Here is a 71,417-nt window from a genome sequence, read left to right as displayed (position 1 = left end):
ACACAGGAGACATGGAAGACAGGATGGACGCGACGAAGATGTCGCGGAAGAAGCAGTCGCACAGCGACAGGATTGACGACCTGGGAGACACGGAACGGACCAATGAACCGCGGAGTCAACTTACGAGAAGCTGTCGTAAGAGGAAGGTTGCGAGTGGAAAGCCACACTCTCTGGCCGCAACAATACCTAGGACTCTTAATCCTGCGTTTATTGGCGGCTCTCACAGTCTGTGCCCTGTAACGGCAAAGTGCAGACCTCACCCTCCTCCAGGTGCGCTCACAACATTGGACAAACGCTTGAGCGGAGGGAACGCTGGACTCGGCAAGCTGGGAAGAGAACAGAGGAGGCTGGTAACCCAGACTACTCTGAAACGGAGATAACCCGGTAGCAGACGAAGGAAGCGAGTTGTGAGCGTATTCTGCCCAGGGGAGCTGTTCTGCCCAAGACGCAGGGTTTCTGAAAGAAAGGCTGCGTAGTATGCGACCAATCGTCTGATTGGCCCCTCTGCTTGACCGTTAGACTGGGGATGAAACCCGGAAGAGAGACTGACGGACGCACCAATCAAACGACAGAACTCCCTCCAAAACTGTGACGTGAATTGCGGGCCTCTGTCTGAAACGGCGTCTAACGGGAGGCCATGAATTCTGAACACATTCTCGATGATGATTTGTGCCGTCTCCTTAGCGGAAGGAAGTTTAGCGAGGGGAATGAAATGTGCCGCCTTAGAGAACCTATCGACAACCGTAAGAATCACAGTCTTCCCCGCAGACAAAGGCAGACCGGTAATGAAGTCTAGGGCGATGTGAGACCATGGTCGAGAAGGAATGGGGAGCGGTCTGAGACGACCGGCAGGAGGAGAGTTACCCGACTTAGTCTGCGCGCAGTCCGAACAAGCAGCCACGAAACGGCGCGTGTCACGCTCCTGAGTCGGCCACCAAAAGCGCTGGCGAATAGACGCAAGAGTGCCTCGAACACCGGGATGACCAGCTAACTTGGCAGAGTGAGCCCACTGAAGAACAGCCAGACGAGTGGAAACAGGAACGAAAAGGAGGTTACTAGGACAAGCGCGCGGCGACGCAGTGTGCGTGAGTGCTTGCTTAACCTGTCTTTCAATTCCCCAGACTGTCAACCCGACAACACGCCCATAAGGAAGAATCCCCTCGGGATCAGTAGAAGCCACAGAAGAACTAAACAGACGGGATAAGGCATCAGGCTTGGTGTTTTTGCTACCCGGACGGTAAGAAATCACAAACTCGAAACGAGCTAAAAACAACGCCCAACGAGCTTGACGGGCATTAAGTCGTTTGGCAGAACGGATGTACTCAAGGTTCTTATGGTCTGTCCAAACGACAAAGGAACGGTCGCCCCCTCCAACCACTGTCGCCATTCGCCTAGGGCTAAGCGGATGGCGAGCAGTTCGCGGTTACCCACATCATAGTTGCGTTCAGATGGCGACAGGCAATGAGAAAAATAAGCGCAAGGATGAACCTTATCGTCAGACTGGAAGCGCTGGGATAGAATGGCTCCCACGCCTACCTCTGAAGCGTCAACCTCGACAATGAATTGTCTAGTGACGTCAGGAGTAACGAGGATAGGAGCGGACGTAAAACGTTCTTTTAGAAGATCAAAAGCTCCCTGGGCGGAACCGGACCACTTAAAACACGTCTTGATAGAAGTAAGAGCTGTGAGAGGGGCAGCAACTTGACCGAAATTACGAATGAAACGCCGATAGAAATTAGCGAAACCTAAAAAGCGCTGCAACTCGACACGTGACCTTGGAACGGGCCAATCACTGACAGCTTGGACCTTAGCGGAATCCATCTGAATGCCTTCAGCGGAAATAACGGAACCGAGAAAAGTAACGGAGGAGACATGAAAAGAGCACTTCTCAGCCTTCACGTAGAGACAATTCTCTAAAAGGCGCTGTAGAACACGTCGAACGTGCTGAACATGACTCTCGAGTGACGGTGAAAAAAATCAGGATATCGTCAAGATAGACAAAAACAAAGACGTTCAGCATGTCTCTCAGAACATCATTAACTAATGCCTGAAAAACAGCTGGCGCATTGGCGAGACCAAACAGCAGAACCCGGTACTCAAAATGCCCTAACGGAGTGTTAAACGCCGTTTTCCACTCGTCCCCCTCTCTGATGCGCACGAGATGGTAAGCGTTACGAAGGTCCAACTTAGTAAAGCACCTGGCTCCCTGCAGAATCTCGAAGGCTGATGACATAAGGGGAAGCGGATAACGATTCTTAACCGTTATGTCATTCAGCCCTCGATAATCCACGCAGGGCGCAGAGTACCGTCCTTTTCTTAACAAAAAGAACCCCGCCCCGGCCGGAGAGGAAGAAGGCACTATGGTACCGGCGTCAAGAGACACAGATAAATAATCCTCGAGAGCCTTGCGTTCGGGAGCCGACAGAGAGTATAGTCTACCCCGAGGAGGAGTGGTCCCCGGAAGGAGATCAATACTACAATCATACGACCGGTGAGGAGGAAGGGAGTTGGCTCGGGACCGACTGAAGACCGTGCGCAGATCATGATATTCCTCCGGCACTCCTGTCAAATCGCCAGGTTCCTCCTGAGAAGTGGGGACAGAAGAAATGGGAGGGATGGCAGACATTAAACATTTCACATGACAAGAAACGTTCCAGGATAGGATAGAATTACTAGACCAATTAATAGAAGGATTATGACATACTAGCCAGGGATGACCCAAAACAACAGGTGTAAAAGGTGAACGAAAAATCAAAAAAGAAATAGTCTCACTGTGGTTACCAGATACTGTTAGAGTTAAAGGTAGTGTCTCAAATCTGATACTGGGAAGATGACTACCATCTAAGGCAAACATGGGCGTAGGCTTGTCTAACTGTCTGAAAGGAATGTCATGTTTCCGAGCCCATGCTTCGTCCATGAAACAACCCTCAGCCCCTGAGTCAATCAAGGCACTGCATGTAGCACCCGAACCGGTCCAGCGTAGATGGACCGACATAGTAGTACAGGATCTAGATGAAGAGACCTGAGTAGTAGCGCTCACCAGTAGCCCTCCGCTTACTGATGAGCTCTGGCCTTTACTGGACATGAATTGACAAAATGTCCATCAAATCCATAATAGAGGCACAGGCGGTTGGTGATCCTCCGTTCCCTCTCCTTAGTCGAGATGCGAATACCTCCCAGCTGCATGGGCTCAGTCTCTGAGCCAGAGGAGGAGATGGTTGCGATGCGGAGCAGGGAAACACCGTTGACACGAGCTCTCTTCCACGAGCTTGGTGACGAAGATCTACCCGTCGTTCTATGCGGATGGCGAGAGCAATCAAAGAGTCCACACTGGAAGGAACCTCCCGAGAGAGAATCTCATCTTTGACCACTGCGTGGAGTCCCTCCAGAAAACGAGCGAGCAGCGCCGGCTCGTTCCAGTCACTAGAGGCAGCAAGAGTGCGAAACTCTATAGAGTAATCCGTTATGGATCGATCACCTTGGCATAGGGAAGCCAGGGCCCTAGAAGCCTCCCTACCAAAAACTGAACGGTCAAAAACCCGAATCATCTCCTCTTTAAAGTTCTGGTAATTGTTTGAACAATCAGCCCTTGCCTCCCAGATAGCTGTGCCCCACTCTCGAGCCCGGCCAGTAAGGAGTGAAATGACGTAAGCAACCCGAGCTCTCTCGCTAGAGTATGTGTTGGGTTGGAGAGAGAACACAATATCACACTGGGTGAGAAAGGAGCGGCACTCCGTGGGCTGCCCGGAGTAGCAAGGTGGGTTATTAACCCTAGGTTCCGGAGGCTCGGCAGGCCAGGAAGTAACAGGTGGCACGAGACGAAGACTCTGGAACTGTCCAGAGAGGTCGGAAACCTGAGCGGACAGGTTCTCCACGGCATGGCGAGCAGCAGACAATTCCTGCTCGTGTCTGCCGAGCATGGCTCCTTGGATCTCGACGGCAGTGTTACGAACGTCTGTAGTCGCTGGGTCCATTCTTTGGTCGGATCCTTCTGTCAAGCAGTTGAATGAGGACCCAAAAGCGACTTGGCGAAAACAGAGTCTTTAATCCAGTAAAATAATTCTACAAACATAAGACATAATTCCACTCGTAATGACGAGAACAGACTGGAGACTCGATCAAGAACTGCAGGTTGCCTCGGGAAGGCACTTGAACCTAGCAGACTCAGACACCTGCTCTCCACGCAGCATCTGAGGGAAACACGACACGACAGGGCGATACACAGACACAGCACGGTGAACAATAGACAAGGATCCGACAGGACAGGAACGGAAAACAAGGGAAGAAATAGGGACTCTAATCAGGGAAAAGATAAGGAACAGGTGTGGGAAGACTAAATGATTGATTAGGGGAATAGGAACAGCTGGGAGCAGGAACGGAACGATAGAGAGAAGAGAGAGAGGAAGGGAGAGAGAAAAAGGGGAACGAACCTAAAAAGACCAGCAGGGGGAAAATGAACAGAGGGAAACGCAAAATGACAAGACAATCTAAGACAAAACATGACACTAGACACCTGCTGTTTCTCCCACCTAACCTCACCTCGTCCCAATCACTCCTCTAGACACATGCTGTTTCTCCCACCTAACCTCACCTAGTCCCAATCACTCCTCTAGACACCTGCTGTTTCTCCCACCTAACCTCACCTAGTCCCAATCACTCCTCTAGACACCTGCTGTTTCTCCCACCTAACCTCACCTAGTCCCAATCACTCCTCTAGACACCTGCTGTTTCTCCCACCTAACCTCACCTAGTCCTAATCACTCCTCCAGACACATGCCTGAAAACAACGGTCAGTTTGAGCAGCTAACTTTTGATAATCATCTGTCAGAACTATGTACAGTTGTAAGTTTACATACAATTAGGTTGGCATCATTAAAACTCGTTTTTCAACCACTCCACAAATGTATTTTTAAAAACTATAGTTTTGGCAAATTGGTTAGGACATCTACTTTGTGCATGAAACAAGTAATTTTTCCAACAATTGTTTACAGACAGATTATTTCACTTATAATTCACAGTATCAAAAGTCAGAAGTTTACACACTCTAAGTTGACTATGCTTTTAAACAGCTTGGAAAATTCCAGAAAATGATGTCATGGCTTTAGAAGCTTCTGACAGACGAATTGTCCTAATTTGAGTCAATTGGAGGTGTACCTGTGGATGTATTTCAAGGCCTACCTTCAAACTCAGTGCCTCTTTGCTTGACATTATGGGAAAATCAAAAGAAATCAGCCAAGACCTCAGAAAAAAAGTTGTCGACCTCCAAAAGTCTGGTTCATCCTTGGGAGCAATTTTCAAACGCCTGAAGGTAACATGTTCATCTGTACAAACAATAGTATGCATGTATAAACACCATGGGACCACGCAGCCATCATACCACTCAGGAAGGAGATGCGTTCTGTCTCCTAGAGATGAGCGTACTTTGGTGCGAAAAGTGCAAATCAATCACAGAACAACAGTAAAGGACCTTGTGAAGATGCTGGAGGAAACAGGTACAAACGTGTTTATATCCACAGTAAAACGAGTCCTATATCTACATAACCTGAAAGGCCGCTCAGCAAGGAAGAAGCCAAAACCGGCAAAAAAAGCCAGACTACAGTTTGCAACTGCACATGGGGACAAAGATCGTACTTTTTGGAGAAATGTCCTCTGGTCTGATGAAACGAAAATAGAACTGTTTGGCCATAATGACCATCGTTATGTTTGGAGGGAAAAGGGGGACGCTTGTAAGCCGAAGAACACCATCCCAACCATGAAGCACGGGGTGGCAGTATCATGTTGTGTGGTGCTTTGCTGTAGGAGGAACTGGTGCACTTCACAAAATAGATGGCATCATGAGGTAGGAAAATAATGTAGATATATTGAAGCAACATCTCAAGACATCAGTCAGGAAGTTAAAGCTTGGTTGCAAATTGGTCTTCCAAATGGACAATGACCCCAAGCATGCTTCCAAAGTTGTGGCAAAATGGATTAAGGACAGCAGAGTCAAGGTGTTGGAGTGGCTATCACAAAGCCCTGACCTCAATCCTATATAAAAGTTGAGGGCAGAACTGAATAAGCGTGTGAGAGCAAGGAGGCCTACAAACCTGACTCAGTTACACCAGCCCTGTCAGGAGGAATGGGCCAAAATTGCCCCAACTTATTGTAGGAAGCTTGTGGAAGGCTACCCAAAACATTTGATCCAAGTTAAACAATTTAACTGCGATGCTACCAAATACGAATTGATGGTATGTAAACTTCTGACCCACTGGGAATGTGATGAAAGAAATTAAATCTGAAATAAATCATTCTCTCTACTATTATTCTGACATTTCACATTCTTAAAATAATCTGGTGGTCCTACCTGACCCAAGACAGGGAATTTTACTAGGATTAAATGTCAGGAATTGTGAAATACACCCTACTTCTACTGTAAATACCGCAGCAAACTCAATTCCACACAGATTCCATACTGGGTCAGACAGTTACCGTAGCACCGTCATAGGTCATAGCCTAGACCGTGTCAATGAAAGTTAAGGGATATTTCTTATAAATAACACACACATGGTGTGGGTGGCAATAAGAAGGTCTCCTCACGGAGAAACCTTCATACATGTTCTCCCTGGAGCACAGGAGACCTGAACCCTCACACCATAGCACTCCACTATACACAATGAGTGGACAAAACATTAGTAACTTTTTCCATGACATAGACTGACCAGGTGAATCCAGGATGAAAGCTATGATCCCTTATTGATGTTACTTGTTAAATCCAATTCAAATCAAATCAAATCAAATGTATTTATATAGCCCTTCGTACATCAGCTGATATCTCAAAGTGCTGTACAGAAACCCAGCCTAAAACCCCAAACAGCAAGCAATGCAGGTGTAGAAGCACGGTGGCTAGGAAAAACTCCCTAGAAAGGCCAAAACCTAGGAAGAAACCTAGAGAGGAACCAGGCTATGTGGGGTGGCCAGTCCTCTTCTGGCTGTGCCGGGTGGAGAGTATAACAGAAAATGGCCAAGATGTTCAAATGTTCATAAATGACCAGCATGGTCGAATAATAATAAGGCAGAACAGTTGAAACTGGAGCAGCAGCACAGTCAGGTGGACTGGGGACAGCAAGGAGTCATCATGTCAGGTCGTCCTGGGGCACGGTCCTTGGGCTCAGGTCCTCAGAGAGAGAGAAAGAAAGAGAGAATTAGAGAGAGCATATGTGGGGTGGCTAGTCCTCTTCTGGCTGTGCCGGGTGGAGATTATAACAGAACATGGCCAAGATGTTCAAATGTTCATAAATGACCAGCATGGTCAAATAATAGTAAGGCAGAACAGTTGAAACTGGAGCAGCAGCATGGCCAGGTGGACTGGGGACAGCAAGGAGTCATCATGTCAGGTAGTCCTGGGGCATGGTCCTAGGGCTCAGGTCAGATGAAACTGGAGCAGCAGCATGGCCAGGTGGACTGGGGACAGCAAGGAGTCATCATGTCGGGTAGTCCTGGGGCATGGTCCTAGGGCTCAGGTCCTCCGAGAAAGAGAAAGAAAGAAGGAGAGAATTAGAGAACGCACCCTTAGATTCACACAGGACACCGAATAGGACAGGAGAAGTACTCCAGATATAACAAACTGACCCTAGCCCCCCGACACAAACTACTGCAGCATAAATACTTGAGGCTGAGACAGGAGGGGTCAGGAGACACTGTGGCCCCATCCGAGGACACCCCCGGACAGGACCAAACAATCAGTGTAGATGAAGGGAAGGAGACAGGCTAAATATGTTTTTTTAAGCCTTCAGACAATTGAGAAATTAATTGTATGTGAGCCATTCAGAGGGCGAATGGGCAAGACAAAAGATTTAAGTGCCTTTGAACGGGGTATGGTAGTAGGTGCCAGGCACAACGGTTTAAGTATGTCAAGAACTGCACCGCTGCTGGGTTTTTCACTCTCAACAGTTTTTTCCGTGTCTCAAGAATGGTCCAACACCCAATGGACATCCAGAGAGGTAGGAGACAGAGCGAAGAGAGAGGGATGAGAGAGAGGGAGGAGAGAGGGAGGAGACAGAGGGAGGATAAAGAGAGGAGATATAGAAAGGAGAGAAAGGGAAGAGATAGAGGAAGGAGAGAGAGGGAGGAGAGAGGAGACAGAGGGAAGAGAGAGAGGGAGGAGAGAGAGGGAGGAGAGAGGGAGGAGAGAGAGAGAGGATAGAGAGAGGAGATATAGAAAGGAGAGAAAGGGAAGAGATAGAGGAAGGAGAGAGAGGGAGGAGAGAGGAGACAGAGGGAAGAGAGAGAGGGAGGAGAGAGAGGGAGGAGAGAGGGAGGAGAGAGAGAGAGGATAGAGAGAGGGGATATAGAAAGGAGAGAAAGGTAGGAGATAGAGGAAGGAGAGAGAGGGAGGAGATAGAGAGAGGGAACAAAGAGGGAACTAAATAATAACACAAAATAATGACATCACCTAACTCTCATTCATTCAACTACTTTTTATTTTGTATTTATTTAACCCTTATTTGACCAGGTAAGTTGACTGATTACACATTTTCATTTACAGCAGCGACGTGGTGAATAGTTACAGGGGAGAGGAGGAGGGGTTTTTAAGAAATATGAAATATGGATTATGATACTGATCAGTAGAATAAAGGATAAACAATCATAAATCCACTCTCTCACTCAGCCCCCCATTCTAGATAGAGATGGCAGGCACCCCATGAAAGCCTCCCTTCACAAGCACTGCAAGGACTTTATGATGATGTTACAAGGTTGTTGTAGCACTGAGATGATGTCACAATGTTTTCACTGACATTTTCAACCTCCCTGTCTGAGTCTGTAATACCAAAATGTTTCAAGCAGACTACCATAGTCGCTGTGCCCAAGAACACTAAGGTAACCTATCTAAATGACTACCGACCCGTAGCACTCAAGTCTGTAGCCATGAAATGCTTTGAAAGGCTGGACATGGCTCACATCAACACCATTATACCAGAAACCCTAGACCCACCCTAATTTGCATACCGCACCTGTTCACTCATGACTGCACGGCAAGGCACGACTCCAACACCATCATTACACAACAGTGGTAAGCCTGAGACAGCCTATAGGGAGGAGGTCAGAAACCTGATTGTGTGGTGCCAGGACAACAACCTCTCCCTCAACGTGATCAAGACAAAGGAGATGATTGTGGACTACAGGAAAAGGAGGACCGAGCACACTAGAGGTCGACCGATTATGATTTTCCAACGCCGATACCAACACTGATTATTGGAGGACCAAAAAAAGCCAATACCGATTAATCGGATGATTTTTACACCTTACTCATTCAAGGATGATTTATTTTTACTATTTTCTACATTGTAGAATAATAGTAAAGACATCAAAACTATGAAAAAAGACATGGAATCATGTAGTAAGCAAAAAAGTGTTTTATATTTGAGATTCTTCAAATAGCCACCTTTTGCTTTGATGACAGCTTTGCACACTTGACAGTTCCCACATATGCTGAGCACTTGTTGGCTGCTTAACCTTCACTCTGCGGTCCGACCCATCCCAATTTGGTGTAAGTCGGTGGATTGTGGAGGCTAGGTCATCTGATGCAGCACTCCATCGCTCTCCTTCTTGGTAAAAATAGCGCTTACACAGCCATTGTCCTGTTGAAAAACAATGGCAGTCCCACTAAGCGTAAACCAGATGGGATGGCGTATCGCTGCAGAATTCTGTGGTAGCCATGCTGGTTAGGTGTGCATTGAATTCTAAATAAATCATTGACAGTGTCACCAGCAAAGCACCCCCACACCACCGCCTCCATGCTTCACTGTAGGAAATACACGTGGAGATCATCCGTTCACCCACACGGTGTCTCACAAAGACATGGCGGCTGGAACCAAAATCTCAAATTTGGACTCCAGACTGGAGGTCGACCGATTATGGTTTTTCAACGCCGATGCCAATTATTGGAGGACCCCAAAAAAAGCTGATGCCGATTAAATCGGACGATTTCTTAAATGTATTTGTAATAATGACAATTACAATAATACTGAATGAACAATGAACAATTTAATTTTAACTTAATATAATACATCAATAAAATCTAGTTAGTCTCAAATAAATAATGAAACATGTTCAATTTGGTTTAAATAATGCAAAAACACAGTGTTGGAGAAGAAAGTAAAAGTGCAATGTGTGCCATGTAAAAAAGCTAACGTTTAAGTTCCTTGGTCAGAACATGAGAACATATGAAGGCTGGTGGTTCCTTTTAACATGAGTCTTCAATATTCCCAGTTAAGAAGTTTTAGGTTGTAGTTATTTTCGGAAATATAGGACTATTTCTCTCTATACCATTTGTATTTCATATACCTTTGATTATTGGATGTTCTAATAGGCACTTTAGTATTGCCAGCCTAATCTTGGGAGTTGATAGGCTTGAAGTTATAAACAGAGCTGTGCATGAAAGCATTGCTAAGAGCTGCTGGCAAACACAGTAAAGTGCTGTTTGAATGAATGCTTAGAAGCCTGCTGCTGCCTACCACCGCTCAGTCAGACTGCTCTATGAAATATCAAATCATATACTTAATTCTAATATAATAAACACACAGAAATACGAGCCTTTGATCATTAATATGGTCAAATCCGGAAACTATCATTTCGAAAACAAAATGTTTATTCTTTCAGTGAATTACGGAACCGTTTTATCGAACGGGTGGCAACCCTAAGTCTAAATATTGCTGTTACATTGCACAACCTTCAACGTTATGTCATAATTATGTAAAATTCTGGCAAATTAATTACGGTCTTTGTTAGGGAGAAATAGTCTTCACACAGTTCGCAACGAGCCAGGTGGCCCAAACTGCTGCATATACCCTGACTCTGCTTCCACAGAACGCAAGAGAAGTGACACAATTTCCCTAGTTAATATTACCTGCTAACATTCATTTATTTTAACTACATATGCAGGTTTTAAAAAATATACTTGTGTATTGATTGTGCAAAAATTTTGCTTTTTTCATGAATGCGCATTTGTTAAATGATCACCCGTTTGGCAAAGTTGTGATTCGATGATAAATTAACAGCCACCGCATTGATTATATGCAATGCAGAACAAGCTAGTTAATATCATCAACCATGTGTAGTTAACTAGAGATTATGTGAAGATAGATAGTTTTTTATACGATAAGTTTAATGCTAGCTAGCAACTTACCTTGGCTCCTTGCAGCCACAAGGTCCTTTTGATGCTGCACTCGTGTAACAAGTGGTCAGCCTGCTACGCAGTCTCTTCGTGGATTGCAATGTAATCGGCGTCCAAAAAGGCTGATTATCGATTGTTATGAAAACTTGAAATCGGCCCTAATTAATTGTCCATGCCGACCTCTAGATCATGCCCCCATTCCCATTGACGGGGCTGTAGTGGAGCAGGTTGAGAGCTTCAAGTTCCTTGGTTTCCACATCACCAACAAACTAGAATGGTCCAAACACACCAAGACTGTCGTGAAGAGGGCACGACAAAGCCTATTCCCCCTCAAGGAACTAAAATGATTTGGCTAGGTGTCCTGAGATTCTCAAAAGGTTCTACAGCTGCAACATCGAGAGCATCCTGACTGGTTGCATCACTGCCTGGTATGGCAACTGCTCGGCCTCTGACCACAAGGCACTACAGAGGGTTGTGCTTACCGCCCAGTACATCACTGGGGCCAAGCTTCCAGCCATCCAGGACCTCTATACCAGGCGGTGTCAGAGGAAAGCCGTAAAGACTCCAGCCACCCTTGTCACAGACTGTTCTCTCTGCTACCGCAGGGCAAGCAATACCGGAGCTCCAAGTCTAGGTCCAAGAGGCTTCTAAAACAGCTTCTTCCCCCAATGTCATGCCTGGACCTTAGAGAGCTTTTATTCTCTATGTTGGTTAGGTCAGGGTGTGATTTAAGGGTGGGTTATCTAGGTGAATTATATTTCTATCCATGTTGGCCTAGAATGGTTCCCAATCAGGGGCAGCTGTTTATCGTTGTCTCTGATTGGGGATCATATTTAGGTATAGTTGCCTGTGAGCATTATATTAGCGGCATGTGTCGTTTGTTCGTTTTGTCGTTTTTGTTCTTTAAAGTTTTCTATTCCAAAATAAAGGATGGAAACATACCACGCTGCATCTTGGTCCACTCCTTATAATGATCGTGACACCCAAGCCATAAGACTCCTGAACAGCTAATCAAATGTTTATCCAGACTATTTACATTGCCCCACCTGTCTACACCTGTTGTATTCAGCGCATGTGACAAATTAAATTTGATTTGATATGAATGATGTTATAAGTTTGGTGTAGCACTGCTATGATGTCACAATGGTGTTCTAAAGTTGGTGTAGCACTGACATGATGTCACAATGGTGTTGTAAAGTTGGCGTAGCACTGATATGATGTCACAATGGTGTTGTAAAGTTGGCGTAGCACTGATATGATGTCACAATGGTGTTGTAAGGTTGGTGTAGCCATGGCATGCATATATAATGTAACAATGATGATGTTGTTTTGTCACAATGCCATGTATGATAGGGTCTAGCCATGTATGATGTCACAATTATTTCAAAATGTTGATACTGTAGCTCTGAGATTAGGTTACAGAGCCTCTTTTTATAATCTTAGATTGTTAGTGTTGCTCTATTATGATGTCAGTAAAGCAATGCTTTTGTGATGCAGTGATGTCAGATTGAACATTGTTCTTCCGTATAAAGGAGCAACAGACAGCTCACCTCAACAGAGAAAGGCGTCTGTCTCAAATGGACTCCATTAAACAAACCGTAATCCCAGATTTTCTGGGTTGTTTCTCTTTAAGTGTTTGCTTTGGGGCTGAATGCCCTCCCTGTGTTATGATTTAACTATCCAAAATTTTGTGCTTGGCTCTCCACATTTTCCACATTAAATGTTGTGTTACGTTTTTTGCCCTTGGGAGGGAGAACAGAGATTACAGCTAATGAATTTCATCTGGTGGGAGGGAGAGCTCCAAACTGGCCTGATCACTGGCTAGACTGTAGAGCAACGCTGTGCTCTGATTTTCTGAGATGGACCTGTCTGGTGTTATGACTTGTCTTCATTGGTGTTGTCTTCCACTAAACAGTGATGGATGGATGGAGGGATGGATCAACTGATTGATTGTTTCCACTCTCTGATGTCTGAAACACCATGTCAGAACTCGCTCTCGTCAGTCAGTCAACCAGTCAGTCAGTCAGTCAACCAGTCAGTCACTCAGTCACTCAGTCAGCCAGTCAACCAGTCATCAGTCAGTCAATCATTTAGGCAGGGCCAATCAATCAGTTTGTTTACTCCTCTCCTCTGTTTTTATGATAATCAACATCTCCAGTCAACTGTCATTATAATAATCAGGACTGGCATTGAGGAGAATAGTGATAGCAGTAAACACAGCTGCGTACCCAAACCCGGACCCATGTGACAGTGAATGTGGTCTCCCGCTGTGACAGTGAATGTGGTCTCCCGCTGTGACAGTGAATGTGGTCTCCCACTGTGACAGTGAATGTGGTCTCCCGCTGTGACAGTGAATGTGGTCTCCCGCTGTGACAGTGAATGTGGTCTCCCGCTGTGACAGTGAATGTGGTCTCCCTCTGTGACAGTGAATGTGGTCTCCCGCTGTGACAGTGAATGTGGTCTCCCGCTGTGACAGTGAATGTGGTCTCCCGCTGTGACAGTGAATGTGGTCTCCAGCTGTGACAGTGAATGTGGTCTCCCGCTGTGACAGTGAATGTGGCAACCATAACATTTACATGGCCTTTCCGGAAAATTACAGCAATGTCTCCTCTGCAATGAGATGATGTCTAATGGAATGTGTACCGTTGGTTGTGTTGTGAGTTTCTTGTGTAAATGGTGGTTAAGCAATGTCATGAAGATAATGTATGATCTGTGAAGAGACACAATGTTGTGAAATTAGTTACAGTACGTGGAGTCCCTGTTGCCCAATGTGGTGAACATTCATATCCATATCTGTCCTCACAGCATTGCCTTCTCTCCCTTGCACCACAATGTACCCTAAGTGCAGCATTATCATTGAAAATCTGTGAGGCAGACATCCGACTTGTAGCCCAGAACATGCATCTCTGGATGCTACACAGCTTTGTGAGCGCTGACTGAGGTCATGGTGAAACTGGCAGGGAAGTGTGTCCCTTACAACACCTTTATTCCTAACCCACCCTATAGCATTGAACCACTCTCTTGTCAGTCCTTTCAATGTCTTTGACATTTACTCTGACCTGGTCTAATGGTCTAATGTTGTTATGGTCTAATGTTGTTATGCTCTAATGGTCTAATGTTGTTATGGTCCTGCCTCACCATAGGTGGGTCTGTTTATGGTTCCCTAATGTTGTTATGCTGCCATGGTCTAAGAATCTAATGTTGTTATGGTCTAATGTCTAATGTTGTTATGGTCTAATGGTCTAATGTTGTGTCAAGATGTTGTTATGGTCAATTGGTCTCCATTTGACTAATGCTGTTATGATCTAATGGTCTAATGCTGGAAATGATCTAATTGTAAATGAGATCTAATGTTGTTATGGTCGACTTGGTATTTCATTGAAAGTATTATTTCTGGAAGGTTTATTGAGCAGAACACAAGCAGTAAGGAATGTTTATTGAGCAGAACACAAGCAGTAAGGAATGACTATTTACGGCACTGGGAGCAGAGAGAGAATGGAACAACGGAACAGGGGAGCAGAGAGAGATGGAGAGTGGGAGGGAGAGAGGGAGAGAGGAATGGAGAGAAAGAAACAGAGCGATGAGAGAGGGAAAGGGGAGAGAAATGGGCGGAACATGGGGACAAAGAGAGGGAGAGATTAGACCTAACCAAATCCTGAGAAAACAAAAAGATAATTACTTGACAAACTAACAAAAAAAACAGAGCAAACTACAATGCTATTTGGCCCTAAACAGAGAGTACACAGTGGCATAATACCTGACTACTGTGACTGACCCAAACTTAAGGAAAGATTTGACTATGTACAGACTCAGTGAGCATAGCCTTGCTATTGAGAGAGGCTGCTGTAGGCAGACCTGGCTCTCAAAAGAAGACAGGCTATGTGCACACTGCCCACAAAATGAGGTGGAAACTTCCTAACCTCCTGGCAAACGTATGACCATATTAGAGACACACATTTCCCTCAGATTACACAGATCCACAGAGAGAATTTGCCTATGTCAAAGATTTACATGGTCAAATGTAAGTTTATGGTCCGCCCACATGGCCTGCTTGTGGTTCTTTATCCACTCATTCAGGTGGGCTGGAATAAGTAACAAATATTCAACCAAAAACTTGATGAATATCAAATAAGTAAATAACTGAATTACATATTATCTATTGATAGATTTATACTGAGAAACATAACAATCAACTTCATCCCGCCCCTGTAAACTCATTACCTTTCAATATTCACATATCATTATTATTTCAACAGGCAATTACCAATGTCGACTTTTAAATAATCATTCTGGTGCTCTGAAATTATCTGTCAAAGTAGTATTATACTGTAATTGGACCATTGTATATTTTTCTGTCCTTGGTAAATATGTTCCATCAGTTATTTGTATTTTCCCTCCTTCCTGTATACAAACGCATGCATTCAGACACACACCCACAAATATACAGACATTGAAAGAGTATAGAGAGAGAAACATGGCTTTGGTGTCACCTAGTGGAAAAGTAAAGTTTTGCATTTCAGATGATAGGAAATGACGCGTCCCAGTTCCCACCAATCAGCACTCGCAGCGCAGAATTCGAAAGTCAACCAGTAGAGAACGGATTTGTGGCTAGTTATTTGACTATGTTATGAGAATTCCTTGTGAAATATACTGATTCTAATTACATTTCACCGTACTGTTTATAACTGAGGAGGTAAGTCAACATTTAAAACGTCGGTATATGTGATTTTACGCAGTTTATTCCACGTATTAGCAATGGAGACGCTGCTCGCGGAGTAGCTAGCGTAGCAGATGAACAACAACACTCAACCCTGAGGACGGGTGTAACGTAGACATGTCATACTCTTGTGTTCTGCCAGTTACGTACAGCCATGGTGAGGGAACGGGGCCAGAAGAAGTCTTTCCAGCAAAGCCTGGGTGACATCAAGGAAAAGATGATTGAGAAGAGGAACAAACGCCTGGCAAGCGCCTCTGCAGGCAACAGGGGACGGTCCAAAAGGATCAACAGAACTAGTGGTAAAATATTCACATAATATGCCAACCAGTATCATGTTGAAGATGGTAATGTATACTTAAGCATCATGGTAGTTAACAACCTAAAATCTGGTCAATTGGACGTAGCTATACCTACTAGTTATCTAGCTAGCTTCTATAGTAATTTCACAACTCATATGGTGGTTAACCTTTGAAGAGGAGTATATCTCAGCTTGCTCCCTCTTCTCTCTACAGCGGGCAACGTGAAGCCAATTATCCTGAAGAACGTGCAGATCAATAACAAAGCCCTGGCTCTGGCCCTGCAGGCAGAGAAGGAGAAGGTGAGGCAGGCCAACGGTATCATCCTACAGATGAAGAGGGAGCAGCAGGCCCTCTTCCTCCACCTCCTCATGCTCAAGAAGAGGCTCAAAGATCAGGAGGCGCAGGCCAGTGATGTACAGGTATAAAGCAGCCTGAATTTGAGGTTGGCCGATTAAACTGAATGGCCGATTAATTAGGGCCGATTTCAAGTTTTCATAACAATCGGAAATCGGTATTTTTGGGCGCCGATTTTGTCGATTTAAAAAAATATATATTTTTATATACCTTTATTTAACTAGGCAAGTCAGTTAAGAACACACTTATTTTCAATGACGGCCTAGTACCGGTGGGTTAACTGCCTCATTCAGGGGCAGAACAACAAATTTTCACCTTGTCAGCTCGGGGGATGCAAACTTGCAACCTTACAGTTAACTAGTCCAACGCTCTAACCACCTGCCTCTCATTGCACTCCACGAGGAGACTGTCTGTTACGCGAATGCAGTAGAAGCCAAGGTAAGTTGCTAGCTAGCATTAAACATATCTTATAAACAATCAATCATAATCACTAGTTATAACTACACATGGTTGATGATATTACTAGTTTATCTAGCGTGTCCTGCGATGCAACACTGGGGTGGGGGATGATTTAACAAAAGCGCATTTGCGAAAAAAGCACAATCGTTGGACGACTGTACCTAACCATAAACACCAATTCCTTTCTTAAAATCAATACACAGAAGTATATATTTTTAAACCTGCATATTTAGCTAAAAGTAATCCGAGTTAGCAGACAATATTAACCAGGTGAAATTGTGTCACTTCTCTTGCGTTCATTGCATGCAGAGTCAGGGTATATGCAACAGTTTGGGCTGCCTAATTTGCCAGAATTTTACGTAATTATGACATAACATTGAAGGTTGTGCAATGTAACAGGAATATTTAGACTTATGGATGCCACCCGTTAGATAAAATACGGAACTGTTCCGTATTTCACTGAAAGAATAAACGTCTTGTTTTTTAGATGATAGTTTCCATATTCGACCATATTAATGACCTAAGGCTCGTATTCCTGTGTGTTATTATGTTCTAATTAAGTCTATGATTTGATAGAGCAGTCTGCCAGCAGCTCTTCGCAATGCTGTTTATGACTTAAAGCCTATCAACTCCCGAGATTAGGCTGGTGTAACCGATGTGAAATGGCTAGCTAGTTAGCGGGGTGCGCACTAATAGCGTTTCAAACATCACTCACTCTGAGACTTGGAGTGATTGTTCCCCTTGCTCTGTATGGGTAACGCTGCTTCGAGGGTGGCTATTGTCGATGTGTTCCTGTTTCGAGCCCAGGTCGGGGCGAGGAGAGTGACGGAAGCTATACTGTTACACTGGCAATACTAAAGTGCCTATAAGAACATCCAATAGTCAAAGGTATATGAAATACAAATGGTATAGAGAGAAACATTCCTATAATAACTACAACCTAAAACTTCTTAAGTGGGAATATTGAGGACTCATGTTAAAAGGAACCACCTGCTTTCATATGTTCTGAGCAAGGAACTTAAACGTTAGCTTTCTTACATGGCACATATTGCACTTTTACTTTCTTCTCTAACACTTTGTTTTTGCATTATTTAAACCAAATTGAACATGTTTCATTATTTATTTGAGGATAAATTGATTTTATTGATGTATTATATTAAGTTACAACAATAGTGAATGAACACTTATTTTAACTGTCATTATTACAAATAAATGTAAAAATCGTCCGATTTAATCGGTATCGGCTTTTTTGGTCCTCCATTAATCAGTATCGGCATTGAAAAATCATAATTTGTCGACCTTTAGCCTGAATAACTGATTGAGTCAAACTGAGTAACTGCTATGGGTGCTTTTCATCACAAAGTTGTTCACTTCCTTTCCTCTGCCCTCGTGTGTGTGCGTGCACGTGCATGCGCGGCGTAGACTGGACCTGCACAGCTCCTTGCTGAACCACCAAATCCAGTGGACACCTCCAGGTGAGCTATTCAAATATCATATCAACTGAATGCATCATATTTCTCACAGTCAAAGAGCCACTGTTTAATGTCCAGTGTGCTTCATCCCATCTCCTGTCACCTTGTGAATGTCATCAATTCCTCCCTGAAATTTGTTCCTTTTGTGCAGGAGAATTCAAAGCCAAGCTGCTCTGGAAGATCCTGTGAAGGACGAAGCTCCACTCTTACCCATCAGCTCAGGTATATGAAATGACATTTACCAGACAAAGCATTCTTAAAGATTTGAACTGTTAGGGTTTTCACTCCAGAATTGTGACATTACTTTGGATAATTAGACAGAAAATCACAACAACAATGTGCATGTCTGTTAGGACGTATCACTTTTAATGAACCATCCATGTTGTTGACAAAGACATTCATTCCCCTCTCTCAGAGCCTCAGTTGCCTGAAGGCGTGGGACAAAGCGAAAGTGACGGGCAAGTGGCGTTGCCAAAGACAGTGGCTGTGAGACGTCGCCGGGTGGAAGGCAGAGGGAGGCGATCTGAGCATGTGCGGAAAGGGCGCCGTTCCTCGTTCTATGAGCAGAACCACAGCGCCCCTCCAGAATCTCTCATACAGAAAAAGACTGAGGTCGTAGTGGAGAGCCTGGTTCTGAAAGCCAGGAGAGGCCAGAACCACATACAGGAAGTGAAGATGGAGAGAGGCAATCCGATTGGCTCAGAAGAGTTCCAGCCGCACTTCACCCCAGAGCCCCCGGCTAAACCAGCATATCAACAACAGCAACCCCGGAACAAACCAAAACAGGCCCATCCACCGTGGCCTAAGCCCGAACTGGCTGCACGCAAGCAAGAGAGGGGCCTCAAACCGGACCGCCCCCCTCTGAAGAAACCCTGGGAGACCTCTAAACCCAGAGCCCGGTCCAAGAGCCGGGACCGCTCAGCCACACGGTCCAGAACCGGGGTGGCCTCTGCTGCACCTCTCAACACCTCCCTCAACACATCTCAGGGATTCAATGACACTTTTGACTTCGACTGCGAGGACGGGGTACACCTCACCCCCTTCAAGGCTAGCGGACCCAAGGATAACCCCCGAGACACACCCATACAGGAGGTGGAGAGGGGACAGAAACAGAACCCGAAGAGGACTCTGTCGTCATCTGAGTCTAGTTCATCTTCGTCTTCTGAGTCAGAAGACAGCCCCTACGTTCCTCAGAAACGGAAGAAACAGAGCCCCCGGGACCGGGCCAAGCCTGCCCTCACTCTTAGAGCCAGAGGTCGACCCTGCAAAGCAGCTACAGACAAGGAGAACGGGCCCCCATCCAAACCAGAGTTGTTACATGGTGAGCATTTAACTGTTAACTTAGACAATTAGGATGACTGTTTTTGCAATTACTAATCAGGTACCTTGATGGTTGCTCTGAAACATTGCTGTAAATCTTCACCTTGTGTCCAGGTAGCATAAAATTATAGTAGGCACAGATGTAGATATGAGGGCTTTTTCTATAGGTTTCCACATATTCTAATATAGAAGATGATAAGCTATTGTATCTGTTTAAATAGTTGTTCATCTCCTGTGTCTAGCAACCAGAATGGAGATCTGTTCCACCCCTGTGGTCCTTGACAAACAACTCAAGGAGGAACCAGAAAGGAGCCAGAGCTCGATTTGGATACAGCCGTTGTCTCTGGTTGCCATGGATGTTGCCTTAGAGGCCAGCTTGTCTGAGTCAGAGGGTAGTCCCTACGTTCCTAAAAGCCGTGGCGTACGAAAGACACAGGGCCACCCAGAGCAGGCCACCCCCACTCGCAGGGGACGGCCCTATAAAGCAGCCAGAGACAAGGAGAATGTCCCCCCTCCTAAACGACAGTTGTCATGTGGTGAGCAATGAACAACGTACAGATTTATATGTGCAGTTATAGGGAAGGATAGGTCGTGTGTTGTATCTGCTGCTTATCACCTGTGTTTATCCAGTCACCAGAGTAGAGGCCAGTCCCACAGCTGGGCCCGCTGAGGTCCCTGAGACAGAAGTCCAATTCCCAGAAACTCCTGGGAGTGTCTTTGTTGACAGTCCTCGTCCAATGGCAGAGCAGGGTCTTGAGGGCCACCCAGGTAAGTGGACATGCTTGGAATGGTAGATAGTCTATTGCCATGACTGAAGCGTCATCACAAATGGCACCTTATTCCCTATGTAGTGCACTATATGCAGTTGAAGTCGGAAGTTTACATACACTTAGGTTGTAGTCATTAAAACAAATTTTTCAACCACTCCACAAGTGTCTTGTTAACAAACTAGTTTTGGCAAATCGATTAGGACATCTACTTTGTGCTTGACACAATGTTTTTCCAACAATTGTTTACAGACATATTATTTCACTTATAATTCACTGTATCACAATTCCAGTGGGTCAGAAGTTTAAATACACTAAGTTGACTGTGCCTTTAAACAGCTTGGAAAGTTCCAGAAAATTGTCATGGCTTTAGAAGCTTCTGATAGGCTAATTGACATAATTTGAGTCAATTGGAGGTGTACCTGTGGATGTATTTCAAGGCCTACTTTCAAACTCAGTGATTCTTTGCTTGACATCATGGGAAAAATCAAAAGAAATCAGCCAAGACCTCAGACAAAAAATTATATACCTCCAAGTGTGGATCATCCTTGGGAGCAATTTCCAAATGCCTGAAGGTACCACGTTCATCTGTACAAACAACAGTACGCAAGTATAAACACCATGGGACCACGCAGCCGTCATACCGCTCAGGAAGGGGATGCGTTCTGTCTCCTAGAGATGAGCGTTCTTTGGTGCGAAAAGTGCAAATCAATCACAGAACAACAGTAAATGACCTTGTGAAGATGCTGGAGGAAACGGGTACAAAAGTATCTATCTATATCCACAGTAAAACAAGACATAACCTGAAAGGCCGCTCAGCAAAGAAGAAGCCAAAACCGCCTAAAAAAAGCCAGACTATGGTTTGCAACTGCACATGGGGACAAAGATTGTCCTTTTTGGATAAATGTCTTCTGATCTAATGAAACAAAAATGTTACTGTTTGGCCATAATGAACATTATGTTTGGAGGAAAAAGGGGGAGGCTTGCAAGCCGAAGTACACCATCCCAACCGTGAAGCACGGGGGTGGCAACATCATGTTGTGGGGGTGCTTTGCTGCAGGAGGGACTGCTGCACTTCACAAAATAGATGGCATCATGAGGGAGGAAAATTACGTGGATATATTGAAGCAACATCTCAAGACATCAGTCGGGAAGTTAAAGCTTGGTCGCAAATGGGTCTTCCAAATGACCAATGACCCCAAGCATACTTTCAAAGTTGTGGCAAAATGGCTTAAGGACAACAAAGTCAATGTATTTGGAGTGGCCATCACAAAGCCCTGACCTCAATCCTATAGAATATTTGTGGGCAGAACAGAACTGAAAATTGCCCCAACTTATTGTGGGAAGCTTGTGGAAGGCTATCTGAACCGTTTGACCCAAGTTAAACAATTTATAGGCAATGCTACCAAATACTAATTGAGTGTATGTAAACTTCTGACCCATTGGGAATGTGATGAAAAATAAAAGCTGAAATAAATAATTCTCCCGACTCACATTTCTTAAAATAAAGGGGTGATCCTAAATGACCTAAAACAGGGAATTTCTACTAGGATTAAATGTCAGGAATTGTGAAAACTGAGTTTACATGTATTAAGGTGTATGCAAACTTCTGACTTGAACTGTATATAGGGATTAGGGGGCCATTTGGGACACAGGTGAAAAGTTGTAAATGATGATGGTGGTTGTGTTCCAGAGCAACACGGACAAGATAAAGAGGAGGCTCTGCTTCCTGTCACTCCAGGAGTGGAGGAGGAGATGATGAGGATCGGCAATGTTCTGTCTGGTTTCAGGGACTCCCCCCGTGAGTCTCCTGGGATACCGACCAGCAGCACCCCCCAGAACCACATCTCTCACATCCCCAAAACATGCAAGAGGACAGGTACTAAATCAGTGTCCTCTTATTCTTTCACACACTACACTTACAGTACCAGTTAAAAGTTTGGACACGTCTACTCATTCAAGGGTTTTTCTTTATTTATACTGTTTTCAACATTTATTTTATTTTTTGTTTATTTTGATCTATTTTCTTTTTAGTTTATTGTTAATTTTTTTAATCTAATCTTTATTAAACTAGGCTCTAACCACTAGGCTACTTGCCGCACATTGTAGAATAATAGTCACGATATCAAAACTAATATGTAAAACATGGAATCGTGTAGTATCCAAAAAAAGTGTTAAACAAATCCAGATTTATTTTATATTCTTCAAAGTAGCCACCCTTTGCCTTGATAACAGCTTTGCACACTCTCAACCAGCTTCATGAGGAATGCTTTTCCAACAGTCTTAAATGAGTTCCCACATATGCTGAGCACTTGTTGGCTACTTTTCCTTCACTCTGTGCTCCAAACCATCTCAATTGGGTTGAGGTCGGGTGATTGTGGAAGCCAGGTCATCTGATGCAGCACTCCATCACTCCCCTTGGTAAAATAGCCTTGTCACAGAATGGAGGTGTGTATTGGGTCAATGTCCTGTTGAAAAACAAATGATACTCCCACTAAGCGCAAACCAGATGGAATGGTGTATCGCTGCAGAATGCTGTTGTAGCCATGCTGGTTAAGTGTGCCTTGAATTCTAAATAAATCACTGACAGTGTCACCAGCAAAGCACCACACACCACACACCTCCATGCATCATGGTGGGAACCACACAGGTAGAGATCATCCATTCACCTACTCTGCATCTCACAAAGACACGGTGGTTGGAACCAAAAATCTCACATTTGGACTCATCAGACCAAAGGACAGATTTCCACCAGTCTAATGTCTATTGCTCATTTTTCTTATCCCAAGCAAGTCTCTTCTTATTGGTGTCCTTTAGTAGAGGTTTCTTTGCAGCAATTTGACCATGAAGGCCTGATTCACACAGTCTCCTCTGAACAGTTGATGTTGGGATGTGTCTGTTACTTTAACTCTGTGAAGCATTTATTTGGGCTGCAATTTCTGAGGCTGGTAACTAATGAACTTATCCTCTGCAGCAGAGGTAACTCTGGTTCTTCCTTTCCTGTGATGGTCCTCATGACAGCCAGGTAACTCTAATGAACTTATCCTCTACAGCAGAGGTAACTCTGGGTCTTCCTTTCCTGTGGCGGTCCTCTTGACAGCCAGTTTCTTCATAGCGCTTGATGGTTTTTGCGACTGCACTTGAAGAAACATAAGACCTTCATGTCTTAAAGTAATGATGGACTGTCATTTCTCTGCTTATTTGAGCTGTTCTTGCCATAATATGAGCTGTCTTTTACCAAATAGGGATATCTTCTGTATACCACCCCTTTTAATTTTTTTATTTTTATTTCACCTTTATTTAACCAGGTAGGCTAGTTGAGAACAAGTTCTCATTTGCAACTGCGACCTGGCCAAGATAAAGCATAGCAGTGTGAACAGACAACACAGAGTTACACATGGAGTAAACAATTAACAAGTCAATAACACAGTAGAAAAAAAGGGGAGTCTATATACAATGTGTGCAAAGGCATGAGGAGGTAGGGGAATAATTACAATATTGCAGATTAACACTGGAGTGATAAATGATCAGATGTTCATGTACAGGTAGAGATATTGGTGTGCAAAAGAGCAGAAAAGTAAATAAATAAAAACTGTGGGGATGAGGTAGGTGAAAATGGGTGGGCTATTTACCAATAGATTATGTACAGCTGCAGCGATCGGTTAGCTGCTCAGATAGCTGATGTTTGAAGTTGGTGAGGGAGATAAGTCTCCAACTTCAGCGATTTTTGCAATTCGTTCCAGTCACAGGCAGCAGAGTACTGGAACGAAAGGCGGCCGAATGAGGTGTTGGCTTTAGGGATGATCAGTGAGATACACCTGCTGGAGCGCGTGCTACGGATGGGTGTTGCCATCGTGACCAGTGAACTGAGATAAGGCGGAGCTTTACCTAGCATGGCCTTGTACATAACCTGGAGCCAGTGGGTCTGGCGACGAATATGTAGCGAGGGCCAGCCGACTAGAGCATACAAGTCGCAGTGGTGGGTAGTATAAGGTGCTTGAGCTTGTCACAGCACAACTGTTGTCCACAAATTAACTTTTAACAAGTCACACCTGTTAATTGAAATGCATTCCAGGTGACTACCTCGTGAAGCTGGTTGAGAGAATACCAAAAGTGTGCAACGCAGTCATCAAAGGCAAAGTGTGGCTACTTTGAAGAATCTCAAATATAAAATATATTTTGATTTAACACTTTGTTTTTGGTTACTACATGATTCCATGTAGAAAATAGTTATTTTATTTTAATTTTAGTTATTTTAATTTTAAAAAACATGGAATGAGTACGTGTGTCAACTTTTGACTGGTACTGTATATGTTAAACATGAGCAGTGTTCTTCTTTGAACAATATTTGGAGGCATCTTAATCTCTTATCTCATTCCTCCACCTCTGTCTGAACCACTGTTCCACTACTGTCAATATCTACCTAAACTTGATACTTTCTTCCCAACGTTTCTGCACTGACAACTCACTTTGTCCTCTCACCACAGGTGGGCTTAGTGTCAGGACTGGGCGGGGCTTCAGTCTTAGTGATGTGACCAATCTTACCCCTGCAGCCTATCGGAAGTTCTCTTTAAAGAGCTCCCGCCCTTCAGACCGATGTTCCACCCCTGTCCCCGGCCGCAAGAGGCGGTCCACGATGACAGTGGACTACAAAGAGCCATCGCTGCACGCGTGAGTATTAAAGTGAAAGTGGAAATTCAAGGGAATTTTTGAAATGTGTGCGATTCCTTCTTGGTTTACTGCTCAAATGGCTTTTGAAAATGACAACACGTAACACTCTCCCATTAATTTAAATGAACGAGTGAAAACAGCAGCAACTAACTTGCGCTGGCAAAAGCCAACAGTACACAATGTGGAAACCGATTAATAACCTATTATTTCTGTAATGCCCCAGTGTTGCTCATGCCAGTGATTTTTGAAGAGAATCTCTCTCTTTACCACCATCTCTTATCTCGCTCTTATTTGCTGTTCGCCAGGAAACTGAGACGTGGAGACAGGTTCACAGACACCAAGTTCCTCCTCTCTCCCATCTTCAAACAGAAACCCAGGAAGTCCGTGAAGACTCGGCTGTCGTTGGAGAAATACAACGAGTCATTTGTGGGATGTCGCTGACATATCTTCACATTGAACACACGTTTTACCCATTCAAGTTAGTTTGAGAGGAGTTTTTGTTGTGAATACTTACGCCTGTGTCCTACATGTTAATTGTTTTTGTCCAATGAAATGGAGGACAGCTTTTTTGTGTCGATTCTTTGTTGTTCATATGCTGAATTTGGCCAAATCATCATGGGCATTGGTGACATTCAATCAAATCACCCAAAAATGTGTTCTCTATCACGATAACTGTATGGATTGTTGTTAGCCACCCATAAGAGGGCAACATTGGATCAATATTCTGGGAAGAACACAACATGTACCTTCATCTGGTTGTATTCAGTTCCCTGTTGTAAATGCAGTATGTATATTTAGCTTGCCTTTTCAAGATCTTTGAATATGTATTCTCTACATAACCCTGTTTTCATGTGTAACATGTTTTGATTTTATAATAAACTTTCAGTCCATAATTCCTATTCAGCTGAGTTGTTATCGTTATTGTCATGTACACATTCGGGTTATACATTATACACTCGGGTTATACATTATACACATTTGACTCAATGGTCGTGATAAGACAGATCGTTTGTCTGCATGAAAATTCTCACAAGTCACAACCATAGAGACAAGTGTGTTCTCCAAGTGGAATGTGAACAGGTCCCTTGTAAGGATGTGGATTTCTACTTTCCAGAGCTCCTGTCGTCTCGTAGGAGAATGGTGGAAGGAGCTATAGGATGGGCTCGTTGTAATAGCTGTAACCGCTAACTAGCTAGCCGCACCACATCAGTTACACTCACTCCCCTTTTGACCTCCTTTTCCGCAGCAACCAGTGATCCGGGTCAACAGCATCAATGTAACAGTATAGCTTCCGCCCCTCTCCTCGCCCCAACCTGGGACCCTCTGCACACATCAACCACAGTTACTCACGAAGCATCGTTAGCCATCGCGCCACAAAAGCCGCAGCCCTTGCAGAGCAAGGGGAACCACTACTTCAAGGTCTCAGAGCGAGTGATGTAACCGATTGAAACGCTATTAGCGCGCACCACCGCTAACTAGCTAGCCATTTCACATCGGTTACATTAGTGCCATGTAGAAACAGGGCTTTTGCTCTACATAGATTTGCAAAGATCTGAACTTCTCAGTCAGTGTAATTTGCAGCAGCAAAAATAACTCCAATTCATTATTTTCACTTCTATTTTAATCAGTCTATAAAATCAGTTATAACTACGGCATTAAAAGCAATAGTACAAAGGCCATGTAATAACTCTTCCAGACATATCACAAAATCCAGATGTATCCTATAGTTTAAAAAGTACAAACATCTTTATACAAAACAGAAAAAACAAGATAGTACTGCACAATCTCTTTTCTTTTATCTTCAAAGTACAAAGGTAGCAATCTCCATTTGCTAGACAGAAATAATTAGGCAAAATAAATTAAGACCTTTTGTTAAGCATTATTCCTTTAAATTATAGTACATAAATAAGGATGAACTATACATAGTTAAATAAGCCATAGCGTGCATTTCCCTAAAAACACAAAACGGCTCGATGGAAAACAAAAATGTTGTTATTCACCATGTGGTGCTGAATAGTTGCTTGAAAAATAAATAAGGGCATTTCCATGGTCACCTTTTGCCTTATGGGACTTTTTACATGGACAAGCAAGACGGGTAACTTATATACAGTACATAGAAAATATACATTAAATAATTCAAGAGGTTTAACCTCTTGAATTACTTAATGTATACATGTGGATTTGAAATATAATTTTCCTTTTTTTGGCAGGATGAACTCTAATAACATACATAAACTTTGACCTCATACATTCTGAGACACAGACCTCGCATGACGTCATGCGTACACTCACACGCGCTTTAGGTAACACACACATACACATTAGAACTAATGACTGATTACTACGGCTCCTGAGGAGAGGTTTCCTCTAGGTACAGATCAAGGATCAGCTTCCTATCCCACAATCATAACGGTTACCATTAGTAGGGAAAATGCAAAACTGACTCTCGGGGCAACTTCACCCTGCACCATTACGACCCAGTAACACCAATCTGGAGACCGACAGACTGAATGGCTGAGTAACTGACTGGCTGATTATCCCTTCCTGTTTCTCCCAGACAGTCCAGTTGTTTACAGATGTGACGTCTACATGTAGTAGGACTGAATAGATGTAGGGTTAGGTTAGCTGTACAGGTGGAGTTTCTGCATGTAGTAGGACTCTGAATAGATGTAGGGTTAGGTTAGCTGTACAGGTGGAGTTTCTGCATGTAGTAGGACTCTGAATAGATGTAGGGTTAGGTTAGCTGTACAGATGGAGTTTCTGCATGTAGTAGGACTCTGAATAGATGTAGGGTTAGGTTAGCTGTACAGGTGGAGTTTCTGCATGTAGTAGGACTCTGAATAGATGTAGGGTTAGGTTAGCTGTACAGATGGAGTTTCTGCATGTAGTAGGACTCTGAATAGATGTAGGGTTAGGTTAGCTGTACAGGTGGAGTTTCTGCATGTAGTAGGACTCTGAATAGATGTAGGGTTAGGTTAGCTGTACAGGTGGAGTTTCTGCATGTAGTAGGACTCTGAATAGATGTAGGGTTAGGTTAGCTGTACAGGTGGAGTTTCTGCATGTAGTAGGACTCTGAATAGATGTAGGGTTAGGTTAGCTGTACAGGTGGAGTTTCTACATGACATCTATTTTCCTGAGTCAACAAAGACAAGGTGGAGCAAGGAGAAGCAGAGACTGATAAAACACAGTAAAAGACATAGGGGGCAGTATGACAAGGATAGAGAGAAGAGAGTGATAGTACAGCAGACATTGAGTATTCCAATTAACCTAAAACCCTCCTCCCTACACCATATCCTACTGGTCCTACTGTTTTTCTAGTTGACAAGAGTAGAAAAATAAAGACTAAGACAATAAAAACCTTTTGAAAATCATTAGAACTAAACCACACTCTCCCTTTAAGCCCCTCCCATCCCTTCACTTCTCAATGAGGCCCGCCTCCTTGGTCTTAGTGTAGAAGACCTTCTCTAGCAGGTTGGCACACTTGTAGTACTGGCTCTCTGGAGGGTTGTACTCTCGACAGTTGGTGAAGATGCGCTGCATGTCAGCCATGAAGAGCTTCCGCGTGGTGTAGTACCTGCTCTTCAGACGCTCAGACATCGTCTTCAGGTCTGGAGATAATCACACAATACAACATTAACATGAATCTTGACTAACCTCTAGTCTAAATGATGAAATGAAACCAAACCAAACTCTGATGTGATTAACCAAAAACACACTATGACCACACTAACCATTACATGTTGGTCTCTGACTAAGGTAACTATGCTCAATTCAAGTACCGTAATTTCCGGACTATAAGCCGCTACTTTATTCCCACGCTTTGAACCTCGCGGTTTATACAATGACGCGGCTAATTTATGGAATTTTCCCGCTTTCACAAGATTCATGCCGCCAAAAAACTGAGCACCGTCACATAATGTGACGTAAATCGAGCGCGCTCAAACTTCCCATCATTCTGATTACGGTAGTAATTTTGTCACCCTCATCATGGCAAAGACACAGAGAAATGCAAAAAGAAAAGAAAAGCTTTCAGAGGGAAGAAAAGCAGATGGCCCAAAGTATTTGCAGCCACTCGACATCAGTGTAAATCGTGCATTTAAGGTGGCGCTCCGTGTTCAGTGGGAGGCTTGGATGACAAGTGGGGAGAAATCCTTCACTAAAACGGGCCGCAGGCGAAGAGCATCTTATGGTCAAGTCTGCCAGTGGGTTCTGACAGCGTGGAGCATTGTCAAAAAATCCACTATCATCAACGGGTTTCGAAAGGCTGGACTGCTGCGTGTTGAAGGGGCAGCATGAGCTCAGCGGGGTATTTGCCTCCGGATGAAAGTGACGAGAGCGAAAATGAAAACGATCCAACATCGGATGAAGCCATTCTGAGAATATTCAACTCCGACACCGAAGGAAATGACTTCAGTGGTTTCAGTGCACAGGAGGAGGAAGATAGTGACCAATGACTTTCTTAGTAGGCCACTGTTTAATTTGTTACAAGCCGTGTTTCGTTAAAGCCTATTTATTTTTGTTACAAGCCGTGTTTCGTTTAAAGGCTGTGTAAAGTTAATTTGTTTCAATGTACCGGTAGACATGTAGACATTATAGACATGTGCGGCTTATTTATGTACAAAATCCATCTTTTTTAATAATTCAGTGGGTGCGGTTTATATTCAGGTGCGCTTAATAGTCCAGCAATTACGGTACCCATATTTGTTTTCTTACAAATGATGTACTGCTATATTCCTTCCCCTGAAGAGTTGAGCCAGGCACAGATGTGTTCCATATGTAGTGCCATACATACCCATGGGGAAGCGGATGACTTGGTAGTAGCCAGGAGCCTCAGTCTTCTTCACTGGTTCCATGAACGGCCAGGCATTCTGGTGACTCTATAACACATAACACATAGTGAGAAACCTGTGTGTGTACGTGCGCACGTTGGTGCATGCGAGTTATGTGCATGTGTGCGTGCCCCTCACTTTAACATGTTGTAAGATGGTCTTCAGTGTGCTGTACAGCTGATCTGGATCCTTCAGCTCCTTCCTGGGATCACAACAGGAAGTTATCACCTAATTTCCTGTCAGAGTTACCATAATGATAGCAGTGGTAGCTCACTAGTAAAGCCTTCGGACGAAACCCTCAAATCCTATTTTTTTCTGTTTACTAAAATGGTATGCACAATAGATGAGAATAAGCTGTTTACTAAAATGGTATGCACAATAGATGAGAATAAGCTGTTTACTAAAATGGTATGCACAATAGATGAGAATAAGATGTTTACTAAAATGGTATGCACAATAGATGAGAATAAGCTGTTTACTAAAATGGTATGCACAATAGATGAAAATAAGCTGTTTACTAAAATGGTATGCACAATAGATGAGAATAAGCTATAAGGAACTGAAAGACCCACCCTTTTCCCACTGGTTTCCATCCAGTTTCTCCTGGTGACAAAGAGGAGCTGAGTTAAATTAGAGACACTGTCCACACACTTCCTTCCTACCCCACTTCACTGCTACCTCTCTTTAGATTTGCCTTTGAACCTTTGCTGAAGGTAGACTAATTAGGCATATAATGACAGGGGGGGAAACTCAACGTATTCCAGGAATGCTCTCAATGGGAATCTGCCGAACTCCTTCCTTAAAACAGGAAAGTCCTGGGTAGACCTTTCTGATCTGAGCCTGCTTCCTTTCTATCAGTTTCTTTATGATCTGAGAGACAGAGAGAGAGGAAGACAGAAAGAGAGAAAATAGAGGTAACTCAATTTATTATACAGATAGACACGTTTGTAGGCACACACGCACACACACACACCTCCTTCTGTTTCTTGATGATGACAGAGAACTCGGTGTAAGGGATACTGGGGTTGAGCTCACAGCCCATCAGCGTCGCTCCCTCATAATCTTTGATGTAGCCCAGATACTTGGCCTTGGGAACCTTGATGTCTTTAGAGAAGCCCTGATACACAGAGAGACAGAGAGAAACAGAGAGAGAGACAGAGACAGAGACAGAGACAGAGACAGAGACAGAGACAGAGACAGAGACAGAGACAGAGACAGAGACAGAGAGAGAGAGAGAGAGACAGACAGACAGAGAGAGACAGAGAGAGACAGAGAGAGACAGAGAGAGACAGAGAGACAGAGAGACAGAGAGACAGAGAGACAGAGAGACAGAGAGACAGAGAGACAGACAGACAGACAGACAGACAGACAGACAGACAGACAGACAGACAGACAGACAGACAGACAGACAGACAGACAGACAGACAGACAGACAGACAGACAGACAGACAGACAGACAGACAGACAGACAGACAGACAGACAGACAGAGAGAGAGAGAAAGAGAAAGAGAAAGAGTGACAGACAGAGAAAGACAGAGACAGACAGATACACAGACAGACACAGACAGACAGAGAAACAGAGACAGAGACACAGACATAGAGACAGAGACAGAGAGACAGAGAGACAGAGAGAGAGAAGAGACAGAGAGACAGAGAGACAGAGAGACAAAGAGAGACAGACAGAGACAGACAGACAGACAGACAGACAGACAGAGAAACAGAGACAGAGACACAGACATAGAGACACAGAGACAGACACAGAGAGACAGACACAGAGAGACAGATACAGAGAGACAGACAGACAGAGAGACACAGATACAGAGACGGACAGAGAGAGACACACCGACAGAGAGAGAGAGAGACAGACAGAGACACAGACAGAGAGACAGAGAGAGACAGAGAGAGACACATACAGACAGAGAGAAACAGACAGACAGAGAGAGACACACAGAGCGAGACAGAGCTGTGAGAGAGGTCCAATTTCACAAAGACACCCAGTTTATTGATGTTTCCCTATGCTGGATTCTGGGTACTAACTTCTAAACTTGGGATAGGGCTAATTATCAGGTATCCTATTGAAATATTGAGTGCTTAGGTTTAGAGGGTCTACACCAGAAGAATGGTTACCTGTAGGAGGAAGTTATATGGTGGGTGCAATTAAGCTTGGAATGTGCTGAGTGTAGGGAAAGTGAGCACTTTGGGGTAGAGGTCAGGTCAGATGAAGTGAGGAAGAACAGATATCACTAAGGTTCTGTCTAGCAACAGAGATGCATTGGCTGTTCAGGTGTGTAGGTGGAAAGGTTAAATATCAGTGCTTGTGTTAAATGTTGTTGTCTAATGCAGCTGTATTGACCCTCTGGGAGAATAAACTTGGTTAAGCTTTCATAGTGTCCATTGAGTTTTATACTCTGAGAATTAGAACCTAACATCTAACATAACAAGATAACCAATAATGTCATTTGTTGATCTTCTTAAGCAGCCAATCATGTACTGACCTGCTTTTTGAAGTAGCCAATGGCGTACTCGTCTGCGTAGGTGAGGAAGTTAAGGATGTCGTGCTTGATGTGATATTCTTTCAGGTGGTTCATCAGGTGAGTGCCATACCCCTGGAAACGATAGGTAGGGGGTCAAAGGTAAAAACTTATCAATCAAGAAGAATGAGGTACATCCGTAAAGACCAACAGAAATTTGACTAGAAGGGGAACCGTAGCCTGGTCCCAGAACTGTTTGTTTGTGTATAGCGAAGTCCTATGGTCACTGTCATGTGGAACATTACCATAGGAGTTGGAAAGACGGTACAAACAGATCTGGGACCGGGCTAAAAGAGCTGCAGTCTCGTACCTTGACCTGCTCGTTGGAGGTGACGGCACAGAACACGATCTCTGTGAAACCCTGTGAGGGAAACATCCGAAAACAGATTCCTCCGATCACACGGCCATCTTTGATCAGCGACAGCGTCTTGTGCTTCCTGTTTGGAGAGGACATAAATAGTTCCCTTTTTCTTATTCACTTCAATGATAATGTCATCGCAACAACTCATACTACGGCCAGGTTCAATGGTTGCCATAACATTGAGGGGTCAAACATACTTGTAATGTAACATATCTATTTCTGTATCAATTATTATAAACCAAATAATGACATTTTGTTTACAACTGTAGAGCAACTTTATATAAAGCAGTGGTCACTAACCGGTTGATCTCTAAGCCATTCCTAGTTGATCACTACACATTTCTTAATAAACAACAACTATAAAGCCTTGCATTCCTATTTTTTCTATAATCGTTTTGCGCTGTTGTCGGGAGGTGCACTTGATTCATCAGCCCTAGCGCTCAGAAGGGAAAGTGTTCCCATTTTTAACCATTTCATGTCTCTGCACGGCAGGCACAGAGAGCATATCAAGTGCACTTATAGGCCTACCGCTAGACAATCAGATAGTTTAGATCACCGCGTAGACTGAGCCATAGACTGTAAAAAGAAGCCTCGACCGCACAGAGATTTCAAAACTTTTAAAACCTGACTTGAGAGAGACTCAACAAACACAGCAAAGAGTAAGTTCATGTTTGTCAACACTTTGTTCAATACTTTGATAAGACATCAAATGTGCGTTCTTCCTACTTCCACTCACCTTATAACCAGCACTGAGGCTGTATGAATGACTATAGCAAAGTGTTCCCATAAGCTTGTGTGTTTTTTAAAGAAAATTAAGCAAATGATTAAGCTCACTCAGCTGTGCCTCAAGTAATACAACACATGATCTATTACCAGTGTGATCATACACCTACATGTTTTAAATATAATTTCAAAATGGTCTGAGAACAACCACATTGGCAGGGAAATTCAAGCATAGTCAATATGCAGTGATAATGTATTGGGCCTGTATCCTTCTGCACAAACTTCATTGCTACAGAACTGTTTTTGATTGGTTAATGTTGCATTGGCATCAGTCATGTTAAAAAGATTCTGAGCAGTAGAGCTCAGCTTGCATTTTGAGTCAGAAAGTGATCTCCTCTCAGAAAAGGTTGATGACCCCTGATATAAATATTTTCTTTCTGTGCTACAAAGTTGGGACAATTTCTCTCTTTGGGGGCAAGCAGGGTCCATCTCTACCGTAACACTCACGGGTCGAAGACGAGGCGTGTGATGTACTCTTTGGGCATGCGAGGCAGCTGGTGGGAGAAGACGTTCTGGAGGCCCACCAACCACATCAGGATCCTTTTGTTGGGCTTCTGGTTGAGGGAGTTCCCGATGACGTGGAACTCTATCACCCCCCTCCTCTCCTCCAGGCGTGCCGCCTCATCACGGGCTGAGTGGGCCGACAGCAGGCTGGTCTGGGGGGTAGGGGATGACGTCAGCCTTACTCATCATCATCAAGTCCTATTAGAGTACTCATTCTGATTTAGCAGTGTTCCATCAGCAGCAGCAGTAGCTTCAACATCATCATCAACCTCTATAATACTGTCTATAAAACAATGACTTACAGGGGTGGGCAATCATAATCAGATATCCATGCACTAACTGATTTTTAACTGAGATGGAATAGAGTGTAACAGGCTGACAACACCGCACGCGACACGAGCGTTGCAAAACCACTTTTGAAATCTATGTTATTAATTTATTGCACACACACCGCTCGCGACCGTCTGCATTGCCAATGGCTAAAATAGAAGTCCTTTCTATTTCTGACGCAGATCGCGCTGCAAGTCCTGCCTCTCCCATCTCCTCATTGGTTATACCCACGTGGGTGACTGAAAGACGAACGAGGTCAGTGGCGGTAATGCACCTAATTTATGAAAGTTGCCAATCGAAATAGAAGGTCAAGAGAAGAAAAATCCTGGAAGGAAGAGAGATGACTAGAAACAATTCGGTTGACCGTTTTATGTGTGGATTAATTGACGGAGTAGAGGACCTTGTGCATTTCAGGTAAAATAACAACTCCATGTTTATATTCCAGGACAAATTAGCTAGCAACAACAAGCTAGCTAAATAGGAAAAATTAGCTAGCAAGTGCAAGCTATCTAGCTAAATTGCCATACATGTTTAATGCTTTTTGACCTGTCCCCAAATTAATATAATTGGTTCAGAGGTTGTTTTGATATTTTAACCTGCGTGTCATGATCGCATTTGGTGTAGGGGGACAAAATAAATGTATGCACGATGGCGCACACGCACAGCCGGTTTGGGTTCCGTGTTAAGCTCTGGAATTATTGATGAATATATTTACATTTACATTTACATTTAAGTCATTTAGCAGACGCTCTTATCCAGAGCGACTTACAAATTGGTGCATTCACCTTAAGACATCCAGTGGAACAGTCACTTTACAATACTGAGCGTTTGATGTTACCTCTGGTCCCAGCATGGAGGTCGGGTCAGTAATGGTTGCCATGACTTCGTTGATGAGTTCCATGGGGATGTCGCCGATGATCCTGAGCTTCTTAGTTTCATCATGGAGGATGGGCTCCGATGGCTTCCTCTTCTGCCCACCTACACAGGTAGATCATATGTCAAGTTGCCCATAGAAACTGATCTAAGGCCAGATTATTTATTTGAATTTTTTTTACCCTTATTTTACCAGGTAAGTTGACTAAGAGCACATTCTCAATTACAGCAACAACCTGGGGAATCGTCTCAGGGGAGAGGAGGAGGAAAGGATGAGCCTAATGGTTAAGATGATCATTTCTGGTGGGTAAATTGATCCTAGATCTGTGTCTAAAGCCTGTTGTGTTTACCTGGGCTGGGTTCCAGAGCAGAGGCTGTCTTCCTGGCAGGACTGACACTGCCACAGCTATATGGGTCCACTGATACTGGGCTGGTGCTGTAGTACAGAGGCCTGGCCACCGGGGGCGCACTGATCACTGTCATTATAGACAGGTGAGACCAGATTAATTTAACAGTGGAGAGAAGCACTCATATCAATCACATCACATCTTTGAAATAGAGAGCATCACAAGTTATGGGCTAAACAAGGAAGTGAGTTACAAAAATAATATGATTGCTGTGCAGGGTTGCCAGGTCTAGCTAGAATTTCCAGCCCAATGACCACTCAAAACCCACCCAAAAGGCCTGAAAACTAGCCCATTTAAAAAAAAAATCCAGTAAAAGAGAAGTTGCCATATTTATACAATAAACCCTTTTTCCATAACATTATCAAGGCAATTAAGAAGGAATATCGTAGTAATTTCTAACAACGTTAGAAGCAAAATGAGATTTTCCTCAAAATAATAATTATTGCGAACTATGACATGACGTACTGAAGGAATTTGAATATTTTGGAAGAGTAAATGTAATTCGCTCTTATTAAATTTGCCTTATCCTTTTTCTTCAATGATGTTGATTTAACTTGTTTGACTGCTATGATTAAGCAATAAGATACAAGGGGGGGGGGTATATATACATTTACATTTAAGTCATTTAGCAGGCCAATATACAGTACCACGGCTAAGGGCTGTTCTTAAGCATGACGTAACACGGAGTGCCTGGATACGGTCATTAGCCGTGGTATATTGGCCATATACAACAAACCCCGGGCTGCCTTTTTGCCATCATAAACTGGTTGCCAATGTAATTAGTACAGTAAAAAAATGGTATATGGTCTGATATACCACGGCTTTCAGCCAATCAGCATTCAGGGCTTGAACCAGGTTTATAATTGTATATATATCCCCTTTGCACATGTGCATAACTATGCAAGAGTGATAAAAGTTGGACATCTCGAAATCTCTGAGCAAGAAACTTTGACGAACATAAAAAACTAATGTCATGCTATTTTCTGGCAATTGTGCTGTTATTATGTGCTAGATGTTAAAACTACAAACAGTCAAATGGCCCATTTTCAAGATTGACTTGTCATTTCAATAGGCATAGGCTAGTGACTAAAATCTGGGTTTAGAATTGTACTTAAATTTCACCATGGTTTGCTTAGCCTATAGCCCCCGATAGACCAACATCTCATTTCAGGATAATCTACTGTAGCCTAGACAAAATGTAGGCAAGATGTAAACTGAACAATTTAGCAGCATGCTTAGTTCAAATTAACAGACTCAATTATTCAACATGAATAGCTTGGTGATTGCTGGAATAGGCTACTGAGCATGAGATCGTAATTTCATTCACTGAATTGATCACCCCTTTGGCCCTCCCCACCAGAAACAGCCTGCCTTACTGTCAGCAGCAGGTCAGTGAAAGAGAACTTTTTTAAGAGAAATGCCATGGCGGCCGCGGTGCTACTTAGAAATAGCCCTAAAACACGCAAACAATACATTTTCACCCACAACTTCGTTTTTAAAGTAGCCTGATTTTGTCGGTAAAACCACAAATATGGCAACACTGTTGCTGTGATAGAAATGTATGGATTTTCGCCATTTTTAAAAGTCCAATCCAATACAGCTGTAGCAGGCTTGCACCCTCTCCCGCCTCAATTTCAACCACACCCCTTTCAAGTCCCACTTTGAGGCAAAATGTTCCCACGCCAGGAGCCTGGGGACGCTGTTAATGGGTATCATGCCAAGTTACATGGTCTGTAACCTGATTTGATGTGAGAAATCAGAGTATGAGGGCTGCGTTGTATGTACATGTGCCCAGGAAACAGCAAACTTCCAGGGTCCAGGGCCAACTCCTTCTTGACATCTTGGTCCAAGGACATTAGTATTTGACACATTTTGGGACAACTAAAAACAGGCATGCCAAACTAAAGAGTCAAAACCAAACAAAAGGCCTCATGGCCACCAAACAAACCAGCAGCCTCACAGCTCTGCCAGCTGGGACAGACTAATAAGAATAATAATCACCCTAAACACCTGCACCTGATGTGCTTATGAAGGCTTCCTAGCAGAGCCCTGGCCTTGACTCGGTTGGTGCTGCCACCTGGTGATGGGGTGTGGAACTGTATCCTGGTAGTGCAGGGTTCTTCAACCTTTTGTTGCATAGGGACCCCCTCCCATGCAAACCGGCGACCGAGGGACACTCATCATATGTTAGCAAAAACAATTTATTCACATGTCTTGTCTTATCATCAGGTGAATGATAATGGCAAGGATAAGTAATAAACATTTTAATATGAATAGATTTGGTATAGTTTTCTATGTTTTTGACCTCCCCACATTATAATTGGAAGAATAAGTGTAAAATCTAGCATAACCTATTAGCTAGACATCCAAACACATTTTCGCTAAAGAGAAGCAGTTTAAATGGCTGAACAAAGGTTATTCATGTGTTGGCAAACATGTATGTTCAAGTCAAGAAAACTTACCAGCAGACAGCGGCACTTGTCGCAATGGAAGCCTACTGACTGGTAGCCTAATGACTGGTAGCCTACTGACCGGTAGTCTATTGACCGATAGTCTATTGACCGATAGTCTATTGACCGATAGCCTAATGACTGGTAGTCTACTGACCGGCAGTCTATTGACCGGTAGTCTATTGACCGGTAGTCTATTGACCGGTAGTCTATTGACCGATAGTCTATTGACCGATAGCCTATTGACCGATAGTCTATTGACTGGTAGTCTATTGACCGGTAGTCTATTGACCGGTAGTCTACTGACCGGTAGTCTATTGACCGATAGTCTATTGACCGATAGCCTATTGACCGATAGTCTATTGACCGGTAGTCTATTGACCGGTAGTCTATTGACCGGTAGTCTACTGACCGGTAGCCTATTGACCGGTAGTCTATTGACCGATAGCCTATTGACCGGTAGTCTATTGACCGGTAGTCTATTGACCGATAGTCTATTGACCGATAGCCTATTGACCGGTAGTCTATTGACCGGTAGTCTATTGACCGATAGCCTATTGACCGGTAGTCTATTGACCGGTAGTCTATTGACCGATAGCCTATTGACCGGTAGTCTATTGACCGGTAGTCTATTGACCGGTAGTCTATTGACCGATAGTCTATTGACCGATAGTCTATTGACTATTGACTGGTAGTCTATTGACCGGTAGTCTATTGACCGGTAGTCTATTGACCGATAGTCTATTGACCGATAGCCTATTGACCGATAGTCTATTGACCGGTAGTCTATTGACCGATAGTCTATTGACTGGTAGTCTATTGACCGGTAGTCTATTGACCGATAGCCTATTGACCGATAGCCTAATGACTGGTAGCTTACTGACCGGTAGTCTACTACTGACCGGTAGTCTACTGACCGGTAGTCTACTGACCGGCAGTCTACTGACCGGCAGTCTACTGACCGGTAGCCTATTGACCGATAGCCTAATGACTGGTAGTCTACTGACCGGTAGCCTATTAACTGGTAGCCTATTGACCGGTAACCTATTGACCGGTAGCCTATTAACTGGTAGCCTATTGACCGGTAGTCTACTGACCGGTAGCCTATTGACTGGTAGCCTATTGACCGATAGCCTATTAACCGGTAGCCTATTAACTGGTAGCCTATTGACTGGTAGCCTATTGACCGGTAGTCTACTGACCCAGCAGTCTACTGACCGGTAGCCTATTCACCGATAGTCTACTGACCGGTAGCCTATTGACTGGTAGCCTATTGACCGGTAGCCTATTGACTGGTAGCCTATTGACCGGTAGCCTATTGACCGGTAGCCTATTAACTGGTAGCCTAATACCTGGTAGCCTATTGACCGGTAGTCCGGTAGCCTATTGACTGGTAGCCTATTGACTGGTAGCCTATTGACTGGTAGCCTATTGACCGGTAGCCTATTAACCGGTAGCCTATTGACTGGTAGCCTATTGACCGGTAGCCTATTAACCAGTAGCCTATTAACTGGTAGCCTATTGACTGGTAGCCTATTGACCGGTAGTCTACTGACCCGGCAGTCTACTGACCGGTAGCCTATTGACTGGTAGCCTATTGACCGGTAGCCTATTAACCGGTAGCCTATTAACTGGTAGCTTATTGACCGGTAGCCTATTAACTGGTAGCCTATTGACCGATAGCCTATTAACTGGTAGCCTATTGACCGGTAGCCTATTGACTGGTAGCCTATTAACTGGTAGCCTATTGACCGGTAGTCTACTGACCGGTAGCCTATTGACTGGTAGCCTATTAACTGGTAGCCTATTGACCGGTAGCCTATTGACTGGTAGCCTATTAACTGGTAGCCTATTGACCGGTAGCCTATTGACTGGTAGCCTATTAACTGGTAGCCTATTGACCGGTAGCCTATTGACTGGTAGCCTATTAACTGGTAGCCTATTGACCGGTAGTCTACTGACCGGTAGCCTATTGACTGGTAGCCTATTGACCGGTAGCCTATTGACTGGTAGCCTATTGACCGGTAGCCTATTGACCGGTAGCCTATTAACTGGTAGCCTAATACCTGGTAGCCTATTGACCGGTAGTCCGGTAGCCTATTGACTGGTAGCCTATTGACCGGTAGCCTATTGACCGGTAGTCTATTGACTGGTAGCCTATTGACCGGTAGCCTATTAACTGGTAGCCTATTAACTGGTAGCCTATTGACCGGTAGTCTACTGACCCGGCAGTCTACTGACCGGTAGCCTATTGACCGATAGTCTACTGGCCGGTAGCCTATTGACTGGTAGCCTATTGACCGGTAGCCTATTGACCGGTAGCCTATTAACTGGTAGCCTATTGACCGGTAGCCTATTGACCGGTAGCCTATTGACTGGTAGCCTATTGACTGGTAGCCTATTGACCGGTAGCCTATTGACTGGTAGCCTATTAACTGGTAGCCTATTGACCGGTAGTCTACTGACCGGTAGTCTACTGACCGGTAGCCTATTGACTGGTAGCCTATTGACCGGTAGCCTATTGACCGGTAGCCTATTGACCGGTAGTCTATTGACCGGTAGCCTATTGACCGGTAGCCTATTGACCGGTAGTCTCCTAACCGGTAGCCCAATGACCGGTAGTCTATTGACTGGTAGCCTATTGACCGGTAGCCTATTGACTGGTAGCCTATTGACCGGTAGCCTATTGACCGGTAGCCTATTAACTGGTAGCCTATTAACTGGTAGCCCAATGACCGGTAGTCTATTGACTGGTAGTCTATTCGTGGGTGCTTTTACAAAGCATATGTCAGATACTCCAGTGAGTGTAATCTACTCAATATTAGGAGTTGATAAATAAAGTTGAAATCTTTCGACGTACACTACCGTTCAAAAGTTTGGGGTCACTTAGAAATCTCCTTGTTTTTTAAAGAAAATCACATTTTTTGTCCATTAAAATAATATAATATTGATCAGAAATACAAAGTAAACATTGCTAATGTTGTAAATGACTATTGGAGCTGGAAACGGCTGATTTTTAATGGAATATCTACATAGGCGTACAGAAGCCCATTATCAACAACCATCACTCCTGTGTCCCAATGGCACGTTTTGTTAGCTAATCCAAATTTATAATTTTAAAAGGCTAATTGATCAGTAGAAAATCCTTTTGCAATTATGTTAGCACAGCTGAAAACTGTTGTTCTGATTAAAGCAATAAAACTGGCCTTCTTTAGACTAGTTAAGTATCTGGAGCATCAGTGTTGGTGGGTTCGATTACAGCCTCAAAATGGCCAGAAACAAATAACTTTCTTGACAAACTCGTCAGTCTATTCTTGTTCTGAGAAATGAACGCTATTCTATGCGAGAAATTGGCAAGAAACTGAAGATCTCTTACAACGCTGTGTACTACTCCCTTCACAGAACAGTGCAAACTGGCTCTAACCAGAATAGAAAGAGGAGTGGGAGGCCCCGGTGCACAAATGAGCAAGAGGACAAGTACATTAGTGTCTAGTTTGAGAAACAGATGCCTCACAAGTCCTCAACTGGCAGCTTCATTGAATAGTACCCGCAAAACACCAGTCTCAACGTCAACAGTGAAGAGGTGACTCCTGGATGCTGGCCTTCTAGGCAGAGTTCCTCTGTCCAGTGTCTGTGTTCTTTTGCCAATCTTAATATTTTATTTTTATTGGCCAGATATGGCTTTTATTTGCAACTCTGCCTAGAAGGCCAGCATCCCAGAGTTTCCAGCTACAATAGTCATTTACAACATGAATAATGTCTACACTGTACTTCTGATCAATTTGATGTTATTTTAATGGACCAAAAATGTGAAATGTGATTTCAAAAACAAGGACATTTCTAAGTAACCTCAAACTTTTCAATGGTAGTGTATGTAATTCAAAATGTGTTTATTCCGTTGTTGCTAGCGATATTCATAAAAAACATTAAAAATATATATATAGTACTAGTCAAAAGTTTGTACACACCTACTCATTCAAGGGTTTTTCTTTAATTTTACTATTTTCTCAATTGTAGAATAATAGAGAAGTAATCTAAACTTTGAAATAACACATATGGAATCATGTAGTAACCAAAAAAGTGTTAAACAAATCAACATTTATTTTGGATTCTTCAAAGAAGCCACCCTTTGTCTTGATGACAGCTTTGCACACTCTTGGCATTCTCTCAACCACCTCCATGAGGTAGTCACATTGAATGCATTTCAATTAACAGGTGTGCCTTGTTAAAAGTTAATTTGTGGAATTTCTTTCCTTCTTAATGCGTTTGAGCCAATCAGTTGTGTTGTGACAAGGTAGGGGTGGTATACAGAAGATAGTATTTTTCCAAATAGGGCGGCTAAGTCCATATTATGGCAAGAACAGCTCAAATAAGCAAAGAAAAACAAATGTCCATCATTACTTTAAGACATGAAGTCCAGTCAATGCAGAACATTTCAAGAACTGAAAGTTTCTTTAAGTGCAGTCGCAAAAACCATCAAGCGCTATGATGAAACTGGCTCTCATGAGGACCACCACAGGAATGGAAGACTCAGAGTTACCTCTGCTGCAGAGGATAAGTTCATTAGAGTTAGCTACATCTCAGATTGCAACCCAAATAAATGCTTCACAGAGTTCAAGTAACAGACACATCTGTGACGACCCTCCCACTCTGTCTGCCGAATTCTTTCTCTTTGCTCTTGTTTTCCTTAATAGGAAGTCGGTGGGCGGAGCCGGGAGGGTCATCAGAGAAATGGGACACACCTGGGCTCGAGTGTGTCCCAGGATAAATGCACCTTTTCCCCATTCATTGGGGAGACTCTCTCCATGCAGACACTGATAGATTTTGTTTGTGGATTTTTTTTGTGGCTGTTTTTGTTTGTTTGCGTAGGCACCTTTCAACACCCTTCATTATCACATTTATGCACACAACCACTCATTTACACTACTGATTACTGACTACACACACACACACCATTGTTAATTGTATTTTAGCTTACTTTAGTTAATAAATATATTTTGTTATTCCTTATCTCCACGTTGTCTCCCTTTTTGTTAAGGGGTTCGTGACACATCTCAACATCAACTGTTCAGATGAGACTGCATGAATCAGGCCTTCATGGTCGAATTGCTGCAAAGAAACCATTACTAAAAGACACCAATAAGACGAGACTTGCCTGGGCCAAGAAAAATGAGCAATGGACATTAGACTGGTGAAAATCTATCCTTTAGTCTGATGATGTGAGATTTTTGGTTCCAATTGCTGTGTCATTGTGAGACGCAGACTAGGTGAACCGATGATCTCCGCATGTGTGGTTCCCACCGTGAAGCATGGAGGAGGTGGTGTGTGGGTGCTGCAGTGATACGCCATTCCATCTTTTTTTGCACTTAGTGGGACTATCATTTGTTTTTCCACAGGACAATGACCCAACACACCTCCAGGCTGTGTAAGGGCTATTTGAGCAAGGAGCAAGGAGAGTGATGGAGTGCTGCATCAGATGACCTGGCCTCCACAATCACCCGACCTTGACCCAATTGAGATGGTTTGTGATGATTTAGAATGAAGAAAAAGTAGCCAACAAGTGCTCAGCATTTGTGGGAACTCCTTCAAGACTGTTGGAAAAGCATTCCAGGTGAAGCTGGTTGAGAGAATGCCAAGAGTGTGCAAAGATGTTGTCAAGGCAAAGGGTGTCTACTTTGAAGAATATAAAATATATTTTGATTGGTTACTTTATGATTCCATGTGTGTTATGTCATAGTTTTAATTAATTCACTAGTATTCTACAATGTAGAAAATAGTCAAAATAAAGAAAAACCCTTGAATGACTAAGTGTGTCCAAACTTTAAACTGGTACTGTATATTTTCATAGAGCCCCCCGGTTGTAAATACCCCTGTTCTAGTATGTTGCCTAATTGTGTGTTAACACTAAACTACCCCCCATATCATATCACTGCTACAGTTCAAGGGTCAGGTGTGTTTACCTGTATGGATGGGGATCTGTCCTCCTGTGGATCCAACCAGGAAGTCTTCGCTCCAGATGGGAGAGCTGTGACTGTACACTTCCTCCTCCAACATGGACAGGAATCTACAGCACACAGATGTCTTCATCACACCTACTGTTGACAGAGACTAGGAATCCTCCTCTACCTCGTGTGTGTGTGTGCTCGATGCCCTCAGTGTGTCTCTTACTTGGGAAAGTGTGTAAGGATGAGAGTGCGTTTCTCCGGGGGTAACGTATCCTTCTCCTGCCTGGCCTGCTCTAGCAGCTGTTTCCTCATCACAGTGAAGACTGAGCCCAGCAGGGTCCGACCGAAGATCTGGGTCATTTCGTACCGCGGTAGACTGTCACAGAACTGGGGGACATTGCAGTAGCACAGCCATCTGGGGGGAAAAACACACCACAAAAATATGGGCTTGATTATGGGTTATAATGTTGATACAATTTCAATGAAATGTGTGCATCATCTATTGGTATGAAGAGGTTTTCATCGGCTCTAGGAGGACAATGTATCTCTTGGTACCAAGGTTCAAGTTACGGGTGTACTGGGCACTAAACACACCAGAGTTACAGTAATCGATGTTTAAGTGTTTGTGAAATGAAGGTGGGCACATCATCATCAAGTGTGCCTGCCAGCAATTGCAATTGAATCATCAAAAGGCGCCTGCTACCTGGTGTAGTTGACTTTGTACCCGGCAGCATCATCAGCAGGCGCCCGCTGTCGTCTCTGTGAGGGCGTCTCCAGCTGCCAGTAGTTGATCTGGTTGAGGAACATCTTGGCCAGCTCCACAATGGTCTGACGCTCCTTGGAGGGAAGATGGCTGAACTTGTACTGGACAAAGTTATTCACCCCCTGTTGAAGACACAGAGATCATGTAAACAACATATAATGTCTACATCTTGTGGAAGTCTGATCTAAATGTGTCACTTTTCCTCAGAGTGTGTGTGCACTTGCCTGTTCGATGCTGGGTTTCTCAAAGGGAGGACTTTCCTGCGCCTCCACCACAGGTTTGCCCATCTGTAGGATGCATTTCCTCAACAGCTGAAGGAGAAAGAAGAAATTGTGAAACCGATGCACTGAAAGTAATGTGTTGTAGACATGTTGAGCTGTGGCCTACCTTGAATAGGGAGAAGTAGACTTGTTTGGTGTCAGCATCCTCTTCTTTGTGAACACATGTGTACAGGTACTCCACATCTAGGACTATACCCAGAAGCCTGTTCATCTCCTCCTCTGAGACGTTCTCTAGGTGGGTTACATGGTCACCTGAGAGGGAGATAAAGAGTCAGAGAGAGAGAGAGAGAGAGAGAGAGAGAGAGAGAGAGAGAGAGAGGACAGACTTTATTTTGTTTCTCTGACTAATGTACCTCTGAAAACCTCCTTTATTACCTGGCTTTTCTAGAACATTACATCTGCCTGTACCATCTACCCCTAGTCTTACCCAGTGTGTGGGAACAACTGCGGCAGGGCTCCTGCAGGTTGACAGTGTTGGGCTGCTGGTCCGTACGGGGAGGCGTGGGAGGGGGGTTCTGGCTCTTCCAGCCGTTACACTTACAGGCCCCCTCAGCCTACAGCAAAGGGTCACAAGGATTATAAAGCCACATAAGCACACAGACAATGATGTTGCTCTTGGTGCGGGCGATTCCCTGATCCACCTCTACGCAGACGACACCATTCTATATACTTCCGGCCCGTCCTTGGACACTGTGCTATCTATCCTCCAAATGAGCTTCAATGCCATACAACACTCCTTCCGTGGCCTCCAACTGCTCTTAAACGCTAGTAAAACCAAATGCATGCTTTTCAACCATTCGCTGCCTGCACCCGCACGCCTGAACAGCATCACCACCCTGGATGGTTCCGACCTTGAATATGTAGACATCTATAATAATATATATAATATATGCCATTTAGCAGACGCTTTTATCCAAAGCGACTTACAGTCATGTGTGCATACATTCTACGTATGGGTGGTCCCGGGAATCGAACCCACCACCCTGGCGTTACAAGCGCCATGCTCTACCAACTGAGCTACAGAAGGACCACTATAAGTACCTAGGTGTCTGGCTAGACTGTAAACTCTCCTTCCAGACTCATATCAAACATCTCCAATCGAAAATCAAATCAAGAGTCGGCTTTCTATTCCGCAACAAAGCCTCCTTCACTCACGCCGCCAAACTTACCCTAGTAAAACTGACTATCCTACCGATCCTCGACTTTGGCGATGTCATCTATAAAATTGCTTCCAACACTCTACTCAGCAAACTGGATGCAGTTTATCACAGTGCCATCCGTTTTGTCACTAAAGCACCTTATACCACCCACCACTGCGACTTGTATGCTCTAGTCGGCTGGCCCTCGCTACATATTGGTCGCCAGACCCACTGACTCCAGGTCATCTACAAGTCCATGCTAGGTAAAGCTCCGCCTTATCTCAGTTCACTGGTCACGATGGCAACACCCATCCGTAGCACGCGCTCCAGCAGGTGTATCTCACTGATCATCCCTAAAGCCAACACCTCATTTGGCCGCCTTTCATTCCAGTTCTCTGCTGCCTGTGACTGGAACAAATTGTAAAAATCGCTGAAGGTGGAGACTTTTATCTCCCTCACCAACTTCAAACATCTGCTATCTGAGCAGCTAACCGATCGCTGCAGCTGTACATAGTCTATTGGAAAATAGCCCACCCATTTTCACCTACCTCATCCCCATACTGTTTTTATTTCTTTACTTTTCTGCTCTTTTGCACACCAATATTTCTACCTGTACATGACCATCTCATAATTTATCACTCCAGTGTTAATCTGCAAAATTGTAATTATTCGCCTACCTCCTCATGCATTTTGCACACAATGTATATAGACTCCCCTTTTTTTCTACTGTGTTATTGACTTGTTAATTGTTTACTCCATGTGTAACTCGGTGTTGTCTGTTCACACTGCTTTGCTTTATCTTGGCCAGGTCGCAGTTGCAAATGAGAACTTGTTCTCAACTAGCCTACCTGGTTAAATAAAGGTGAAATAAATAAAAAATTAAAAAACATGCTATTTCATGTTTATAAACCTGTTTAACTTCTCTATGTCATAAGTTGACAAGTGATGGACAGCTTGGTAAACAAGTGGCATACTAGCGCTAACTTTGCTGCTGATATCTACTTGATTGAGGAAAATGTACTTACTATGACTGAGATATGTGGTTGTCTCACCTAGCTATCTTAAAGGGAAAATCTACTCAAGACTATAATTTAGTATTTTTTGAGTGGATTTTCCCTTTAAGATGAATGCACTACCTGTAAGTCGGTCTGGATAAGAGCCTCTGCTAAAGATAAATTACTCAAACGTATATGTAAAACGCATAGCTAAATCCGCGCCTGGTGGGACAGCCCTCTTACTACAAGTGCTACATATCTGTTATTATTTTCAGCTGGAGCTGCGCACAGGAGCATGCGCCGATGAACAACAACAAACTCCGCCCCCCAACAGCTGTCACCCTGTCAAAACAAAGACGTCTCTCCTTGCAGATGTTATATAAACGCAATAAATACTTAATAGTTTAAAACGCCGCGCCATGCTGACAGACAGCAAAAACACTGTCACTTTTCCAGAGGGGTGAATTACACTCCGCACACTCCCCCTAGCTTGGAGTCATTCAGGCTATGCACCACCATGCAAAACCTGAATTTGTCAAAGCGCAAGGAATGTTTAAATCTACTCTCCCGCCTAGAAAGAAACATTGTAATAGTAAATATGGGAGCGCCAGACTGAACATGTTGCCGTTTTTGGTCCTGATATTATTTTCCAAAAGGAACATTTTGCATAAATAGAGAATGAGGGATATGAAAAAATATATATATTGTGCGGCAATGGCTTCCTTTACTGCGCTTGCATTATACCAGCACTGCAAACCAACAAGCCTTTGAAGCACAATCTATTTGCAAAACATTGAAACATTTATAATAATTTCTAAATAATTTAATAATGGACGACATACTACCTTGCAAGAGGAATACACTCCGAGCTTCTCCAGTTTCTTAGGGCGCGGGGAGGAGCGGAGCTGCGCCTTCTTCGCCGCGATTCGTGCCGATCCTACCGTGGCGCCCGAACCCTCCGTTCCCCCGGCTCCCGGAGCCGCAGGAGCCGATCCCGCCGCACCGATGGCCGGGGAGCCCTGCTGAACACCTGCGCCCTCGGACATCCTCGATACCGAGACCGAACGCGATCCCCGACCCTGGAGCTAAAACGTTAAAATGTCCCGTTCTCTATTACACTACGCTTAAATCAGACATGGCGCTCATCCCTACTTTTTTTATTTGTCATTGTAGGTCCGTTTTTTCTCCACTAGGGGTGACAAAAATTGGTATTCCAGTAGGCTATGAATCAGGGGAGAGGTCACAAAAAATGTAACAATTTGAAGCAAGAATTTCAAGGTCAAACGTAACCGAGCAGTGACAAGTGGTGTCAGAAACCGTCATAGGCATAACAGTAGGCCCAGGCCTGCATTAATCTACCGAAATGGGAAGGGCAGACAAAAGCTGCTCCTGATGTCTGCCTTACAAATACCACAATAATGTAACAGGCCTTGTAGTTACAGGAGTAGCTAAATGTTATGTTTCCTATCATAGGCCCATTATTACATTTTACAACATAGTTTTGTTATTCTGACCTGATAATATTCAGTCATCATAACTTCTTGTCTGTAAGCTGTCGGGGCTGCTTTCTGAGAGCCAGGGTGAGGACAAGTTTGATATTTATTTAACTAGGCAAGTCAGTTAAGAAAAAAAATCTTATTTACAATGATGGCCTACGCTGGCCAAACACTAACGACGCTGGGCCAATTGTGTGCCGCCCTATGGGACTTCCAATACAGCCTGGTAACACCTAGCACTGAGTGCCTTAGACCGCTGCGCCACTCAGGGGGAGGGGGGGGGGGGTCAAATCAAATCATGACGTTGAAGCTCTATAAAGATGCCCGATTGTCTTTACATGGAATTCCTAGTTGGATGACCGTTCAGAAGATATTTCTCAGTCAGCTCATCTTTTTCCCCCAGAGTTCCCAGTTGTCTTGAGCACACTGAAGTCTGAGATTTCCCAGTTCCCAGTTGTTTTAAATGCAGCAAATGGTCAGAGAAACATTACATGACTTCACTGGAGACCTCAGGCAGAGTGGTAGGGGTTCTTTACCCTACACAGAGTGGTAGGGGTTCTTTACCCTACACAGAGTGGTAGGGGTTCTTTACCCTACACAGAGTTGTAGGGGTTCTTTACCCTACACATAGTTGTAGGGGTTCTTTACCCTACACAGAGTTGTAGGGGTTCTTTACCCTACACAGAGTGGTTGGGGTTCTTTACCCTACACAGAGTTGTAGGGGTTCTTTACCCTACACAGAGTGGTTGGGGTTCTTTACCCTACACAGAGTTGTAGGGGTTCTTTACCCTACACAGAGTGGTAGGGGTTCTTTACCCTACACAGAGTGGTAGGGGTTCTTTACCCTACACAGAGTGGTAGGGGTTCTTTACCCTACACAGAGTTGTAGGGGTTCTTTACCCTACACAGAGTGGTAGGGGTTCTTTACCCTACACAGAGTGGTAGGGGTTCTTTACCCTACACAGAGTGGTAGGGGTTCTTTACCCTACACAGAGTTGTAGGGGTTCTTTACCCTACACAGAGTGGTTGGGGTTCTTTACCCTACACAGAGTGGTAGGGGTTCTTTGCCCTACACAGAGTGGTAGGGGTTCTTTACCCTACAGAGTTGTAGGGGTTCTTTACCCTACACAGAGTGGTTGGGGTTCTTTACCCTACACAGAGTTGTAGGGGTTCTTTACCCTACACAGAGTGGTAGGGGTTCTTTACCCTACACAGAGTGGTAGGGGTTCTTTACCCTACACAGAGTGGTAGGGGTTCTTTACCCTACACAGAGTGGTAGGGGTTCTTTACCCTACACAGAGTGGTAGGGGTTCTTTACCCTACACAGAGCTGTAGGGGTTCTTTACCCTACACAGAGTGGTAGGGGTTCTTTACCCTACACAGAGTTGTAGGGGTTCTTTACCCTACACAGAGTAACTGGAACACCTGAAAACCGTAAAACAACATATTTTACTACACACACAATACAACCTCATCCCATGTAAATTCTACATTTTATTTCTGTATTTATTTGGTCATTATTTAACAGTACTGTAAAATGCTTGCCTTTGTTATTTTTTTCCATCTGCAATTAACTGTCCACAGTAACAACAAACAATGTACATCTCTAAGAGTTAATCCATTTATTCATCATCATGATCCACCAGCTAGTACCAACAGTAGAACGGAACAGTCTTTTTTATTCTACTACTACTGTTGTTACATTGTTCCTACAACGTTGTTACATTCTTACTGAGACGTTATAAGACAGGCGGACGGTTAGTTTTGTCAATACGATCTGTTCCCGCGACAGGGATTCTACACCCAGACAGTGTATGGTGTGTGAGTTCAGTTCCAATGGGACAATGAGTATTGGACAGGGATTCTTAGCTTTAGATGGCTAACAAAATTATTAATGAAATTGCGAGAGAGAATATTAAAAAACAGAAAACAAAAAAATCCAGTTTTTCTTGAAAAAAAAACATAAGACAGACCACTAAAGAAATGCAAGTACATTTTTTGTTAACAACACTACACACATTTATAAAGACCACCATCAATTAGAATAGATTTTTTTGTGTGTGAAAAAAACCATAACTCCAAACCCATACAAAGTGTATTTTTTGCTAACTGTACAGTATTTTGTTATTTAATGATTTTCTAGACAACTCCCTAGCAAGCATTAGTCCTGTCAATTACCCTATTTACAGCATATTATTTATAAATATATTTATATCACACTGACTGTAATTATGACAAGATATATTCATGAGCGTCATTAGTGCAAGGCATGAGGAAGACAGACCTGGAGAAAGGGGTGAGGGAGTGTTTTTAACTGTGTGTGTAACAAACAGGTCCAGAATTTAAAAATAACACAAAAAAGTGTATGTTGTAGCTTGTGGTTAGGTGTGTGCGTGTTATATTACGGTAATTAGATCTATCAGGGTTGAGAAAGAAATAAACCTGTGTGTATACACGGTGTGTGTGTCATGTGTGTTTGTTGTCTTTGAGGATATTTGTATCACCAGACAGCCTAGTCCCCCTGTGTACACACACTGACAGTCAGGGTCTAAAGCACTTCCTATAGAACAGGGGATGAAGTGACCGATCTCAGTGTCCGTGACAAAGAGAGTGACGTCCCAAATGGCACCAGAGTCCTGGTCAATAGAGCACTACATAGGGAATAGGGTGCCATTTGGACAGGCCCGGGCCCTAGTGTCAGCGAATTCCTAATGACACCTACAGAGGTCACCTCACCATGCTCCCCTTTCTCTCCAGGTGGAAAACAGCTGCCTTCCAACCAGCACCTTGTTTATATCTGGACAGGCATTAGGCCTCAACCATTACCTAATCTCATCCATTAAATGTTGAGACATAAAGGACAGCTGACATCATAGCCCATATAGATCAGGATCATCCCCTCCCTCAGACAGAAACCATCAGGACAGGATGGGGAGGGGTCTGGAGGCTTGGAATTGGGTGGGTGGGGGGTTACTAGTGAACAAGCCTCAGAGGCCCCGATGCCATACTGTGGTGGTAACTATAGAAGTCACAGAGCAATTACTGTGAACCATTGCACGATGCCACTAGAACAGCTACGCCCAATCCCAAACCCACCCCTAGCCCCTTCAATAATTGTGTAGATCTGAAAGGACTGAATAAGTCTATTAGGAGCATTACGGTGATAATGTTCCTAATACACCCTCTGATAGGCTAGGTGGAATATTCCCCACATTGTTTACAACCTCAAATCCTCTCAGACCTACACAAAGTACACAATGATTTAGGGCAGGGGTGTTAAACATATGGCCCGTGGCCAGGAGGGGGTCCAATCCAGCCCGCGGGTGGTTTGAGTGAAAATAAAAATAAAATATATATATTTTTGAAACTATATAGAAATGATAATGGACCTATATGCATACAGTTTCTTGACTGTCCAGCTGGATAATAATCACTAGACAATGAAAAAGCATAAAAATTCCAAATACGATGGCGGCAAGGAAATAAAACCAATTTTCAGTGCGGCCGTTTGGACCTTGTTGAAGACCAAATGCGGCCACTGGGGCAAAATGAGTTAGACACCCCTGGTTCAGGAGTTAGTTAAGGTTTGATTTGGGACTGAACGCTAGAAGCAGGCAAGGCCCTGGGATGGGGCCAAGAGAGAAGGGAACAACACTACACCAGTGGTACTAAAGGTTTAGTTGAGAAAGCATATGAATATGTTACACAAGAGAAAGAGGAGGCCAGACAAACAGAGGGACCAACAGAGAAAGAAACTAGCAGGGATCCAAGTCCCTGCTAAACAGTTTTTTCTTTAGCTTCCTTATGATTTAGCACTAACAAACCTTTGGAGCCTCTCTACCCCTCTCATCTCTCCCTCTGTTTTTTCTGTCAGTGTTTTTGGAGACACTCTTCTTTTCACTCTAAGATGTTTTGTGTGCCGCTGAATAAAGTTAAAATATATATATTTTTTCATCATCATGTTAGGCCTTGTAGTGATACATGCATCCATAATTCCGATGAATAACTGTGAAAAAAACAAAACAAAAATCGAACAAAAACAAAAAACGGACATGAGAGATTGCACATTAGAAACAGTCTATCTATCCCAGGAGAGGAGACCAAATCACAGGAGCCCGCCCTTTAGTCCTGCTGCTAGCCAATAGTCTGGAGGAATGGGGTAGGGAAGGCAGCACTAATTTAAGGGGGGAAAAAAAGAGGAAGGTGGGAGGAGTCTCAATTAGTAACAGCAGAACCAGTGGGGGAGGGGTGGGGCGTAGTTGAGAAATATAGACGAGGGTGTTGCTTTGCATTAGTTACTGCAGAGAGGAGAAGGGAAGGAGGGTTCAGATATCAACTTTTTTCGTTGCTGCAGATCAGAGAGTTTTTTCTGGGGGGGGGGCATCACATTAGTTTACTGCAGCGAAAGTCGGGCATCGGTCGTATTAGTCGCTGCAGTAGGTGGGCATCGCATTAGTTACTGCAGCAGGGGGCCTTGGTTGGCTGGGCGGCTTCAGTTAGGTCGACGCCCCTGTTCCGCCCACTGTTAGCTCCAGCGGCTGCAGGCTCGCTCTTGGGCAATCTTTTCGCTAGAGCACGGAGGAAAAACAAAACAAAAACTTCACAAAATGCCAGCTACTGATGAAGATCGCTAGATCAAAACATCCTGCTAGTTCACATTTTCTTGTTACTTGTCTAAGTATGTATTAGAGCATTTGCTTGTGCAGGGTACCTACCAATAGCCATGAATATCTCGTTCACATTCATAGATGTCTTGGCCGACGTCTCCATGAAGAGCAAGCTGTTGTCGTCTGCATAAGACCGGGCATCCTGGGAAAGCACCATGTCAGAGACAGTCACTGTCTGTCAAACTCAGACACACACAGGTGTGTTCTAAAGTGGCACGAGACAGATAAGGGTGTTTGGAGGGCTCACCTGGAAGTCGACGGCTCTCTTGCTGGCGAGGTCAGCCTTGTTGCCTGACAAAGCGATGACAATGTTGGGGCTGGCTTGTCTCTGCAGCTCCTTCACCCAGTTCTTGGCCCGGGCAAATGACTCCTGGAGACAAGAAACATGGTACTCACAACTTCCAAAGGTATTTGAATAATCCAGCGTGAAGGGATCACAAGTGTGACCACCTATGCAAACATGTGAGATCAATTATCGTTTTGATGAAGGAAGGTGACATTGGTTTACGTAATCTATCGAGGTCCTGATCATGAGTGGGGAGTGTATTGATGACATCATGACACCACTTGCCTCATTTGTGATGTCGTAGACCACGATGGCGGCCTGCGCCCCTCTGTAGTACATGGGCGCCAGGCTGTGGTAGCGCTCCTGTCCCGCCGTATCCCAGATCTCAAACTTCACCGTTGTGTCGTCTAGACACACCGTCTGGGTCAGGAAGGCCGCTGGGGAGGAGAGCAGAGAGATATGTCAAATACATAGTTGACCTGAACTGTAAAAAAACAGGCTTAAGTGCATCATTGAGTGCAGTTGTAAGTCACCTCCTATGGTGCTCTCCTGGAACTCGTGGAACTGGCCCTTGACAAAGCGGAGCACCAGGCTGGACTTGCCCACCGCCGACTCCCCCAGCAGCACTAACTTGAACTGGCAGATCTTGTTCCCAGCATTAGACCCGTTGGGTCTCGTAGCACCTCCCCTGTTGGCCATGGCCTGGTCAGATCCCCCAGTCAGTGTCTGTCCCACACGTCTGACTGCACTTGTAGGGCTTCAGCTGAAGGAGTCGATAGAGGAAAAACAGTGTCTCTGATGATATTTTTAACTAGGGCTATGTCAGATGTGTTAGAGATAAGGGTGTTTTGAAGTAGAGATAAAGATGTTTTCATAAAGTCGTTTAACTTTATGCGTAGTTTAACCCTGGCCTAGATCTACATCCTCTATGATTGAGTCAGGGGTGGACATGCTTCTCGAAAGAGAAAAGGAAGAAACCTTGATATCGGAGTCCAGACGTGCCTCACAAAGAGATTAACTTAGTAATGAACTACATAATTGACTGAAAATTCTTCCCCTCCTTCCTCAAGGAAGTAAACAATGGATAGATTCTCCTGTCTCCACTGAAGACAAGAGAGAAAAACATGTAGAAAAATAAACATGGTTGGGGCAGCAAGTAGCCTAGTGGTTAAGAGCATTGGGCCAGTAACGGTAAGGTCAGCAAGGTGGAAAGATCTGCTGTTCTCCCCTTGAGCAAAGCTGTTAACCCCCAACAACAACTGCTCTGTGTGAGCCGATGATGTGGACATTGATTAAAGCAGCACCTCTCTGATTCAGAGGGGTTGGGTTAAATGGGTAAAACACATTTCAGTTGATTACATTTAGTTGTGCAACTGACTAGGTATCCCCACCTTTCCTTGCCACACAGCCAGTCAAACCTAGCTAGCTAACCAGTCCGAGTGGTAGATCAGAGATGGATCTGATCTGACAGAGCTTTCTTCCCTGTTCAAATGTAACTGACAGAGGTTGTGTGCCTTACATGTAAATCTTGCAAGGTGGCAGTAGTAAAAATATAGAATGATATGGCTCTGAACTCCCCATATGTGTTTCCAGTCAAAACCATTCACGCCCTGTGGGTACACAAAGTAACACTCTCAGTCTAGGTGCTGAAATTTAGCCCCTCAAGTGACAAAACACACACATTATGAGGTAAACACTACTCAGCAAGGTGACATATTTACAATCGCATACAGGCTGAAGGGCAAGGCGTTGCAGTTATGTTTTAAGAATGCCTTCCAATGTAAATAAGTTTGCCAATGCCTAACTAACTAATAGCGACAAGCTAAAAGGTAAACATGCACAACAGGCTGACAGCAACGGGCTTGTACTGGCTGTTGCCTTCAAAGTGGGAACTCAACTAGCACTGTTATGAATCCATGCTGGTATGGATAGTTCAAATTTCCAAACTAGCTCGTTACTAGTATAGCTAACGTGAGCTATTCTTCGCTTTATTTTCGTAGCTAGCGATAGCTAGAACATTGAGAGGACGACATTCCCAAATAGAAGCTAACGCTTACCCAACTAACGTTAGATATCTTGGTAATTTAGCTCGATAGATTATTAGCTTGGATGTTTATATAGCTACATCAGCATCCGAATTAATAACGTATGCTATAACGTTACATACTAGCTACCTGATTGTTGACCGTCTTGCTAAACAGCTAGCTGGCTAACGTTAACTAGCTGGCAAACTAGCAAAACATGTCAGTATGCGATGATGGAGCTGGCTGGCTAGCTTTTTCAAGAAGCTAGTTAGCTAGCAAGCAGAAGGGTATGACAAGCCCATATCTGCCACGATCAACAACCAATATATATTATTATGAACACTGTAAGTCGGAACTTTTAACTGACAAACCCGTAGTTACCTAACGTTAGAGTCCTGCCCAATTCGGGGCCGAGGCCTATTTTTGCGTTTCTCATCAGACATGTAATGTTAGCATAGCACGTTAGCTAGCCAGTTGACAACTAACGAGCTGAAATCCACAACTTGTAACACCATTTCGCGTATTATACCTGAAACCTAGTGGTTGTTTATGAACACAGACTACCCCCAAAAGAGTCTATACACTAATTAAAGGGCGCAGTGTGGATACGCATTGTTAAACCTACAATTAATTTCAACAACCCAGATCACGTCTCCACCTTTTTCTTTCTTCCTGCAACTTCCCATTTAGAATCAAAACACAAACATCCCTTCCGCCCCTTCTACACGTCACACAGCAAGTCTGCTCTTGCAGAGAATGTGACCAAAGATAGTTATAACTAACCCAAGATACTTTATCTGTGTCGTTTACAGTGGGAGCAAATGAAGCATAGTGGGCAGAACAAGCTCCACCTCGGGCAAAGCCAACCAAGAGCTAGAGAGATCCTATTGGCACGTTGTAGCATACATGTGCACATTTCCGCTAGGGAACGCCTCCTCCGTGAAGTGCGCGTGTGCAGGAACTCTATTCGAACTTGCATTCCTTCTGAACAACATACACTCTAAAAATGAGGGGTTCAACAAGGGTTCTTCTAAGATCCTCAAAGTTCTTCGAAGAACCTTAGCACTGAAAATGGCCACCAAAAGGTTATTCCAAGGTCCCCATAGGAGTTAGGGTTCATTGAGGAACCTCCTTACATTTACATTTACATTTAAGTCATTTAGCAGACGCTCTTATCCAGAGCGACTTACAAATTGGTGCATTCACCTTATGACATCCAGTGGAACAGTCACTTTACAATAGTGCATCTAAATCTTAAACGGGAGGGGGGTGAGAGGGATTACTTATCCTATCCTAGGTATTCCTTAAAGAGGTGGGGTTTCAGGTGTCTCCGGAAGGTGGTGATTGACTCCGCTGTCCTGGCGTCGTGAGGGAGTTTGTTCCACCATTGGGGGGCCAGAGCAGCGTACAGTTTTGACTGGGCTGAGCGGGAACTGTACTTCCTCAGTGGTAGGGAGGCGAGTAGGCCAGAGGTGGATGAACGCAGTGCCCTTGTTTGGGTGTAGGGCCTGATCAGAGCCTGGAGGTACTGAGGTGCCGTTCCTCTCACAGCTCCGTAGGCAAGCACCATGGTCTTGTAGCGGATGCGAGCTTCAACTGGAAGCCAGTGGAGAGAGCGGAGGAGTGGGGTGACGTGAGAGAACTTGGGAAGGTTGAACACCAGACGGGCTGCGGCATTCTGGATGAGTTGTAGGGGTTTAATGGCACATGCAGGGAGCCCAGCCAACAGCCTGGATTAGGACCTGCGCCGCTTCCTGTGTGAGGCAGGGTCGTACTCTGCGGATGTTGTAGAGCATGAACCTACAGGAACGGGCCACCGCCTTGATGTTAGTTGAGAACGACAGGGTGTTGTCCAGGATCACGCCAGGGTTCTTAGCGCTCTGGGAGGAGGACACAATGGAGTTGTCAACCGTGATGGCGAGATCATGGAACGGGCAGTCCTTCCCCGGGAGGAAGAGCAGCTCCGTCTTGCCGAGGTTCAGCTTGAGGTGGTGATCCGACATCCACACTGATATGTCTGCCAGACATGTAGAGATGCGATTCGCCACCTGGTCATCAGAAGGGGGAATGGAGAAGATTAATTGTGTGTCGTCTGCATAGCAATGATAGGAGAGACCATGTGAGGTTATGACAGAGCCAAGTGACTTGGTGTATAGCGAGAATAGGAGAGGGCCTAGAACAAAGCCCTGGGGGACACCAGTGGTGAGAGCGCGTGGTGAGGAGACAGATTCTCGCCACGCCACCTGGTAGGAGCGACCTGTCAGGTAGGACGCAATCCAAGCGTGGGCCGCGCCGGAGATGCCCAACTCGGAGAGGGTGTAGAGGAGGATCTGATGGTTCACAGTATCGAAGGCAGCCGATAGGTCTAGAAGGATGAGAGCAGAGCTTTAGCAGTGCGGAGCGCCTCCGTGATACAGAGAAGAGCAGTCTCAGTTGAATGACTAGTCTTGAAACCTGACTGATTTGGATCAAGAAGGTCATTCAGAGAGCGGGAGAGCTGGCCAAGGACGGCACATTCAAGAGTTTTGGAGAGAAAGGAAAGAAGGGATACTGGTCTGTAGTTGTTGACATCGGAGGGATCGAGTGTAGGTTTTTTCAGAAGGGGTGCAACTCTCGCTCTCTTGAAGACGGAAGGGACGTAGCCAGCGGTCAGGGATGAGTTGATGAGCGAGGTGAGGTAAGGGAGAAGAGGAGGAGGAAAATGTAGAGAGGAGGGAGTGAAAGGATGCCAGGTCCGCAGGGAGGCGAGTTTTCCTCCATTTCTGCTCGGCTGCCCGGAGCCCTGTTCTTAGTTGGTGGGGGTTCCTAAAGGAACCTAACTGCCCAACTGAAACATTGGGATTTGAATTTGAAAGGACAGCAGGTGCAGGCACTTAACTGAAAAATGTCAAGATCTCCTCAATTTAAGGTAAGGTTTGTCCCTTATATGATCTAAATTTATATTGTTTTGTGATGATACCATCTATCTTTTCATATTTTGCGAAAATAGACACAATTCAATGCATATCAATCAACAAAAAGGTAATAATATATAGGCTATAACAATATGTTGAAGGCTAGCTGTATTGGGTGCAGATGACTGAACTGCTCACTTTTGTGTCTGTAGGTATACAGACAAGGAGGCATACAAAGTTTGCGGACGACACTACAGTGGTAGGTTTGATTACCAACAAGGACGAGACGTCCTACAGGGAGGAGGTGAGGGCCCTCGGATTGTGGTGTCAGGAAAATAACCTCACACTCAACGTCAACAAAACAAAGGAGATGATCGTAGACTTCAGGAAACAGCAGAGGGAGCAGCCCCCCTATCCACATCGACGGGACAGTAGTGGAGAGGGTAGTAAGTTAAGTTCCTCAGCGTACACATCACAGACAAACTGAATTGGTCCACCCACACAGACAGCATGGTGAAGAAAGCGCAGCAGCGCCTCTTCAACCTCAGGAGGCTGAAGAAATGTGGCTTGTCACCAAAGCACACAAACTTTTACAGATGCAATCGGGAGCATCCTGTCGGGCTGTATCACCGCCTGGTACGGTAACTGCTCCGCCCACAACCGTAAGGCTCTCCAGAGGGTAGTGAGGTCTGCACATCGCATCACCGGGGGCAAACTGCCTGCCCTCCAGGACACCTACACCACCCGATGTCACAGGAAGGCCATAAAGATCATCAAGGACAACAACCACCCAAGCCACTGCCTGTTCACCCCGCTATCATCCAGAAGGCGAGGTCAGTACAGGTGCAGGTCAGTACAGGTGCATCAAAGCAGGGACTGAGAGACTGAAAAACAGCTTCTATCTCAAGGCCATCAGACTGTTAAACTGTATATACTGTACTCTATACCATCTACTGCATCTTGCCATCTTTATGTAATACATGTATACTAGCCACTTTAAATGTTTACATACCCTACATTACTTATCTCATACAGTGGGGAGAACAAGTATTTGATACACTGCAGATTTTGCAGGTTTTCCTACTAACAAAGCATGTAGAGGTCTGTAAATGTTATCTAAAACAGAATCTAAAACAAAAATCCAGAAAATCACATTGTATGATTTTTAAGTAATTCATTTGCATTTTATTGCATGATATAAGTATTTGATCACCTACCAACCAGTAAGAATTCCAGCTCTCACAGTTTTTCTTTAAGAAGCCCTCCTGCTCTCCACTCATTACCTGTATTAACTGCATCTGTTTGAACTCGTTACCTGTATGAAAGACACCTGTCTACACACTCAATCAAACAGACTCCATCCTCTCCACAATGGCCAAGACCAGACAGCTGTGTAAGGACATCAGGGATAAAATTGTAGACCTACAGAAGGCTGGGATGGGCTACAGAACAATAGGCAAGCAGCTTGGTAAGAAGGCAACAACTGCAGGCGCAATTATTAGAAAATGGAAGAAGTTCAAGATGACGGTCAATAACCCTCGGTCTGGGGCTCCATGCATGATCTCACCTCGTGCGGCATCAATGATCATGAGGAAGGTGAGGGATCAGCCCAGAACTACACGGCAGGACCTGGTCAATGACCTGAAGAGAGCTGGGACCATAGTCTCAAAGAAAACCATTAGTAACACACTACGCCGTCATGGATTAAAATCCTGCAGCACATGCAACGTCCCCCTGCTCAAGCCAGCGCATGTCCAGGCCCATCTGAAGTTTGCCAATGACCATCTGGATGATCCAGAGGAGGAATGGGAGAAGGTCATGTGGTCTGATGAGACAAAAATAGAGATTTTTGGTCTAAACTCCACTCGCCGTGTTTGGAGGAAGAAGAAGGATGAGTACAACCCCAAGAACACCATCCCAACCGTGAAGCATGGAGGTGGAAACATCATTCTTTGGGGATGCTTTTCTGCAAAGGGGACAGGACGACTGCACCGTATTGAGGGGAGGATGGATGGGGCCATGTATCGCAAGATCTTGGCCAACAACCTCCTTCCCTCAGTAAGAGCATTGAAGATGGGTCGTGGCTGGGTCTTCCAGCATGACAACGACCCAAAACACACAGCCAGGGCAACTAAGAAGTGGCTCCGTAAGAAGCATCTCAAGGTTCTGGAGTGGCCTAGCCAGTCTCCACACCTGAACCCAATAGAAAATCTTTGGTGCGTGCTGAAAGTCCGTATTGCCCAGAGACAGCCCCGAAACCTGAAGGATCTGGAGAAGGTCTGTATGGAGTGGGCCAAAATCCCTGCTGCAGTGTGTGCAAACCTGGTCAAGAACTACAGGGAACGTATGATCTCTGTAATTGCAAACAAAGGTTTCTGTACCAAATATTAAGTTAAGCTTTTCTGATGTATCAAATACTTATGTCATAAAATGCAAATTAATTACTTAAAAATCATACAATGTGATTTTCTGGATTTTTGTTTTAGATTCCGTCTCTCACAGTTGAAGTGTACCTATGATAAACATTACAGACCTCTACATGCTTTGTAAGTAGGAATACCTGCAAAATTGGTAGTGTATCAAATACTTGTTCTCCCCACTGTACTGTACTCTATACCATCTACTGCATCTTGCCTATGCCATTCTGTACCATCACTCATTCATACATCTTTATGTACATGTTCTTTATCCCTTTACACTTGTGTGTATAAGGTAGTAGGTGTGGAATTGTTAGGTTAGATTACTCGTTGGTAACTACTGCATTGTCGGAACTAGAAGCACAAGCGTTTCGCTACACTTGCATTAACATCTGCTAACCATGTGTATGTGACAAATACATTTGATTTGACAAAAGCATTTCAATTGGTATGTTATGCAGATCACATTTACCATCCTCCTTCCTAACCTCGTTAATGAATATCCCATAGGCCTCTACATTATGGACAAGGTATGTGTATGAAAACCATTATCAAAACAGTGAATACTGTTCTGTGCATATTTTGTTAATCATCTGAATAATGATGATATTTTTTGTATTCCCAGACTTCACCCACCCTACACCTCTGAATATAACAGGAAATCTGTTTGTTCACTATGCACTGCAAAATCATTGTGGCTCTGGATACGGAGAACATCAACACATAACATTAAAATGTCCCTGAACAGTTTCTTTGAGGTTCCATTAAAAGGGGTTCTTTGAAGAACCCTTTGAAAGGTTTCCGTCGAATAACTTATAGGGGTTCCCCCACAGTTTCAATTTGAAGAACCCCTAAAGGATACTCTAAGAACCTTTTATTTTTAGAGTGTACTTTTAAAAACTTTGGCAAAGCGTCAACTCCATAAAACTTTATGCACTGTGTTCTTAACAGATTTAGGGAACATAAATTAAGATCAGATGTTTAATTAATGAGAAAATGAGCAGAACGTCAACCCAGTTTCAATTAGTTCCATGCTCTCCCACTATCCACAACTGGACATCCTAAATGAGCAGCACGTCGGCCCAGTTTCAATTAGTTCCATGCTCTCCTGCTATCCGTCTGGAACCGGCTATGGTTCCTCGTGTCTGGGACTGGCCATGCAGTCCCTCGTTAGTCTGGGACTGGCTATGGTCCCTCGTGTCTGGGACTGGCCATGCAGTCCCTCGTTAGTCTGGGACTGGCTATGGTCCCTCGTGTCTGGGACTGGCCATGCAGTCCCTCGTTAGTCTGGGACTGGCTATGGTCCCTCGTGTCTGGGACTGGCCATGCAGTCCCTCGTGCCTGGGACTGGCCATGCAGTCCCTCGTTAGTCTGGGACTGGCTATGGTCCCTCGTTAGTCTGGGACTGGCTATGATCCTTTGTGTGTCTGGGACTGGCTATGGTCCCTCGTTAGTCTGGGACTGGCTATGGTCCCTCGTTAGTCTGGGACTGGCTATGATCCCTCGTTAGTCTGGGACTGGCTATGATCCTTTGTGTGTCTGGGACTGGCTATGGTCCCTCGTTAGTCTGGGACTGGCTATGATCCCTCGTTAGTCTGGGACTGGCTATGGTCCCTCGTTAGTCTGGGACTGGCTATGATCCCTCATTAGTCTGGGACTGGCTATGATCCCTCATTAGTCTGGGACTGGCTATGATCCCTCGTTAGTCTGGGACTGGCTATGATCCCTCGTTAGTCTGGGACTGGCTATGGTCCCTCGTTAGTCTGGGACTGGCTATGATCCCTCGTTAGTCTGGGACTGGCTATGGTCCCTCGTTAGTCTGGGACTGGCTATGATCCTCGTTAGTCTGGGACTGGCTATGGTCCCTCGTTAGTCTGGGACTGGCTATGGTCCCTCGTTAGTCTGGGACTGGCTATGATCCCTCGTTAGTCTGGGACTGGCTATGGTCCCTCGTTAGTCTGGGACTGGCTATGGTCCCTCGTTAGTCTGGGACTGGCTATGATCCCTCGTTAGTCTGGGACTGGCTATGGTCCCTCGTTAGTCTGGGACTGGCTATGGTTCCTCGTTAGTCTGGGACTGGCTATGATCCCTCGTTAGTCTGGGACTGGCTATGGTCCCTCGTTAGTCTGGGACTGGCTATGGTCCCTCGTTAGTCTGGGACTGGCTATGGTCCCTCGTTAGTCTGGGACTGGCTATGATCCCTCGTTAGTCTGGGACTGGCTATGATCCCTCGTTAGTCTGGGACTGGCTATGGTTCCTCGTTAGTCTGGGACTGGCTATGATCCCTCGTTAGTCTGGGACTGGCTATGGTCCCTCGTTAGTCTGGGACTGGCTATGATCCCTCGTTAGTCTGGGACTGGCTATGGTCCCTCGTTAGTCTGGGACTGGCTATGATCCCTCGTTAGTCTGGGACTGGCTATGGTTCCTCGTTAGTCTGGGACTGGCTATGGTCCCTCGTTATTCTGGGACTGGCTATGGTCCCTCGTTAGTCTGGGACTGGCTATGGTTCCTCGTTAGTCTGGGACTGGCTATGGTTCCTCGTTAGTCTGGGACTGGCTATGGTCCCTCGTTAGTCTGGGACTGGCTATGGTCCCTCGTTAGTCTGGGACTGGCTATGGTTCCTCGTTAGTCTGGGGCTGGCTATGGTTCCTCGTTAGTCTGGGACTGGCTATTCTCTCTCTCTCTCTCTCTCTCGTCTGTGTCCGGCTATGGTTCTTTGTGTGTCTGGGACCTGCTATGATCCTTTGTGTGTCTGGGACCTGCTATGATCCTTTGTGTGTCTGGGACTGGCTATGATCCTTTGTGTGTCTGGGACTGGCTATGGTCCTTTGTGTGTCTGGGACTGGCTATTCTCTCTCTCTCTCTCTCTCTCTCTCTCTCTCTCTCTCTCTCTCTCTCTCTCTCGTCTGTGTCCGGCTATGGTTCTTTGTGTGTCTGGGACCTGCTATGATCCTTTGTGTGTCTGGGACCTGCTATGATCCTTTGTGTGTCTGGGACCGGCTATGATCCTTTGTGTGTCTGGGACCTGCTATGATCCTTTGTGTGTATGGGACCTGCTATGATCCTTTGTGTGTCTGGGACCTGCTTTGATCCTTTGTGTGTCTGGGACCTGCTTTGATCCTTTGTGTGTCTGGGACCTGCTATGATCCTTTGTGTGTCTGGGACCTGCTATGATCCTTTGTGTGTCTGGGTCCGGCTATGATCCTTTTTGGTTTCTGGGACCGGCTATGATCCTTTGTGTGTCTGGGACCTGCTATGATCCTTTGTGTGTCTGGGACCGGCTATGATCCTTTGTGTGTCTGGGACCTGCTATGATCCTTTGTGTGTCTGGGACCTGCTATGATCCTTTGTGTGTCTGGGACCTGCTATGATCCTTTGTGTGTCTGGGACCTGCTATGATCCTTTGTGTGTCTGGGACCTGCTTTGATCCTTTGTGTGTCTGGGACCTGCTTTGATCCTTTGTGTGTCTGGGACCTGCTATGATCCTTTGTGTGTCTGGGACCTGCTATGATCCTTTGTGTGTCTGGGACGTGCTATGATCCTTTGTGTGTCTGGGACCTGCTATGATCCTTTGTGTGTCTGGGACGTGCTATGATCCTTTGTGTGTCTGGGACCGGTTATGATCCTTTGTGTGTCTGGGACCGGTTATGATCCTTTGTGTGTCTGGGACGTGCTATGATCCTTTGTGTGTCTGGGACCTGCTATGATCCTTTGTGTGTCTGGGACCTGCTATGATCCTTTGTGTGTCTGAGACAGGCTATGGTCTCTTATGTTTCTGGGACCAGCCATGCTCTCTCTCTCGTGTCTGGGACTGGCCATGCGGTGCCTTTTTTGTCTGGGACTGGCTGTAGTCTCTCAGCAGGGTAGCCTAGTGGTTAGAGCATTGGACTAGTAACCGAAAGGTTGCAAGTTCAAATTCCCGAGCTGACAGGGTACAAATCTGTCGTTCTGCCCCTGAACAGGCAGTCAACCCACTGTTCCTAGGCCGTCATTGAAAATAAGAATTTGTTCTTAACTGACTTGCCTAGTTAAATAAAGGTAATTAATTTTTTTTTTTTTTTTATGTGTATGGGACTGGCCATGCAATCACTCATCTGTCTGGGACTGGCTATGGTCTCTCGGTTGTCTGGGATCAGCAAGATTTTCCTCCTATATTAAACCTAACTGTAGAACTGACTAAATTAGTAAGTAAAACATTTCAGGAACCAGTTAGAGAATGATCTCGGTCAAGGAGTAAGATGCTGCTGCTATTTGAAACAGAAGAGGGAGCTCAAGGCTTTTAAATGAGACCATTCATTGGTGGAGGTCTAGATTTGTGTGACGTGTGCTTACTATGGTGTCTGTCTCACAGCTGGTCATGATGTCTGGGCTTCCTTGTATGAGTTTTAGCGGTTATAAAAGGATGCCAGACATATACACAAAAGATAAATAAGATCTCAACAGCACTGTGAACAGCATAGTAATTTTCTTCTCATATAAGGTTACCTTTCCATTTCCATAATGTGTTATTCATTCAAAAATGGTGAAAAAAATATTTTGTTTAGCAAGAGTGAATCTGTCAATATCCCCTGTTTTTTTTATCTCGACCTTCTGTATATCGGTCAATCAATCTGCAAACCAATGGGTTGGCAAAGTAATCAGTCGACCAAAACCAATAAAATAATCAATTTTTATTGTTTTTATAAAGAGGTAAACCAGTCACAGCCAAAGTCTTATAAAACCTGAGGATAGAATGGCAGCAGTGAGTTGGCCCACAGACTCTCTTCAGGAAGCCTCTCCTTGCCTCTGGCATGGTATAGTAACATCAGCTACTCTATTTTGACAGTGGGGCTATTCTTAGTACAGTACACTTAGCCCAGTCCAGTATAGCACCGTTATGGGTCATACTCGCTATTCAATGAAGCCAATAGGCAGTACGTCTGTCTGGTCGCTTAGAGCCTAAGTCAAGGAGGTTGCACTGGATGCCTGGACAAACAACAAGATGATGATGATGATTCATTTGCCCTCTCCCACTTTTACAGTACCAGTCAAAAGTTTGGACACAGCTACTCATTCAAGGGTCTTTCTTTATTTTTACTATTTTCTACATTGTAGAATAATAGTGAAGACATCAAAACTATGAATTAACACACATGGAATCATGTGGTAACCAAAAAAGTGTTACAAATAAAAATATATATATATATTTGGCATTCTCTCAACCAGCTTTACCTGGAATGCTTTTCCAACCGTCTTGAAGGAGTTCCCACATATGCTGAACACTTGTTGGCTGCTTTTACTTCACTCTGCAGTCCAACTCATCCCAAACCATCTCAATTGGAATGATGTTGGACCACTAGGCGGCAGGTAGCCTAGTGTTTAGAGCGTTTGACTAGGAACCGAAAGGTTTCAAGATCGAATCCCCGAGCTTACAAGGTAAAAATCTGTCATTCTGCCCCTGAACAAGGCAGTGTTCCTAGGCTGTCATGAAAATAATATTTTTTTCCTAACTGACTTGCCTAGTAAAATAAAAATTGGTTTGAGGTCAGGTGATGGTGGAGGCCAGGTCATCTGATGCAGCTCTCCTTCTTTGTCAAATAGCCCTTACGCAGCCTAGAGGTGTGTTGGGTCATTGTCCTGTTGAAAAACAAATGATAGTCCCACTAAGCGCAAACCAGATGGGAAGGCATATCGCTGCAAAAAAAATGTCTCACTGCAAAATGCTGTGGTAGCCGTGCTAGTTAAGTGTGCCTCGAATTCTAAATAAATCACAGACAGTATCACTAGCAAAGCACACCTCCATGTTTCATGGTGGGAACCACACATGCGGAGATCATCCGTTCACCTAGTCTGAGACTCACAATGACACGGCGGTTGGAATCTAGAATCTTGACTCATCAGAGCAAAGGACATATTTCCACTGGTCTAATGTCCATTGCTCGTGTTTCTTGGCCCAAGCAAGTCTCTTCTTATTATTGGTGTCCTTTAGTATTGTTTTTTTGCAGCATTTTGACCATGAAGGCCTGATTCACGCAGTCCTCAGAACAGTTGATGTGGAGATGTGTCTCTTACTTTCTGAGGCTGGTAACTCTAATGAACTTATCCTCTGCAGCAGAGGTAAATCTGGGTCATCCTTTCCTGTGGTGGTCCTCATGAGAACAAATTTCATCATAGCGCTTGAAGAAACTTTATTTTGTTTACCACCCCTACCATGTCACAACACAACTGATTGGCTCGAACGCATTAAGAAGGAAAGAAATGCCACACTCACTTTTTACAAAGCACATCTGTTAGTTGAAATGCATTCCAGGTGACTACCTAATGAAGCTAGTTGAGAGAATGCCAAGCGTGTGCAAAGCTGTCATTGAGGCATTGATAGTTATTTGTCAGCCAAATCACCACATCCACTGTTATAATTGTTCGTATGGCAAAAACTGCACATCTTATATTTTTAAATCTTCAGTCAGCTCTTAATTTAGTCTCCTCTCATCTCACTTGATATCGGCTGTTAGATGTGAACCAGGCTTAATATCACTGCTTTCAGGTAAATTTAGTCAAATCTTTCTAAAATGAATGTATTAAAACTGTTGTTTTATTTCCATAATGATCTTCATCCATAATCGCTGGTTACACGATTATACAATTACTGTGCCAGCCCTACATAAGGCAGTATATTTATTCCATGGATCGAGAATGCCAATGTACTTCAAGAATTGGAGATTCTTTCAGGATGAAAATGGTTCTGATTCTTAGAAAGAGACCTTTCAGGCTGGCTAATCCCGATCAATATGATTATTAAGTTTAGCTGTTTGCGTGTGTGTGTGTGTGTGTGTGTCAGAGAGTTTGAGAGTGAGTGTGTACACATATGTGTGTGTACATGTGTTTGTGCGTTTTGTGTGTGTGTGTTTGGTTTGATTATTAAAGAGAATTGGCCTAGGAAGCATGAAAGACCTAGAGGTCACTGCCATCACTGTCAGTGGAACAGGCATCGAATCACATTACATCTTTCGAACCCATGAGTGGACCATGATACTGTGAAATCCAACATCGCTCTCACATGTTTAAATTACTAATCGAAAACGTGAAGGTAGTTGGCCACACACACACACACACACACACACACACACACACACACACACACACACACACACACACACACACACACACACACACACACACACACACACACACACACACACACACACACACACACACACACACACACACACACACACACACACACACACACACACACACACACACACACACACACACACACACACAAAAAGGCCTAACCTTACCATCTCTCCGGTCATTTGACTGCTACAGAGAGTGCATCCAAAGATGATTCTCTGAATAAGTCTGACAGCTATCATTGATCTGAATATGACCTCTGCTATGACCTCTGCAGAGTCATCAAATGAGCATAAGGACAATATAGGAATAAGGTGGAATCATATTACACAAGCTCTGACAGCTGCCGCATGTGGCAGGGGCTACAGTCCATTACGGATTACAAATGAAGACCCAACCGTGATCAGCCCAACGATGCATCTCTACCAGACAAACTCATTGCATTTTATGCACGATTTGACATCAACATCGAGCTGGGTGTGAGGGCCGTCACCGACCCAGAGGCTTGGGTGAACCTCTTCTCCGAGGCCAGCATGAGAAGGGTCTTTAATCAGGTCAACACCCGCAAGGCCACAGGCCCCAAAGGTATTTCAGGGTGCGTTTTCAGAGCATGCGCAGATCAGCCGGCAGGCATATTCACGGTCATTTCAACCTCTCCTTATCCCAGTCGCTAATCGCCACATGTTTTAAGATGACCACAATCATCCCTGTTCCTAAGAACTCTAACTCCAATTTGCATACCACCCCAACAGATCCATTGATGACGCAATCTCAATTGCTCTCCACACTGCCCTCACCCACCTAGATAAGAGGAATACCTACCGTATGTGAGAATGTTGTCCATTGACTACCTTCTTCTGCAACTGGATCCTAGACTTGAGTTTGAGTTCATTTATTTTATTCTTACAGGGACAGTGCACATTAATCAACGTTTCAGTAAAAGTGCCGGTTTTAGCCAACCGGCTAATTTTCAACTGCAGTCCCAATTACAATATAGACAATCAATGAGCAGTGAGCACACGCAGAGCAACATAGGACAAGCAAGACATAGCATGCAGACAGAGCAACATAGCACAAAAAGCAACAAGACAAAACCCATAAAAGCAACAAAGTGTTTACACACCTCACAAGCTACAGACACCAGACAACATGGAAAGCAGCAATAGACAGCTGAGGATTATGTTCACAAATCTGATTGACCTTAAGCCATGTCTTCATGCATTTTGTGAAAGTGTGATAGGTGGTGCAGTTATGTGTGTCTGATGGCAGTGTATTCCAGACATGGGAAGCTCTCACAGAGAAAGCAGATTGACTAAAGGTGCTTTTCCTTAAGGGAACTATACAGTCGCCTCTCAGACCTTGTGGATCTGCTGACAAATGTTTGTGTTTTCTGTTTAAGAAAAGTACTGAGTGGAGGGGGAGCCAGGCCATTTAGGATCTTGAATACAAGACATGCGTCAGTGTATTGCACAATATTTTCACAACTTAGGAGCTCATGCTTTCTGAGGATGTAATGGTGATGATGGCTATTGGGCTTCCTATCAAGCACTTTGAGGAACCATCCACATCAACTAGGCGGTAGTGGAGCAGGTAGACAGCTTCAAGTTCCTTGGTGTCCAAATCACTAAAGACTTAAAATGGTCCAAACACACTCCGAGTTATGAAGAAGGAGCAACAGCGCCTCATCCCCCTCAGGAGGTTGAAAACATTTGGCATTGGCCCTCAAATCCTGAAAAGGTTCTCCAACTGACTATTTAAATATTTCCTGTACATAGTATGCTAACTTACTTACTTAATTGTCTATTTCATATTCCTATTTCTTGCGTTTTTGTTGTTGTTGAGTAATACATTATTATTGATTATTGCATTGTTAGGTTTTTTAGTTTGCAAGAAAGGTATTTCACTGTACTTGTGCATGTGACATTAAAACTTGAAATTTAAATTTAAAATAAATAAAAAATATGAATAAGACTGACAGCTTCATTGACCATCCTCTATCTGAATAAGACTGACAGCTATCATTGATCATCCTCTATCTGAATAAGACTGACAGCTATCATTGATCATCCTCTCTGAATAAGACTGAGAGCTATCATTGATCCTTTATCTGAATAAGACTGACAGCTATCATTGATCATCCTCTATCTGAATAAGACTGACAGCTATCATTGATCCTTTATCTGAATAAGACTGACAGCTATCATTGATCATCCTCTATCTGAACAAGACTGACAACTATCATTGATCATCCTCTATCTGAATAAGACTGACAGCTATCATTGATCCTTTATCTGAATAAGACTGACAGCTATCATTGATCCTTTATCTGAATAAGACTGACCGCTATCATTGATCATCCTCTATCTGAATAAGACTGACAGCTATCATTGATCCTTTATCTGAATAAGACTGACAGCTATCATTGATCCTTTATCTGAATAAGACTGACAGCTATCATGGATCCTTTATCTGAATAAGACTGACAGCTATCATTGATCATTTATCTGAATAAGACTGACAGCTATCATGGATCCTCTATCTGAATAAGACTGACAGCTATCATTGATCCTTTATCTGAATAAGACTGACAGCTATCATTGATCCTTTATCTGAATAAGACTGACAGCTATCATTGATCCTTTATCTGAATAAGACTGACAGCTATCATTGATCCTTTATCTGAATAAGACTGACAGCTATCATGGATCCTCTATCTGAATAAGACTGACAGCTATCATTGATCCTCTATCTGAATAAGACTGACAGCTATCATTGATCCTTTATCTGAATAAGACTGACAGCTATCATGAATCCTCTATCTGAATAAGACTGACAGCTATCATGGATCCTCTCTTCTTTAATGGTACTACGTTGTTTACTATAGACTCCTCTCTTCTTTAATGGTACTACGTTGTTTACTGTCGACTTCTCTCTTCTTTAACGGTACTACGTTGTTTACTGTAGACTTCTCTCTTCTTTAATGGTACTACGTTGTTTACTGTAGACTCCTCTCTTTTTTAACGGTACTACGTTGTTTACTGTAGACTCCTCTCTTCTTTAACGGTACTACGTTGTTTACTGTAGACTCCTCTCTTCTTTAATGGTACTACGTTGTTTA

The 71,417-nt window shown here is 44.2% G+C and overlaps 3 protein-coding genes across 9 annotated transcripts; 1 reads left to right on the top strand and 2 right to left on the bottom strand.

The window, feature by feature from the left end:
• The first annotated feature begins 15,712 nt into the window (after window positions 1–15,712).
• sgo1 (shugoshin 1) lies at window positions 15,713–26,110 on the top strand. 3 transcript variants are annotated; one of them, XM_046327442.1, is made up of 12 exons: window positions 15,713–15,845; window positions 16,012–16,168; window positions 16,382–16,587; window positions 16,928–16,960; window positions 18,404–18,456; window positions 18,605–18,675; window positions 18,869–19,774; window positions 20,016–20,309; window positions 20,404–20,541; window positions 22,234–22,419; window positions 25,094–25,211; window positions 25,517–26,110. In XM_046327442.1, the coding sequence occupies exons 2-12, from the start codon at window positions 16,024–16,026 to the stop codon at window positions 25,650–25,652; spliced, it is 2,286 nt and encodes a 761-aa protein (XP_046183398.1). In that variant the 5' UTR covers window positions 15,713–15,845; window positions 16,012–16,023; the 3' UTR covers window positions 25,653–26,110. The 3 variants fall into 3 exon arrangements, with proteins under 3 accessions (XP_046183398.1, XP_046183396.1, XP_046183397.1); XM_046327440.1 differs by having other exon boundaries at window positions 25,028–25,211; XM_046327441.1 differs by lacking the exon at window positions 16,928–16,960 and having other exon boundaries at window positions 25,028–25,211.
• A 704-nt stretch (window positions 26,111–26,814) lies between these two features.
• On the bottom strand, window positions 26,815–48,571 carry LOC124012886 (histone acetyltransferase KAT2B). Its single transcript, XM_046326908.1, has 18 exons — window positions 48,248–48,571; window positions 45,696–45,822; window positions 45,375–45,520; window positions 45,212–45,298; window positions 44,928–45,109; window positions 44,448–44,639; window positions 44,240–44,343; window positions 35,773–35,898; window positions 35,388–35,527; window positions 34,163–34,371; window positions 32,882–33,008; window positions 32,536–32,646; window positions 31,014–31,157; window positions 30,796–30,910; window positions 30,613–30,643; window positions 30,179–30,242; window positions 30,004–30,088; window positions 26,815–28,819 (listed from the first exon to the last, which is right to left on the bottom strand). The coding sequence occupies exons 1-18, from the start codon at window positions 48,446–48,448 to the stop codon at window positions 28,626–28,628; spliced, it is 2,385 nt and encodes a 794-aa protein (XP_046182864.1). The 5' UTR covers window positions 48,449–48,571; the 3' UTR covers window positions 26,815–28,625.
• Window positions 48,572–50,505: 1,934 nt separating this feature from the next.
• On the bottom strand, window positions 50,506–56,683 carry LOC124012650 (ras-related protein Rab-5A). 5 transcript variants are annotated; one of them, XM_046326501.1, is made up of 7 exons: window positions 56,501–56,562; window positions 55,371–55,461; window positions 54,385–54,614; window positions 54,137–54,288; window positions 53,813–53,935; window positions 53,614–53,707; window positions 50,506–53,466 (listed from the first exon to the last, which is right to left on the bottom strand). In XM_046326501.1, the coding sequence occupies exons 3-7, from the start codon at window positions 54,548–54,550 to the stop codon at window positions 53,351–53,353; spliced, it is 651 nt and encodes a 216-aa protein (XP_046182457.1). In that variant the 5' UTR covers window positions 54,551–54,614; window positions 55,371–55,461; window positions 56,501–56,562; the 3' UTR covers window positions 50,506–53,350. The 5 variants fall into 5 exon arrangements, with proteins under 5 accessions (XP_046182457.1, XP_046182459.1, XP_046182456.1 ...); XM_046326503.1 differs by lacking the exons at window positions 55,371–55,461; window positions 56,501–56,562 and adding an exon at window positions 56,659–56,683; XM_046326500.1 differs by lacking the exon at window positions 55,371–55,461 and having other exon boundaries at window positions 56,501–56,652.
• Between the last annotated feature and the right edge of the window lie 14,734 nt (window positions 56,684–71,417).

Source organism: Oncorhynchus gorbuscha, linkage group LG24 (genome assembly GCF_021184085.1).
Source record: "Oncorhynchus gorbuscha isolate QuinsamMale2020 ecotype Even-year linkage group LG24, OgorEven_v1.0, whole genome shotgun sequence".
NCBI classification, from domain to species: domain Eukaryota; kingdom Metazoa; phylum Chordata; class Actinopteri; order Salmoniformes; family Salmonidae; genus Oncorhynchus; species Oncorhynchus gorbuscha.
The sequence above is the reverse complement of the archived record's forward strand: the minus strand, read 5'-3'. Positions and strand labels throughout refer to the sequence as shown.

What these genes read in the sequence shown, in the direction of transcription:
- LOC124012886 (XM_046326908.1), bottom strand. Translation starts at nt 48,448, where the DNA reads ATGTCCGAGGGCGCAGGTGTTCAGCAGGGCTCCCCGGCCATCGGTGCG. An exon ending in TGCTCTGGAACCCAGCCCAG is followed by an intron (nt 35,528 to 35,772) that starts GTAAACACAACA and finishes CTACCTGTGTAG; the next exon opens with GTGGGCAGAAGAGGAAGCCA. An exon ending in AGTCATCCGCTTCCCCATGG is followed by an intron (nt 28,820 to 30,003) that starts GTATGTATGGCA and finishes GATTATCTCCAG; the next exon opens with ACCTGAAGACGATGTCTGAG.
- LOC124012650 (XM_046326503.1), bottom strand. Translation starts at nt 54,550, where the DNA reads ATGGCCAACAGGGGAGGTGCTACGAGACCCAACGGGTCTAATGCTGGG. An exon ending in CCAGGAGAGCACCATAGGAG is followed by an intron (nt 54,289 to 54,384) that starts GTGACTTACAAC and finishes TCTCCTCCCCAG; the next exon opens with CGGCCTTCCTGACCCAGACG. An exon ending in AGAGAGCCGTCGACTTCCAG is followed by an intron (nt 53,708 to 53,812) that starts GTGAGCCCTCCA and finishes GTGCTTTCCCAG; the next exon opens with GATGCCCGGTCTTATGCAGA.
- sgo1 (XM_046327440.1), top strand. Translation starts at nt 16,024, where the DNA reads ATGGTGAGGGAACGGGGCCAGAAGAAGTCTTTCCAGCAAAGCCTGGGT. An exon ending in CGAATGCAGTAGAAGCCAAG is followed by an intron (nt 16,961 to 18,403) that starts GTAAGTTGCTAG and finishes TGCGCGGCGTAG; the next exon opens with ACTGGACCTGCACAGCTCCT. An exon ending in CAAACCAGAGTTGTTACATG is followed by an intron (nt 19,775 to 20,015) that starts GTGAGCATTTAA and finishes TCCTGTGTCTAG; the next exon opens with CAACCAGAATGGAGATCTGT.